The sequence below is a fragment of the Dreissena polymorpha genome, chromosome 7, assembly GCF_020536995.1.
Source record: "Dreissena polymorpha isolate Duluth1 chromosome 7, UMN_Dpol_1.0, whole genome shotgun sequence".
NCBI classification, from domain to species: Eukaryota; Metazoa; Mollusca; class Bivalvia; order Myida; family Dreissenidae; genus Dreissena; species Dreissena polymorpha.
The window spans coordinates 98051528-98117754 of NC_068361.1; the positions used below are offsets into that span (position 1 = coordinate 98051528).

General features: G+C 36.8%; 1 long non-coding RNA gene across 1 annotated transcript; it reads right to left on the reverse strand.

Moving 5' to 3' along the window:
• Positions 1–33400: 33400 nt before the first annotated feature.
• Positions 33401–56194, reverse strand: LOC127839394 (uncharacterized). The gene is made up of 3 exons (XR_008030324.1): positions 56066–56194; positions 44512–44597; positions 33401–33547 (listed from the first exon to the last, which is right to left on the reverse strand). It is a non-coding gene; the product is annotated as an uncharacterized LOC127839394 (long non-coding RNA).
• Positions 56195–66227: the final 10033 nt, after the last annotated feature.

Sequence of the window (66227 nt, forward strand, 5' to 3'; positions counted from 1 at the left end):
AATTGCAAGTAATTTTATGGAAAAAAAGAAAGACATTCTGAGAACGTCTTTATATGCTTTTATTAGAACTTTATAAAAAAATATATAGAATACAAATAACTATCCTTAGAAAACAGTTATTCGTAATTACTAAATCCTAAACAAACAGAAAAAGAAAACAAAAAAAAATATCTTGGGGTTAAATTGTCCAGGGAGCAGGGGTGAATTGTCTAGGGGGTGAATTGTCTTCTGGGGGTGAATTGTCTTGGGGGTTAATTGTCTCGCTTCCATTTAAGGTTACATTACAATAAAATATTTTGTATTCCTCCGTGGTCTCTAAATTTTTGTGTGTTTTTTTCTGGTTTAAAAGAAATGTTTTGATCGCACCCTTGCTTTTTGTATTTATTTCCGGCATCCTATGTGCGTCTGTAACATATTGGTGCATTTGAATAGGGGCAACGTTGAAAGATGAACGTTTGGGCGGGCGTTTATTATATAAAGTAAGGTATTGTGGTGTTTATTTAGGTTAGCTCTTCAGTGGGTTTTGCCTGCAATTTAAGCAACTACTAACAACGACACTTGACTAATACACCGACATGAGCATCGACTGTAAACCTTGTCAGGATGGCAGACGTCGTCCTCGGCAGTACACACTTCGAGGGAAATACTCGTCTGCTGTCGTCGTCGGCTGCACACCACCGATCCTCCTGGGAATACCTACCCCACGCACAGGCAAAACCTCCAGGGCAAGATACTAAGTCACAGGCTAATACTTACGTCACAGGCTTACACTTATATATTCTCCTGAAAATACTTACATCAGGGGATCTATCCTCCTGGCAATACTTACCTCAGGGAACACGTCTGCACACGTTTGCGGACCGGGTAGCAAGAGAGCATGGTCATCCCATCAGGCATCTGCGTCCATCCGATTGGCTCCACATCATGCAGCATGGTCCCGTCACATGAACGACGCAAGCCGGGTACCACTCTGCAGGGGGGCGTGGCACCGGATGTCACTGGCACTACACTCCCCTCACTTTTTTCTTTTTGGGACGACCCCCTACTCACAAAGGAATCGTCCCACCGAATGTCATAGTCAGTCAGTCTGCCACAGACGTCCCGTCGCACCCGAGGAAGTATATTGACTATCTCTCGGACCCTAATGCCCCTTTCGTAAGCAAGGAGGGCGCCTTCGCCATGCAACGTACTCTAAAGCCACTGCGCCCAAGCCGTCCCATGCACCCCAAGGAAGTATATTGACTATCTCTCGGACCCAATGCCTCTTTCGTAAGCAATGAGGGCGCCTTCGCCATGCGATGTACGCCTGGACGCAGCGACCTAGCGGATCTATGACCGTGCCCGGACTCCCCAAAGTCGGGACAACCTAATTGTTTCATAACTACAAGCACACCACAACCCTATATAGACCACAACTAATTTAAACCATTGGCCGGTTTTCGTATGACCACCAAGAATAAATAAATATGCATGCATACCCCAATTAAAGTGTAATACCCTCCATAAAATGTCAGTGATCCATGCTAACATTTAAGTATTGCTTTATATTGCCGTCCACAGTCTCATGCCGAGAGATTAATGGGCTCGCCCAGCCAGTAAATCCACAAAGCTTTAGCCATGGACAGCCTTCAACTGTGAACAGTTACACTAAAATTTCACTAAAAACTTATCTAAATAATAATTACCACCACGCTGGGTGAACTGCAACAGTTTCCCACGGTTCCTGACATGCAATAGTTCCCCACAGTTCCTGACATGCAACAATTTACATCTTCTAATGGCATAATATACAATGATGACATGTCCATGAGTGGTTATTCAGAGAAATATAAATAAAAGTGGGCTGAAAGAGCTCACAGCTGGATCTGATAAGAGTATTCTAAATACCTCGCCGTGCCGCCAACTACCCCCCAGTATTCAGCGAGGCGACGTGTACCCATTACGACATCAGGCGTATTACACTCGCGTGAAAACACACCATCAGTACAAGTACGAAATAATAATAATAATTAATATAAATGTTAATATGTCTATAATGCTTGCATTTCTACTATTTAACAACAACACTACAACAATTATAGTGTTTTATATATATATATTTACGGGTGGCAATACCAAACATCTCCACTCCCACTCAGGGAAACATGAACAGAAAAATGAAAAACGGTATCAGTTGCCGGATGTCATGACAGTGAAATCAACCCTGCGTTGTCACGGAGACCAAGAGTAACCAGTCTAATAATGTATTCAAAGTTACTAAATAATAACCAAAATATGGACTGGTGGGCGAGGCCAATAAGGGACTAATCGAATAAGTGGACACGTGCTTGATTAATCAAACACATCGATTATATCATCAGAATTGTTTGACACATAACAAGTTTACACTTCACTGACACTAAATGGAGCGAAACACAACTAAAATAAAACAAGAAAAACAGAGAACTATTAAAGGTACCCACCCCCGCCCTTTAACTAGATAATTACCTCAGGCCCCCACCCTCGCTCAGACACTTACCTAATTTTCACCGCTGGGACCGCTTCCCACGGCGAGAACTTGAGGGTCGCCACCCTTCAGAGCCACGCCCGAAAGGTCCCCGAGATCCATCCTCCGAGATCTTCCGGCGTACACACGCGGCGACTCCGTAACCGCACGCACCGCTCTGGCGGTTTACCGAGGAGTTGCCATGACTAAACTGGTTCCTCTGGGTGTTACCAGAAGGAAACCGGCGACTGGACAACTCCTGTGGGACTATGCCGACAGGTCTCTTGGGCAACCCTGTTAGGACTATGCCGACAGAGTTCCCGTAGCTAGACGATTCTTCTGACGTGCTCCGAAGACTGGACAACTCCTGTGGGACTATGCCGACAGGTCTCTTGGGCAACTCTGTAAGGACTATGCCGACAGGGTTCCCGTAGCTAGACCATTCTTCTGACGTGCTCCGAAAACTGGACAACTCCTGTGGGACTATGCCGACAGGTCTCTTGGGCAACTCTGTAAGGACTATGCCGACATAAATACCGTAGCTAGACGACTCTTCTTGGGCTGCGTTGCCCACACTGGACACCTCCTGCGGGACTATGCCGGCAGGTCTCTTGGGCAACTCTGTAAGGACTATGCCGACAGAGTTCCCGTAGCTAGACGACTCTTCTAGGGCTGCGTTGCCCACACTGGGCACCTCCTGCGGGACTATGCCGGGAGGTCTCTTGGGCAACTCTGTAAAGACTATGCCGACAGAGTTCCCGTAGCTAGACGACTCTTATAGGGCTGCGTTGCCCACACTGGACACCTCCTGCGGGACTATGCCGGCAGGTCTCTTGGGCAACTCTGTAAGGACTATGCCGACAGAGTTCCCGTAGCTAGACGACTCTTCTAGGGCTGCGTTGCCCACACTGGACACCTCCTGCGAGACTATGCCGGCAGGTCTCTTGGGCAACTTTGTAAGGACTATGCCAACAGAGTTCCCGTAGCTAGACGACTCTTCTAGGGCTGCGTTGCCCACACTGGACACCTCCTGCGGGACTATGCCGGCAGGTCTCTTGGGCAACTCTGTAAGGACTATGCCGACAAAGTTCCCGTAGCTAGACGACTCTTCTAGGGCTGCGTTGCCCACACTGGACACCTCCTGCGGGACTATACCGGCAGGTCTCTTGGGCAACTCTGTAAGGACTATGCCGACAGAGTTCCCGTAGCTAGACGACTCTTCTAGGGCTGCGTTGCCCACACTGGACACCTCCTGCGGGACTATGCCGGCAGGTCTCTTGGGCAACTCTGTAAGGACTATGCCGACAAAGCTCCCGTAGCTAGACGACTCTTCTAGGGCTGCGTTGCCCACACTGGACACCTCCTGCGGGACTATACCGGCAGGTCTCTTGGGCAACTCTGTAAGGACTATGCCGACAGAGTTCCCGTAGCTAGACGACTCTTCTAGGGCTGCGTTGCCCACACTGGACACCTCCTGCGGGACTATGCCGGCAGGTCTCTTGGGCAACTCTGTAAGGACTATGCCGACAGAGTTCCCGTAGCTACACGACTCTTCTAGGGCTGCGTTGCCCACACTGGACACCTCCTGCGGGACTATGCCGGCAGGTCTCTTGGGCAACTCTGTATGGGCTATGCCGACAGAGTTCCCGTAGCTAGACGACTCTTCTAGGGCTGCGTTGCCCACACTGGACACCTCCTGCGGGACTATGCCGGCAGGTCTCTTGGGCAACTCTGTATGGGCTATGCCGACAGAGTTCCCGTAGCTAGACGACTCTTCTAGGGCTGCGTTGCCCACACTGGACACCTCCTGCGGGACTATGCCGGCAGGTCTCTTGGGCAACTCTGTAAGGACTATGCCGACAGAGTTCCCGTAGCTAGACGACTCTTCTAAGGCTGCGATCGGGACGATCTCGCTAGTGTCCATACTGAAAGGAAATGGGAACGTGAATACTCCGCAACACCGATGACGAAGCCAAGCATAACAAAAAATTAAAATAAAATACACAAATCTGGAAGATCCCTGCTGGACTGGATACGGCTTGCAACTGTTTTCTCCCTCCGCTGTAGCTTCACCGTCACCGACGCCGCCAGTCTCACCGTTGCCCCGTACAGTGCTCATGTCGGTGAACACCCCAGTGTGACGGACAACTTCGCAAACTGTTGGTAACTGCAACGGAACCGCATCATCGATGCCTTCCGTGAACTCGTCTTCTCTGCCGCCGACGCCGCCAGTCTCACCGTTGCCTCCTTCAGTGCTTATGTCGGTACACACCCCAATGTGACGGACAACTTCGTGAACTGTTGGTAGCGCCAACAGAACAGCATCATCGACGCCTACAGTCTCATCGTTGCCTCCTTCAGTGCTCTCGTCGGTGCACACCCCAATGTGACGGACAACTTCTTGAACGGTTAGCAGCTTGATGTTACTAGTGGAGACTCGGTAACCGCACGCACTGTTCCAGCGGTCTTCCGATGTTATGCCATAACCGGAAGCCCTTTTCCGACGGTCTGCCGCGGCGACACCACAACTGGACGCTTTCTCCCTGCTGTCTTCCGCGGTGACGCCAGCCGGATCTGCATGTCCGGCGGTCGGGGTGGCCGTAACTCCAGACTGGACCGCCACCCGCTGAACGCGAAACGTACCGACATAACTAGAACCCCCACGGTCCCGCTCAGTGCACTCATTGGTGACCATCTGTGGATCCCGAACGACTTCTGAAGCTGTCGGCAACGCAAACGTAACTGCGTCATGCACGTGGTCGGTATGCTGTAGGCTTCCCCCCTCGAGGCTCAAAACCTGCCCATCAGCAATAAAAGTGGCCTCTGCCATATTGATGATGGCCCTGCCCGGATTCATCAAAATGTCGAAACCAAGTAGCATATCGACATCTGTCGGGGCTAAATACAAATGCTGCTGATACCAGTAGTTACCAATCTTTAACTTAACTGGGCCTACTACATAACCCTGCATGGAGGGATCCCTTCCTGTCATCAACAGCTTGACATCACGCTGCTTGGGAGGTGGCTGCTTCGTGGCCTTATAGACCCGATCTGAGATGAGGCTGACCTCCGCTGCAGAATCAATCACTGCATCAACCATTATGTCACCAACCTGAGCCTTCAAACAAAACTGCGCAGCTGAACCCAACTGGTTGACGCGACCTACTTCCGGTCTACTCTGCTGCTCAGCCGCTTCGGTAAATGACAGCGGTATCGACTCATTGTTGGAAACAGACCCGGCGCCCACACGACAACCACACCGGAAATGCTCCAAATTACCAAACAAAAACGATATGCCCCGCCTCGCCATTACGGGATACTCGCCCCAATTTGAACCATACCTGCCTCGCTTCGATCCCTCGGGGCGGACATTTGAATTTGGGTATCCACTACGGTACCCGTTGTTTCGCCGGTTACCGGCGCTCCCTTGGTAAGCATTTGGGCCGGATCCCCTTTCGTAGGCATGTTGGTTTCGATGCCCACTTGGACCGCCGCCACCCGTACCCTCGGGACACCTAACCTGGCGTTGCTTGCTGAACCCCAGGTTTTGGTTGCCGTCTTCATTGGAACCTTCGGCCGCATACTCGCCATACAATCTCTTGCCTCCATCGGAACGGAACACCTGAACCGGTTGTCTGACGCGGGAATCATCGTCCTGGCTCCCACAAGAGTTCGACAATCGCTCCACATAACCTAGTATTCGATCGACCACCTGGGTCAATTTGTCGACCGCCGACCCACTTACCGTACATGGAGAAGGTGCTCTTCTCACCTCGTGAACACACCTCGACTCTTCTCGCTCACCCTTTTGGCTATCCATCGGAGCCGTGGCTCAAGCCAACTGAACATGGCTATATATCTTCATCATGTCCATCACATCTCCCATCGATGTGGGTAACTGCAGGCTTACATGCTTGCCGACCTCCTTGTCAAGCAAACCTTGACAAAACTTCGTCACTGCCTGCTCAGTGGCGTACGCATAGGGCAGATCACGAAATGCCGTTGTTGCCAGCGTCAGCTACCGATCGGACCAATCGCCCAGGGACTCGCTTACTTCTTGTTGAACATCCTGGAAACGACCCTGCGCGGTGGCTGGGAGCTCCCTGGCACCAAAGCGCTCCTGAAGCCGCTGCGTAAGCTCGGCGTAAGGTAACGTCTCCCTTCCTTCGGTCAGTAATGCATAAAAGTCCACCGCCTTACCAGTTAAACACCAACAAAGACAATCACCGCATTCTTCGTCAGACCATTCTGACATTCTGGCGTAACGCTTAAACTTCCTCTTAAACAACAACCAATTGCTGCACCCATCAAATAGCAGGCTCTTTGGCAGGTTGGTCAAAACATCCCGATACCGCTGGGTCGGGGGGTTAAATGTGACTGGAGGGCTTGTCTCAAAGGGGACACAGCTGGGTAGGGTAAGGTTACCTGCAACGGGTCGATTGTTTTGTGCAGGGTTATTACCTACTATAGTTAAATTGCTGGCTACTGTGAGATTACCTACCACCGGTAGGGTGCTTTGCACGGGAACACTACTCACAACGGGTGGGTTGTTTGGCATTGAGAAGCCACTTACAACAGGTTGGTTGTTAGGCCTTGAGAAGCCATTTACAACAGGCTGGTTGTTAGGCAGTGAGACGCCACTTACAACAGGTTGGTTGTTAGGCAGTGAGACGCCACTTACAACAGGTTGGTTGTTAGGCAGTGAGACGCCACTTACAACAAGTTGGTTGTTATACAGTGAGACGCCACTTACAACAGGTTGGTTGCTAGGCAATGCGAGGCCACTTACAACAGGTTGGTTGTTATACAGTGAGACGCAACTTGCAAAAGGTTGGTTGTTATACAGTGAGACGCCACTTACCACAGGTTGGCTGTTAGGCATGGTGAAATGGGTTAGAAAAGGACGCATTATAGGAGCAGGAGGGCTTCTTGGGGCCCGAAAGTGTCCCAAATATTCTGCAGACGTCTCTCCAAATTGTGCTGGCACGTTGTAATCTGCCGCGCGCCAGGGGCTATGCGCGGAAGGGGCCATGGAGGAGGCCTCTGAAGTAACCGAGCAACAAAGGCTACTTTGCCTATGTCGCTTAATTGCCCTACCAGCCCTCATCTGGGGCAAACCTAACGACTGGGGCGGGGCGGGGACGTTTGATGCGACATCAGACAGTATCCGCATGCCTGTCACCACCACAGGATCTGGCTGAAACAACAGACGCTTGGGGAACAAAGGCTTTGCAAACTGGGGAAGGAAATTGCTCCATATCCCCGGGAACTCCTCCCATCGAGTGATGTCCGCCTCTTAATCTGATATCTGAGAGGCTAGCTCTGCCTTCATCCGGTCCTGGTTTAGGTATGGCGTGCTTTCAAACATTGGCTCTGGGGCCCTGGATCTACTTGGGTGTTTTTCCGTTCCACTGGAATGGGACGCCGCTGCAAGCATTGGATTTTCTGCAAAATCCAGCTGGTCTAACTCCCTCTCACTTAGAGGCCGCCCAATTAGTACCTCCAAGGTGTCCAGGTCTAGGTTACCTGACCCTTGTCTAAGTTGGACAATGACCCGCGCCAATTTGGGCCCTATTCCGGAGATCAACATCAACGTTTGTTGGGGGTCGAAATTTACACGTACAAGACCCGGAGACTTATTTCGGCTACATATTTCTAATGCAGCACAGTACACAAAAAAATTGAAGAAACACAACACGCACAATAAAAAATACGACTTTAAATTAATTTCAAAATTCAATGCAACAATTAAATATTAATTGTAATAAAACAATTATTTCACCATATCAATTACACCAATCCAAAACAAAACACTACCCAACCCGCGCTGCTCTAGCTACGCTACAGACGGACTTGCTCATAAACCCCGATTTCTGGTGCTCTGTTTACATTTTGAACATCGACGCAAATATTGTAAACATACAGGTCATCTGGTGCACTTTGATCCGCACCAATGATCACGCGACCTCGAATGCAAGGTAAATTCCCGGCATTCAGACCACGTGGTCACCTTGCAACACGTCTAAAAATAGACGGCTGGTGCGATGTCTAGCATAGACCACTTTACGGTACAATTGGATTCGTGGTTCAATTTAAACACAGGATGCCGACTTTTGCAAAGAATAAGCCTAACCGTTAAAACACGACTGCACTAATCCCACTTCCAGACACCATTGTGGTGTTTATTTATGTTAGCTCTTCAGTGGGTTTTGCCTGCAATTTCAGCAACTACTAACAACGACACTTGACTAATACACTCACATGAGCATCGATTGTAAACCTTGTCAGGATGGCAGACGTCGTCCTCGGCAATACACACTTCGAGGGAAATACTCGTCTGCTGTCGTCGCCGGCTGCACACCACCGATCCTCCTGGGAATACCTACCCCACGCACAAGCTAAACCTCCAGGACAAGACACTAAGTCACAGGCTAATACTTACGTCACAGGCTTACACTTCCCTCAGGGAACACGTCTGCACACGTTTGCGGACCGGGTAGCAAGAGAGCATGGTCATCCCATCACGCATCTGCGTCCATCCGATTGGCTCCACATCATGCAGCATGGTCCCGTCACATGAACGACGCAAGCCGGGTATCACTCTGCAGGGGGGCGTGGCACCGGATGTCACTGGCACTATAGTATCTTTTGCATGTGGAAGAATGTTACTTTCTTAGAAGTTGTGAGACTGTATATTTTTTACCGTTATTATTTGAAGAAGGCATATGTTTATATATATATATATATATATTTAAAATGATACAAGACTTGCAACATTTGATACATAGGAAAGGCTTTGAAAGTTGGCATTTTTATAATGGGACCATACGGAATTGGATTTAGTGTTATCCAACCTTTATGAACAATAAAAAAAAGCGAAACATGTCATCTCCAGTAAAAACCTTATAGATGAGGAAAACACATTCGATTATTTGTAACGATCATATACCAATCACCAAGTGTGTGTCAAACTGTATGGTAAGTAAAAATTTATTTGAGTTTATTTAATCAAAAAAGTATTTAGCTCAGGAATTATTTCTTGTCGACACTTCGGTCGTATATATTTCGGACAAATGTTTTGACAAAGCCATATTCACTGGTAAATAGTTTGACCACTCTGAAAACTGTAGACTATAGTCTTATTTAAATGTACTTGAAAAAAACTCAGTCTAAAAGATTTACGGCTTCATACGGTTATAAAAACAATGGCTAACACCACCCCTCCTCCCCCCCCCCCCCACATTTTTTGGCATCCCATCATCTAGCTGCTTGTTCATTTAAGTCACAGACAATGGTTATAGATGATAAATAAATAAGTAAATGGTATATTCCGAAAGTGTTATGAATTACAGATTACAGTGATTGTTATTTCAGACTTTGACCAATTGCCAAAGACTTTTTGTAAAATTAACAACAGTCCTTTCCACTGACAGTGACTATTTTATGGTTCTTCGAAACTTGCAAAAGTTTTGGCGAAGTCATTATTGCTTTGATCTTTAGTAGGGTTAGTTGCAGAAACTGCACATTATACACTTATCGGAAAAGTTAAAGAGTCTGACTCGGATTTTGAAATTCAAGCGCCACGGCGAGGGACTGTTAAATGGCCTGTGGAAAGCACTGCTACCTGTGTATTATAACACTCAAAATATAGGTAAACACAGTCAGCTGCCAAAACCATGATTGTAAAGGTCAGTTCACATGTAGAAGTAGTTAACACAGTTAAATCCCATAGATGATCTCATAAAATAACAAACTTTATTTAAACATTGAAAATGACAATATTTATTTTCATAAAATTTTGTTACACACATTAGAACCAAGCCAACGTATACAGACAATAAAAAGAATTGACCATTTACGTTTAATACATACCAATGTTTTATTTATAAAAAAAATACGTTCACTCTCTCCGGATTTTAAAAGGGCCTTTCACATTAAGGTAAATTGACAAAATTTAAAAAAGTTGTTTCATATTTGAAAATTTTCGTTTTAGTTATGATATTTGTGAGGAAACCGTAATACTGAACATTTACCGTGCTCTAAAATAGCCTCTCTATGCATCTTTTGACGATTTAAAAACCTGAAAATTATAAAGCGTTGCAATGCGAAACGATGGAATAATTTTGAGAGTTCGCTTGTTGTCGTTGTACTTTGTGAAACTTCGAGAATCGCTTATATCAAGAATAAAATACATCTTACGTTGTATAAGGAAGGATGCTCGAGTGGTCTAAGGTGCAGACTTTTTACTCCAGGACTCAAGGGGTCAGTGGTTCGAGTCCTGCTGAGGGTGACTTTTTTATGCCCCCGGATCGAAAGATCGAGGGTATATTGTTTTTGACCTGTCTGTCTGTCAATATGTCATTGTATGTGTGTGTCCCAAAACTTTAACCTTGGTTAAAGTTTGATAACTTTTTTAATATTAAAGATAGCAACTTGATATTTGGCATGCATGTGTATCTCATGGAGCTTCACATTTTGAGTCATGGCTAAGGTATGATTAGCCGCAACAGTTTGTTTGATTATTTGTTGAAACATTATAATCTTAATGAGACAAAGCTTGGTTTATATTAGGTCTAGGTTACAAATCAACTTAAGACAAATTGTACTTTAAACTGTCCCATGCATTACTTTGTCCAGCATGGATTAAATTTCAAATGAGAAGTGATCAGCATAATGATACGAAATGTCATGCTCATAAACTAGTTCCAAGTTCAAGGTCACTAGTGTTAAAAAAATATCAGATGGGCTTATCTTTTTGAACGGGCACTCTTGTTTGATTATATGTTGTAATATTTTATTCAGAAATATATTTCTTTTTGTTGACACTATACATCTTCTCTCTTAATTGATATTAGACATGAAGTCACTTTTGTTTATTAAATTGAAATGTGCCAAATCTGATTGCTTTGTTGGTTTGGCGCTTCACAGAGGATCGCTTGTTCGCTCCGCATCTTGGCAACATATATTATATGGGCCATGAAATCTTTTCTATAGCCATTATCCTCTTTACCTCTGATGTAAGTAGGGCAGTAACTGGCATTAGTATGGGCACTTAGTACTTGTAAACCAGATATCCCTTGAAAAGTGTGACTTTTTAAACTGACTTCTGTGATATAAGAGATACTGTTGAAAATGGGAAAAAAATCCAAATCCAAATTACAAACAAGCTTAACCAACCCATTGAAATGTAGATATTTTAGAATATTTTGGAAAATATACCTGTACTCAGAATTGTCTATAATGTACCACTTCTTTAAAACTTAATTTATCAATATGTTTCAATTATGGTCTTCTTCCAGTTAGAATATTACTATATTACCTGGACCTTATTTAATATAACAATTTCCCCATTATGGCATACGTTATACTGTCAAGCACTCGAAAAGTCGAGCGCTCTATCTTCTGACAGCTCTTTTTTAAAGGGATGCTTAAATATTCTTCATAAAACTGTATTTCAGTGTTCCTGGAGTCAGATGCTGCGCTTCAAGAGAATCCATTCGCTTCAAGAGAATATATTTGGATGTTGCAAATTATCTGTACACCAAATAAATGAATGCATGTTTACTTTACTTTATGTTTTTATTTATGTTGTCAATGTGCATTTTAAATCATCCTTTGTTAATAATTACAAAAGTTATGTCCTCTGTTTATGCCCCCTGGTTTGAATGATCGGGGTTATATTGATTTTGGCCTGTCTGTCTGTCTGTCTGTCTGTCATTCTGTCCGAAAACTTAAACCTTGGTTAAAGTCTTGTGATAACTTTTGCAATGTTGAAGATAGCAACTTGATATTTGGCATGCATGTGTATTTCATGGAGCTGCACATTTTGAGTGGTGAAAGGTCAAGGCCATCCGTCAAGGTCAAAGGTTAAATATATGGCTTCAAAGCGGTGCAGAAGGGGGCATTGTGTTTCACCAACACAACTCTTGTTAACTTTGACATTAATAACATCATGCTACGTATTAAATAATGCATCATGGGGGGTATTCTACATCATTAGTGATGATGTAATAAAAAGAGCTAATTCTCTGAAGTTAAAAAAATATCATACTTACAACCAATTATCCATTTTGTGAATATACTTAAAAAATACATATATTTATATGTCCATACCATTGACACATTTACAAGACTGTAAATAAATCTCATCAATTGGACTGTTTAAGGTGTGGTTTAAAAAATGGATTTTAATGGTTCACGTATTTGCTTGATATTGAGCCAGTCGATAATAATTTAAAATATCTGCTGTTTATTCTGTGTAACAATAGATTTTCACTGACTTTCGTCATAGCTAAAGGATTTAATATAGGTGATAATATTAAGGTCATGATAAACATAATTACATTTAATTAATGTGAATAAATACAATATCCTATATAAACTGTTGTTACATGGGCTTGTATCAAAATGGATGAATTTCCCCTCCTTGATGGCCCATGTTGTCGTTCTTAAGGAGGTTGTAATAATTGTGGTAACGAATGTTTAAATAAGACTATGCACATGCACAACTTCATGTAGGTGCAATTTTCAATTTGTGTTGAACAGTGAAGGGGCACCTTGTCAGACTGTGTTTTGTTTACTGACATAACGACAAGAAGGCGACTAATCGGGAATAACAGGGCTACTTCGTTGCAAGGGTTTATCAACATATACAACTGTTCATGCATCCTGGCAAAAATCTTTAGATAAAAAACATGACAGTGAATAGATTTCTGGCCTTGGATACAGCTTAAAACTTCAAGGCTGTGAGACCTTTTATAAGACCTCCAAATATCAAAATGGTACTTATGTAAATGTTTTTGAGATGTGCACACTGACGGCATGAGAAGGGTTGTTTGAAGTATAATAATTAAAAAACTATTGATACTCTAACGATGGTCAGTGAACCCTCGAATTATATACTCTTATTAAAGTTGAATCTTATTTATTCCATGTACAGATACAAACAGTACAATACAGAAAAGTTTAAAAAAAAATTGTGAATTGAATTGTCTCATAAGATTAGTTATATTTGTCTAACAATTTATGTAGCATTCATTCATTCGCATACACACACTCGAGGACATTTCAACAATGAGATACAAACCTATATTTTTGACAGAGCTTTGATTTGTGCCCGACACATTCAGTCTTCATTCATTAACCACGATGTAACATTCATTATACAATGTAAACTCGTTACAAAGTTGTATTAGGGTTCTAACGCAAGATCATCATTGTTCATATAGTGGATAAGACTGTCCTCTTCTCAGCGAAATGTATTGTGGAATTTTGTCCGAAATAAATGTATCCGAATCAAGTGAATATGTCAATTAAACAAACGATCTGGCATTGGTCAGAATAGAAATAAACACAACAAAATCAATGTTTTTCATATATGGCATGATCTGAGCAGAACAGAACACGTTGGTTAACGAATGTTAGGACAATGCACATGCAAATCTTCATGTACGTGCAATTTGCAATCTGCTTTGAAAAGCGACGGGGCACCTTGTCAGACAGGATTTTGTTTACAGACAGACAGACAGACCAGCAGGCGACTTATCTGGTATAACATGTTTACTTCGGAGAAAAGGTTTATCAACATATACGACTGTTTATGCATCCTGGCAAAAATCTCGCTGTATATAACATGCCAGTAAATAGATGTTTTACCTTGGATACAACGTAAAACTTCACAGCTTTGAGACTTATTTAAGACCTCCAAATATCAAAATTGTACCCATGTAAATGATTTTGAAATTTGCATACTGACGGCATGAGAAGGGTTATTTGAAGTAAAATAATTTAAAAACTATTGATACTCTAACGATGGTCAGTGAACCCTCGAATTACTCTTAAAGTTTAATCTCATTAATTCCATGTATAGATACAAACGGTAATGAACTGAAAAGGTAAAAAAAAGCGCTAGAAATTGTGAACTGGGCGTTTTCTTAAGATTAGTTATATTAATCACAATTTATGTCGCATTCATTCATTCTCACACACACACACACACTCGAGGACATCTCAACAATGCGCTACAAATCTATATTCTTGACAGAGTTTTGATTTGTGCCTGACGTATTCAAGTGATTATCTCAATTAAAAAACGAACTGGCATTAATCAGAATAGTTATAAGCACAACAATATCATTTTAATTCATAAATGACATGATCTGGCCTGAACAGAACACGTTGGCGAGCTGTTAAAGATATGTTTAGGGTTATTTAACCTAACCATATACATTCACTGTATGACTTGTTAGTGTAGAACTGGTGTAAGTTTTTTTATACAAGCATGGGGTAGTCGGGTATACCCGCTATACGTTTTGTTAGTATATAACTTTCGTACAATGGTATGACCAACAAGAGCATCGGGCAGTCGGGTAAAACCGCTATATGACTTTCTTGTATAGAACTGGTGTGATACTCCATGACTTACACGATGGGGTAGTTGGTTATATCCGCAATAGGGGTTTCTTGTATAGAGCTGATATGATACGTTTACTAATACGAGCATCGGTAAGTAGGGGTTGCGTTGGTATCAAATTTCTAGATGATCATACCCGTATAGTGACTATATGCTGAGCGTTGACAGTAACACGGGGTTGCGGGGGTTTCATTCTGCTCGATGATCATGGTCGTATGGCGACTATATGCTGAGCGTTGACAATAACACAGGGTTGCGTGGGTAACAAACTACTATAAGATCATGCCCGTATAGCGACTATATGCTGAGCGTTGACAGTAACACGACATTGCGGGGTATCATACTACTAGATGATCATGCCCGTATAGTCACGATATGCTGAGCGTTGACAGAAACACGGGGTTGCGGGTGTATCAAACTACTTGATATAATGCCCGTATAGCGACTATATGCTGAGCGTTGATAGTAACACGGGATTGCGGGATGATCAAATTACTAGATGATCATGCCCGTATAGCGACTATATGCTGAGCGTTGATAGTAACACGGGATTGCGGGAGTATCAAACTACTAGACGATCATGCCCGTATAGCGACTATATGCTGAGCGTTGATAGTAACACGGGATTGCGGGAGTATCAAAATACTAGATATCATGCCCGTATAGCGACTATATGCTGAGCGTTGATAGTAACACGGGGTTGCGGGAGTATCAAACTACCAGATGATCATGCCCGTATAGTGACTATATGCTGAGCGTTGAAAGTAACACGGGGTTGCGGGAGTATCAAACTACTAGATGATCATGCCCGTATAGTGACTATATGCTGAGCGTTGAAAGTAACACGGGGTTGCGGGAGTATCAAACTACTAGATGATCATGCCCGTATAGCGACTATATGCTGAGCGTTGAAAGTAACACGGGGTTGCGGGAGTATCAAACTACTAGATGATCATACCCGTATAGTGACTATATGCTGAGTATTGATAATAGCATGAGGCTGCGGGGTATCAAACTACTAGATGATCATGCCCGTATAGTGACTATATGCTGAGCGTTGATAGTAACAAGGGGCTGCGGGGTATCGAACTACTAGGCGATCATTCCCGTATTGTGAATATATGCTGAGCGTTGATAGTAACAAGGGGCTGCGGGGTATCGAACTACTAGGTGATCATTCCCGTATTGTGAATATATGCTGAGCGTTGACAGTAGCACGGGGTCGCGAGGGTATACAGCTACTTGGTGATCATGTCTGTTTAGTGAATACATGATTAGTGTTGACAATAGTATTGGACCACGGTGGTATCCAAGTTCTAGATGATTATGTCCTTATAGTGACTGTATGACTTGCGTTCGCAGAACAGGGCGCCTTTATGATTATCCATGTGTTGTTTCACTTTAAATTATGCTGCTAAAATAGTGAAGTTTTTGGCACAGAATGAACATGTTCAATTTTACGCACACGTTCTTTGTATCACACAATATTAAGTTCTCATTAGATGGACAGTGATTTCGTTATTATCAAAAACGAAATACAAACATTATGTGATGGTTTCTTGGACTAAATAACTTCCAATACATGCTCGTGACGGCAGATTTGGATCGGGTTGAATCTCAGATACAAGTATATTTTTCGTCTAAGTAAGACCCCAAAACAGATATGGCAGATTGCTATTTCAAGTTGAATTTTATATACACTGCACAATGAAATATATACTTATTTTTCGCATGTTTTCATGTAGTAATTAAAAGATGTCATGATTATGTCACGCTTAACAGTACATTAATATGCACGTCAAATACACTGCAGTAGGTACTGTACCATTTGTTCATTAGTAATATTGTGATAACTTTATTACTGTTGTAAAAACACTGTCATTATAACCACACGTTTAAAAAGAGTTCGTTGTATATATAAACGCGTGAAGGCGACCAACTTACTCTTTAAATGAATAGATAAGTTGTACATACGGTGGTTTACAACTTTAACTGTTATAAGTTATTAACCTGGGGCGAAAATTTTACAGATAAAGCAAGTATAAATGGTAATTGCAATTGGTTGTCGAGAAAGAAACACATATATAATAGCAGTGTTCCTTTAATTATTTATTAAACACAATTATAACAAACATTTTAAAATTCATCAATAAAAATACAGTTAAATGATCAACTATCGTCACAACACGACACAACAATATTTTGATGGCATACATTGGTATATCATGTCGTCACAAAAATATGAAAAAATCACATAACTGAACATATTTAACAACATGTCAATAACGTAGGCTTAACATACCATGTGAGCATCAATTTTGTAAAATTCACAGCAAGGACATTATTTAAAAAGTATTTAGCAAACGTTTGTATGTATATACCTACAATAAATTACAATTCGAAATACATGTATACCTGTTTTTTACAGAAGAAGACCAAGTATGTTTAAATTTTTTCAATTGTTGAATGAGACTAGAAAATCTGTATTGATACGTTTAGCTAATTTTTGTATAAAAGCATTTAAACTTAGAGCCGAAAATTTATAGTCTTATGAGAGAATAGTTTTTTCCCCAAAATTGTGATTTTGTAAATAATTTCTAACTGCATAATGTTTATATTTTATTTTTCTCAATCACTAACGGATCATAATCATTTACTTAACTTTGTTTAACAATTAAGAGCCTTCTCTTTCATATTGCATTCTCACAAAAATTATCTATGTGTAAAAATGCAAAAACATTTCGTCTACTGAATGTAATAACTAGGGTAACTGACATTTTGTGAATTGTTCAGGAAAGCATATTTTCAGACATTTTCCAAAATACAGTAAAAGCACTTATGTTATTTTTTGCGCTCAAAAAATTTCAGTGTTGAAATTATGATAACTGCTCCTTTCTTAAATTTTGATTGTTTTAAAAAAGACATATCAATTTGGAGTTTTGTTTTGTTTTTAAAGTGTTATTATAATACTAATCAGAAAATTTGAATACGGAAAAATGTTTATTATTTAAATAAAACATCTTTTTGCTTCTCATGAAAATTTAACAAAATGTCAGTTACGCTACTTTTTACATTCAGAAAATGACATGCGTTTGTTATGTCAATTTCGAAAATTCGATAAAAACATTATTTTTACCAAAAAGGTTGACTTAATCTTAACAGTTGATGTATGTCACCTTAATAAACACAAAAATGGAAAAAAAGTAAAAATGTATAAAAATGTCAGTTACATGACTTATTACATTCAGTAGGCGATTTGTTGTTAGTTTGACGTATGTGTATGTATATGTATTTATGATTGATTTGTTGTTTTTGACGATGAGCTGTATATGCTTAAGTCGCAAATAAACTATCTGTTCTGTAAAAAAAAAAAAAAAAACCAGATGCAAAATTGAGAGACTGGTCCTTTGTTAACATATTTTCATTATACATAATACACATATTGTGTACCACCTAACTACTGTATTTTGTTAAGTCTGCATTATCAGTGTATATTACTCACTGCACTTCAGTACAGGTATTTTACAATGTAGATCTTATAGTCATATGCTATAGTATATAGATAGAAGACATACATGCTTACATAAACAACTTTATATAGTATGTCTGTGCAATTCAGTATATTTTTTAGAAATATAACACTGTTTGTATTATAGATGAATTTATGATTTACAACTGCATATTTTTTATATACAAACAGTATGTGCATGAGCTACTCTGTATATAACATGCATGTATGCAATATAATATGTTGAACAATAATGCACACAGAAAAGAACTAAACAAAAATAAATACGTTTATTGCATATGTAGACTTAACGTTAATTGCATATGTACACTTGACGTTACTTGCATATGTACACTTGACGTTAATTGCATATGTACACTTGACGTTAATTGCATATGTACACTTGACGTTACTTGCATATGTACACTTTACGATAATTGCATATGTACAATTTACGTTAATTGCATATGTACACTTGAAGTTAATTGCATATGTACACTTGACGTTAATTGCTTATTTACACTTGACATTCATTGCATATGTACACTTGACGTTCATTGCATATGTAATCTTGACGTTAATTGCACACAATTGAACACTTGACATGTGTGTTAAATGACTATCATTTCTATCTATGGCCTAAAAAACATGGAAAAAATAAAAACAACAACAATTGTCCAACTGCAAATGATAGCACAAACTGTAGATGCAATTCTTACAAGCAAAACAACATTCAACAGGTTTTAACTGTACCTACTAATGTAGTTCTAAGAAGATGTGTTTGTGAAATACTATGTCCCCCATACAGGGGTCTAGCTAGGTTCAAAATTTAGGGAGAAGTCACTTCTCCCAAAGGCCAAAATAGGGAGAAGTGGCATCCTTTCGGGGAGAAATGGTACTTTTGCATCCAGGGGTCAAGCTTAGCTCAAAATTTCGGGAGATTTCACTTCTGTACAGTTGCGTCATAGGTCTTCATTTTACATGTATTTTGCTGCAAATTAAAGGAGAAGTATTTCCATTCAGCTTTCAATCAACTATTTACTTGTCTTATACCCCTCATTAAACCGTGCCAATTATCATTAATCAGAAACAACTCTTATTTCACACTCTTGGGGACAACATTTACAAATACAAACACACACTCACTTAAGTGTTCATTTTTGTTATTGATGTATTTAACTGAGTTTAAGTAATATTTTTTACACTTAACATGCTATTTATGTGATAACTGATAAGCTATTTCAATAATAGAGGCTGAAATGGGTGATGGAATTCAAAAGGCTGCATTTCATTTATAATAAGAGATGTCAAGTGCATAAAACCTACATTTTTCTTATTTGTAATTGATTGTAAATTATTCTGGTACTTTTTATTTATTTTTTTCCTGTACAGGTGTATTAAATAAAACTTCAATTTTAACAAAACCAGTAATATTCATAATCTTCTTACTTCCTTGTAAATTTTAAGAAAATCAAGATTAAATCGAATTTATATTGTGCTACAATTTTTTAAAATAAAAATTAATTTAAAATCTCATTTTACAGCACAGCTTCCAAATCTTACCCGTAAATGAGCCCTATATTTATTGCCAGTGCTAGGTTAACTCTTCCCATTTGATCATTCCTTTGTATTGTTTTAATGGGCCATTTAACTTTGCTGAAGTATAGTTATTGGTAGCCAGCACAAGGCAATTAATCAAGGCTTCACCTATGAGCAATTTTAAGAACTCTAATAGCTCCCGACTGTGCATTTGAATGTTCAACTTTGCATGAATGTAAATGGGGCAACTTCTGGCTGAGAATTTTCCTGTGTCCAATTCTCCACATCAAATTGATTTTAATGGTCAATGTGTGGCACAAACAAATTATGAAAAGGTGGAGAAGTTATGTCGCCTTCATGAAATTAATTAGCGACAAAAATATTCCCTTGGCAGGCAAATCGCCCACTTCGCCCACTAGCGAGACCCCTGCCATATATGACCTTTGACCTTGAAGGATGACCTTGACCTTTCACCACTCAAAATGTGCAGCGCCATGAGATACACATGCATGCCAAATATCAAGTTGCTACCTTCAATATTGAAAAAGTTATGACCAATTGTTAAAGTTTGACACAAACAAACCAACAGACAGGACAAAAACAATATGTCCCCCAGTATAGACTGGGGGACATAAAAGGTGTGGATATTGCATTCAAAATTTAAGTAGAATTTCTAACCGCTATTTTGCATCTTTCCATAAAATTTGTCAATTTTCTATTATTCCACTGATAAATGAACAAGAGGGCCATGATGGCCCTGCATCGCTCCACTGTTTTTTCTTTGTGAAAAAAACGTGTAATGCGCATGGGTTGAAATGTACTCAAGCATGTGACTTTCTCTTTCTATCCCTCGTCCCACTGGGAGCTTAAAGTTGGAAGGATGAGCATTTTTATATATGGAAAGTTACTAACGTGTTAACTAAACAGACAAAAAAGCCCGGGAATTGTTGCACAGGTCCTTTGCTTATAACGTAGGTACATTTATCTCTCCAAAAGATATTGTCGTTCTTTCTATTTCACATATTTTTAGATGCTGAAGATCAAATCTACGCATTTGATTTGAAACAGATTCACAAGACCCATAGGAATCAAAATTCCTTAACCCTTTACCAAACAACACATTTTGGACTTTCCCAATTTGAAAGAGGTTGCAGAAGTCAATTGAATTAAAATGGAATATGAAGGAAATGATCAGGTAGGGTAGAAATAATTGTGATAAAAGGAGAAATTGCTCATCAACCCACACATCCCTAAGACCAACAAGCCTGAGAATATTATAATAATCTAAAGATTATTTCTTTATATTTATAAATGTATTTAATTAAGTAATACATTTGACTTCTAAGATCAATTCATAACTAATATTAAGAAAAGTATAAAATGGTCAGAAATATATATGGATTGTTGAGCAATTGACAATCATTTCAACAATTCATGATCAGACACGATTCACAAATGGAACAATGAATCATTAGTTATTAAAAAGCAGCATATACGATAGTTAAGAACATTGCACTTCATTAATTTCAACACCTTCTCTTCGATACAAAGTTTGAGTTTACCGTGCAGTATCATATATTGACTTTCCTTGAAATAATTATGTTCATGGAAGCTGTGTTATTAAAATCAATAATATATTATTAAACTGGTTTTAACACTATTAAAAAGACATGAAATTAACATGTCATCCAAAATATTTTAATCCGGATATATGGTCACTTTCGACATATTTAAATAAAACCCGACTTTTTTCAGTTTATAAGAAAAACATTCATAACACATGTTCTTACTTCAATGCCTATGTAAGCAGTCACCATCTGACCTAAAATGGCACTAAATGACAGGGTTTTATCTCATGTTTACAAGATGTTGATGTTGTTGGTCACAGCCAAACAGTCCCAGTAATCTCCACTGGTAAACGTCATATGTTCAGTTTTGTGACCCCTGGGCCGGGTCAAATTTGAGCCCAGGGGAATAATTTAAACAAATTTGGTAGAGGACTATAAGATATCACTACATACCAAATTTAGTAGCCCTAGGATCTATAATTAAGAACAAGAAGATTTTTAAAGTTTGCACAAAAAAGGCCTTATTTAAGCATATGTTCATTTTTGTGACCCCTGGGGCAAGGTCAAATTTGTTCCTAGGGGCATAATTTGAACAAACTAAGTAGAGAACTATTAGATGTCACTACCTACCGAATTTGGTAGAAATAGGCCCAATGGTTATGGAAAACAAGATTTTTATAGTTTGCACAAAATGGGCCCGATATAAGCATATGTTCAATTTTGTGACCCCTGGGGAACGGTCAAATTTGACCCCAGGGGCTTAATTTGAACAAACTTGGTAGAGGACTATAAGATGTCATTACATACCAAATTTGGTAGCCCTATGCCATACGGTTATGGACAAGAAGATTTTTAAAGATTGCACAAAATAGGCCTTATATAAGCAAATTTTTGATTTTTTGACCCCCCAGGGCAAGGTCAAATTTGACCCCAGGGGCATAATTTGAACAAACTTGGTAGAGGACTATTAGACGTCACTACATACAAAATTTGGTAGCCCTAGGCCCAATGGTTATGGACGAGAAGTTTTTAAAGTTTTCACAAAATAGGCCTTATATAAGCAAATTTTCAATTTTTTGACCCCCCAGGGTAGGGTCAAATTTGACCCCAGGGGCATATTTTGAACAAACTTGGTTGAGGACTATAAGATGTCACTACATACCAAATTTGGTAGCCCTTGGCCCAATGGTTATGGACAAGAAGATTTTTAAAGTTTGCACAAAATAGGCCTTATATAAGCAAATGTTCAATTTTTTGACCCCCCGGGGCAGGGTCAAATTTGACCCCAGGGGCATAATTTGAACAAACTTGATATAGGACTATAAGATGTCACTACATACAAAATTTGGTAGCCCTAGGCCCAATGGTTATGGACAAGAAGATTTTTAAAGTTTGAACAAAATAGGCCTTATATAAGCAAATTTTCAATTTTTTAAAGCCCCGGGGCAGGGTCAAATTTGACCCCAGGGGCATAATTTGAACAAACTTGGTAGAGGACAATAAGATGTCACTACATACCAAATTTGGTAGCCCTATGCCATACGGTTATGGACAAGATGATTTTTAAAGTTTGCACAAATAGGCCTTATATTAGCAAATTTTCAATGTTTTGACCCCCCGGGGCAGGGTCAAATTTAATCCCAGGGGCATAATTTGAACAAACTTGGTAGAGGACTATAAATGTCACTACATGGCAAATTTGGTAGCCCTAGACCCAATGGTAATGGACAAAAAGATTTTTAAAGTTTGCAGAAAATAGGCCTTACATAAGCAAATTTTCAATTTGTTAACCCCCCGGGGCAGTGTCAAATTTGACCCCAGGGGCATAATTTGAACAAACTTGGTAGAGGACAATAAGATGTCACTACATACCAAATTTGGTAGCCCTATGCCATACGGTTATGGACAAGAAGATTTTTAAAGTTTGCACAAATAGGCCTTATATAAGCAAATTTTCAATGTTTTGACCCCCCGGGGCAGGGTCAAATTTAATCCCAGGGGCATAATTTGAACAAACTTGGTAGAGGACTATAAGATGTCAATACATACCAAATTTGGTAGCCCTAGGCCTAATGGTTATGGACAAGAAGATTTATAAAGTTTGCACAAAATAGGCCTTATATAAGCAAATTTTCAATTTTTTGAATCCCCGGGGCAGGGTCAAATTTGACCCCAGAGGCATAATTTGAACAAATTTGAAAGACCTGAGAAATTTCATCAGATTTGGACCTGTAGTTTAGGAGAAGAAGATGTTTAAAAAAAAAGTTAACGCACGCACACACGGACGCACGCACGGAATCACACACGACGGACACAGGAACATGACATAGGCCCCGCTGGCCTTTGGCCAGTGGAGCTAAAAACTGCAAAAAATGATTAAATTTACTCATAGACATAGCCCTGGCAGAGTACTTCATTCTTTGCAAAAAAAATTAGTCTGCTCACACACTTCTGTGTTAATTTGGCTCAATAATTTGAGTCTTGAGGACTTAAAGGTCTGGGGACATTTGTGAGTGAAACCATGAAACACATCGTGAAAAAAACGTGTGTTCTTCCAAAACCTTGGTTCTCGATTCAAACAATACTCCTCAAGTTGACAACTAAAATCATAGAATAACTCATCTGGAGCTGAGTCCATAAAAGCATAAGCTGATGAGGCTGGATCTTTGCGGCCCTCTTGTCCTGGTATCATATAGTAGCCATAACAATGTCCATAATGTTGGGGATCAAACCAAAAAAGAGGTATGTGCTTCCCTTTCTTCCAACCTCTGGAAACTTTTTTGAACATTGATCAGCTGTATTTTGAGGAGTATCGTCATAATTCGAGCCCCCATTCCCCATACTATAGATAGGTATATTTCTTAACTGCATTCCATGCGGTGTGAAATAGTAAGCCCGTCCAAATTTTGCTGGGTTGTACGAATATGGCTGTGGACTTACTGAATCAGGTTCTTTACAATTTTCAAAAATTTGGGAAATTCTGAAACATACGTGGTTAAAAAAGGACACTGCAATATTCAAATGCTCTGATTCATGCACTTCAATGAGAATATCTCTGATTTCTTGCGAGAATGTTCCAACCAAATTTATTTCAGAAGATGTGCAATTTCCACACTGTAGAGAAACCAAAATGCTCGAAAATTCCTATAAATACCTGAATGGAACAAGATTTGATAGTGAGTGACTGGAAGACAGGATTTTAAGAAGCACAGCTAACTTTCGACTAAACCGAAAACCAAGCTTTTTTGAAACAAATAGAGACAACAAAGGTCGAAATTGAGCATCTACATTTTCCAGCAGGATTGTATTTCTTTGTTCTTCCACTTCACATGTGATCACTTTAGATTTTTCAATTGTCCCTAAATATTTTTTAGCAATGTACATAAGATGATCCCTACAATTTGCTTTTGTTTCGGAGTCTTTTGATCCTTGTGTAAAATTAATGAAAGAACGATCATTTCTTCTATTACATGGATCAACAATATTTTCTGAAGTCGGTTTTTCAAACACTGTTACTGAAGAGTAAGAATGATTTATTCCAATCTTAGTTCCATCCGCAGCCAACATTTAAGGATTGAATTTACAAAAAGTACATGGTTGCCGAAAATCAATTTTAAATTTACAGATCCAGGAAAACAACCATGCTATAAAAGAATTCAGAGACATGAAAGGTGCAGATTTAGCATTTGCTCGCTTGTACTGTAAAGTTTTTAGAGTACAAAAAGCTGTAAATGTTGTTTTGCTTGTAAGAATTGCATCAACAAATTCATAGCCTATAGCATCAGAAGCTCCAGTCTCACAGCTAAGAAAATGTATTCCATATCTTTCTGGCCCAACATCACAGGTCCTCATGTTCGCTTGGCATTTCACAACATCGATCTAAAATAAATAATGAACCATTGTAATACAAATAGCAACTAGTGACCTCAAAATCAAAAGGGGTCATCTGCGAGTCATAATCAACCTACCCATAAAGTTTCATGATCCTAGGCGTATGCGTTCTTGAGTTATCATCCGGAAACCATTTAACTATTTCGGGTCACCGTGACCTTGACATTTGACCTAGTGACCTCAAAATCAATAGGGTTCATCTGCAAGTCATGATCAATGTACCTATGAAGTTTCATGATCCTAGGCCCAAGCGTTCTTGAGTTATCGTCTGACAACCACCTGGCGGACGGACCGACCAACCGACCGACATGAGCAAAGCAATATACCCCCTCTTCTTCGAAGGGGGGCATAATAAACAAGAAACCGTCGGAGACGGGTGATGCTCCCCAAAGTGTTTTTTGTCACAATATTGCACTATATATTCAAATAAAAGGAAACGTCTTGAGGGCACAAAAGTTGGGGGGACAATAATTTTTTTATAGAAAATTTCAAAGGGCCATAACTCTGTGAAAAATCATCCAACCAGGACCTGTTGATAATATGCACATCTCCTCTTGGTAGTGAAGCTTACCATAAAGTTTCATTGAATTCCGGTCATTAGTTGCTGAGAAATAGCCCGGACAAGAATTGCACTATATGTACAGTTAATGGAAAATTTCAAAGGGCCATAACTCTGTGAAAAATCATCCGACCAGAACCCGCTGATAATATGCACATCTCCTCTTGGTAGTGAAGCTTCCATAAAGTTTCATTGAATTAGGGTCATTAGTTGCTGAGAAATAGCCAGGACAAGAATTGCACTATATGTACAGTTAGTGGAAAATTTTAAAGGGCCATAACTCTGTGAAAAATCATCCGACCAGAACCTGCTGATAATATGCACATCTCTTGGTAGTGAAGCTTCCCATAAAGTTTCATTGAATTCAGGTCATAAGTTGTGAGAAATAGCCCGGACAAGAATTGCACTATATGTACAGTTAATGGAAAATTTCAAAGGGCCATAACTCTGTGAAAAATCATCCGACCAGGACCAGCTGATATAATGCACATCTCCTCTTGGTAGTGAAGCTTCCCATAAAGTTTCATTGAAATCTGGCCATTAGTTGCTGAGAAATAGCCCGGACAAAAATTGTGCACGGACGGACGGACGGACACACGGATGGACGGAGAGACGAAGCGGCAACTATATGCTCCCCCCAAAATAAATTTGGGGGAGCATAATAAATTAATAACACAGCACCAACACACCATCAATTTAAACAAGATATCATTACAACAAATGTTCTGACTAAGTTTCATGAAGATTGGACAACAAATGTGACATCTAGAGTGTTAACAAGGTTTTACTAGAGCCATATAAGGAAAAATGCCCCGCCCCCTGGCGGCCATGTTTTTCAACCAACCAGAACCATTTTAGAACACATCAAAGATATTATTCGGACACATGTTCTGACCAAGTTTCATGAAGATTGGACAATATATGTGGCCTCTAAGAGTGTTAACAAGGTTCATGCTGACGCCGCACGACGTACAAAAAGCGATCACAAAAGCTAACCATGAGCACGTTGTGCTCAGTTGAGCTAAAAACATAATACATATATACATACACACATTCATACTACTACATACATACTCATTCATTCATACAGGCAAGCACGCACACACACATTCATTCATACAAAGTGAACAAACAAACACGCAAGCAAGCAAACATACAAACATCCATCCCTACAATCATCAATCCATAGCCACAATTTTATACCACAAGTGCACACGCTTTTATGTGTTTAATAAATTGTTTGTTTGACTTAACAGTTTATATTGAGGCCCAGTATACTTACATTATATTTAGCAGGTCCATGCAGCAAATGAATTTTAGTCTCATATTCGTGAACTCTGTTAATGTGACCATAACCAGCCTGAAATTGATGAACATTTTGATTACTCAGTATTGTACATTTGAACAAAGTAACAGAAACCAATCATTAACATATAGGCGTTTTGATATAATTGTAGTGTAACCATGACACAATAACTCAAAACAACGACACACTAATAAAATTTAGAACAAAGTCTTTTATAAATGTGATTCCAATTTCATTCTGTTTATATTAATAATAATTATGTGATGTTATTGAATTCTATACAGAGTCTCCAAATAATATAATTTCAAAGTTCTAAACAACAATTGTCTGTTTCAATTTTATGAATTCAGCAACAAGTCTAAATGTTCTGATACAAAAGTTATCCTTCATGTCAATCTGAATTGTCTGTTTATGAGAGACAGTTCCCTTTATATTAAATGGTTGCCAATAGCTTTGTAGTTACAAACAAATGCACGTGTCTCATGGATATCATAATATTTGTTATGATATCGGATCAATTTTGTGATAATCAATATACTGTTATATCAAACTTATTATTGATAAATATATGGATCATATAAATTTGATGTTGATCTTGACAATAAATGGATTATTGGTGCAAACACAAATTTATTTTATTTAATTTATGTTTATAATAGATCGGTCATTTTCATAAGTAAAACTTTCTGTTTGAATTCAAAATTTACAGTATTGTAGATTTAAATATTAACGTAAATACTCAAATGAATTCAAAATTTATATAAACATACATTTAAATATTAAAGTCAATACTCAAACAACATGACGTTGCATTGATGTTGATCCGATTATGTGTAATGCTACATAATGGACAGTAAAAAAAGTCAATTGTGCTATATTGTTTTCTTTTCCTATGCATTTTACTCGATATAATGCGCGAGTATATATAACCCTCAACTTGAAAGTATGGATCCCCCTTATTATATGGCCCTTAAAAAAACAAACATTTAGACACATGTATAATGTCTAAGTTTCCCAAATTTCCCTTTTTGAGTACATGTATGTTATTGGATATATAATGCAAGTGCAACTTACTCCAAAACTGCATTCAGCTGGCAACGAACGCACCCTCAGCTTCTCCAAGCCCCCCTGGTTGGTCAACAGAAATCCTTCACCATCCCTTCCGTTCATTCTGTCACAAATTAGGGATTGTGCTTGTATGCTGTCTTGCAGACTGGCACAACCATCAGGAAGAGGCAATTCTTAGCTGAGGCTGGGATATTCCCACAATCCGCTTTCAGGGTTGAAATGATGACGCTGGTTAAAGATAGCAAGGTCAGATGTAATAATCAGAAAAAAAACTCAAACTCATTCCACTTACTGAATCACCCAGTAAGGTTCTTCGGTTAAGCACTTCAGAAAAATCTGATATTTGCTATAGTTAATAGTTCAGCACTGGTCCAATGTATTGATAAGCTCCTATGATTATAATGGTCAAGATTCTGTCAGTTCTGAAGGTAATGAAGTAACATGGCAAATAACAGCTATAGTTTGGGTTATGACCATACAAATAAAGCTGCAGTATATAAGTTTAATATAAAATTACACTTCATTTAAATATACCTTAATATCTTGGTCTTGTATAGGTTGTGCGGTCAGGTCATCATCATTCGTCTCATCTATAGTCCCAATGTCTCTGTCTCTTCAGTATCATCTTCACAGGCCTGTTCATTGGAACTACTAGCTATAGCACTATTGAGCAATTCATTTTCCCAGATATATTTATTATTTTTCAATATTTCTAAATGTGGGCAGAGGCTTTTGGCTTTGTCCATGTAAACAATGTGTCTTTTGGAAGACAAAAACATTGCATCACAGTAACCTGTCAGACAATGAAATCTGTTGTCACGAAGTTTTACAATGGAACAGCTAGAGTCATGGTCAGAAAATACAGAATACTGTTCATATTTTTTTGTGACTTTGTTGGAAGTGGACAAACCAACTCATTCACTTTTCCTAAGTCAGCTCTCATTTTTTGTGCAAATTTATTTTCTGGAAGTACAGGGTCAGTGACATTCCGAATAACCAAATTCATGAAAGGTTTGATCATTTCTTCGAAGAGGCGCATATGGCAACATTTGACCCTGGAGACATCAATAGTGGCCAATTCTTAAGCAGGAATGTTTATTGTTGCCAAACGAAACAATGTCGAGTATATGTCACAGGAACAAGACATGTCTGTATGTTCATTAGCATTGGAATATGAGAGATGAACATATTAATCTTCTTGGAAAAGGCCAGTTGACAAGCTTATATCGTTCATTAAAAATATGTTCATGAAACTTGATGAATGGCGCCAAATGACATTACCATTTGTAATTAGTGCAAACTTAAATTGTTGATAAGCTGATTCGTTTTCAATTTTGGATTCTTGAGAGAAGTCTGGGTCAACAGACCTTATATTAACTTCTAAATCTGCAAGCGTTAACCTTCGTTAAACTTCTCTACAAGATCGTTTTTGTGGAGGGGGCTGGTCATCATCTACTTAATCAGATGACACTGATGGAGACAGTCTAACAGTGGAGGTTGATGGTAGGGTTTCCATGTGCTTAAGTTTCAAGCAAACATCAAACACTTCTGACAGGTAACCATGATGGAAGTAATATAGAATTTGATTTCGTGCTGAGGCTGGTTTATATTTCTTGTCACAAAGGGGTAACCATTGAGAAAAGTTAACTTTCTTTAATTGCCATTTATGGTTATTCGGAATGGACGAAATAAATTGCATTTGTGCCAGCCAAGAGACAGGTGATCGAAGAGGTGAAAACAGAGACATTGGTGACTGTGGAACGGATGCTTCCTTTCTGAATGCATTCATCAGAGCTCGAAGGGCCTCATCTTCGAACAGTTTGTATGCTTGATGGAAGCTAAAATGATTGTATTATTCAATAAAACTAAACCTTTTCACTGTAAAAACAAATAGGACACACCAACCTGTCAGACAGTCAGATTTGTTAAATCCAAATGTGCTTGTCTTACTAAATTTGACACTCAATGATGTACATAATTTTGATGTAAACAGTACAATTACAAGCACATCACATGAATTGCATCCACTTATTTAAAATTACATGATACCGTATGTATTTCTGTATGAAATTACAGCTATACATGGTTATATCTGACAGGTTTTTGTATGATTTTCATTTTTCACATTATCTGGTAAAAAAATTTAAAATCAACATGACAAACAAATAAGCAAGATTGCCGGCCATAAACCCTGAGGCGCTCATCTGAGACCTGAAGGTTCTAAATGACTAAAAATGTAATTCTACACTGTTTACAAGGTTTCACTATAGCCATATAATTAAGACTGCTTTACCCCCTGTTGGCAATGTTTTTCAACAGACTACCACCATTTTCTAACTTTGCCAAAATATAATTACAACAAATGTTCTGTCCAAAATGTGACTTGAGTGTTAACTACATGTATCTGTTTCTTTAATTTTACCAAGTTTTTTTTACCTAACATGACCCAGTTTTAAACTCAGTCAAAATATCATTCGGAAAAATCTTCTGACAAAGTCTCATGAATATAAAACTAAAAATGTGACTTACAGTAATAGTGTTTACAAGGTTTCACTATAGCCATTTTACAAAAAAATGCCCCGCCACCTGGCTGACAGGTTTTTCAACCAACCAGATCCATTTTCAAACTCTGCCCATATGATATATAATAAATACACAATTTCTTACCCAGTTTCATCGATTACACTTCTAAAGTGTAAACAAGATTTTACTAAAGCCATATAAGGAATACTGCCCCACCTATTGCGGCTATGTTTTTCAACCCACCTAAAAATTGTGGAACTCAGCCGAGATATCATTAGAACAAATGTTATGACCTAGTTTTTGACCTCACATGACCCACTTTCAAACTCAGCCAAGTTTTATAAAGATCATACAATAAATGTTGCCTTAGAATGTTAACAAGATAAATGTTGGTGACGGACACACAATGATAAGACGGACAAAAAGAAATCACAAAAGCTCACCATAATAACTTTGTGATCGGGTGAGTTAAAAAAAGAGACACATTTTTCACAATAATTAAGGTTGATCTCAAACTATGAGCACGCTTCCATGCTATTTTCTTGATCTGATCACATTTTAGTTCAGCCATTATATATATATATATATATATATATATATATATATATATATATATATATATATATATATATATATATATATATATATATATATATATATATATGCAACAAGCATATAATGATTGGAAGCTTAAGTGCTGTTTTGACTAAAGAGCACCTTGTCCATTTCGAATCCTAGCAGGAGCATTGATAAACATACTCCTATCTTCCTAAATTATTTTATAAGTCGCATAATTCTATTAAAAAGTTAACACTTAATCATAATCTTCATGGACACATGAGTTAAAGGGTTATCACTGGCAGATTCTGGGTGTACAATATTGTAATAATTATTTTTTGCTTTCTTTGTCCTTAAAACTCTTCTTGTTTATAATGCATGCAAGCAGTCCAGTACAGGTCAAGTGTTCCCGGAACTGCTCTGTCTGCACATGTGCATGCAAATGCTCTATCAGATTTGAAATGCTGTATTTGTTCTTTTTTAGAGGAGCCGAATACTTCTTTCCTGACGCTGGCAACTGATTCATTTCTAGAATAGAGCGATTTGAATGAACAAAACAAATGTTATTTTAGCTATGAATACAGGGTGCTTTTCTATGATACATTCTGCATGTTTAACAGATAAATATACGAAACTTGCAGAAGTAAGTTTAACGGTAATTATTATTTGCACACTGTGATTTGTTTAACGGTAATTATTATTTGCACACTGTGATTTTTTTCTATCAAATATAACATCAATAAATATACAAACTGTAGTGAATAAAATAAACAGAAAATTCACATTGAATGGGTTCTTTTACCGTAAAACAGGCAGAGCTTGGAAGTTACAATAAGTTAATGTTCCACATAGATTTTACTTACTTTCATCCCCAAACAATTTTTTTCTCTTTTCAGTCAGTGCACCTCGATAACACTCTTTTCCCATGTCAACATCAGATTGTGTAAACACATTCTCCCAGAACATATTGTCATCAAATCCTATGTGGGATAAACCTGGAATGCATAGTGTATTATTGTCACTATGCTATTGGCGTATGATGTCAATTTAACTTAATCTGACGGTTTATTGATTATTGGTACTTTACTATTTTGTATTGTAATTTGTATGTGTCAGTCAGCAGGTGTTTATTTCATATATATTTTATGCATCTTACCTTTGGATTCCATAAAACCAGAGAACTCTCCATATTCAAAGAAGCAAAGGAATGTTCTCTGTCCACTTTTTAACGCCACAGCATAAAGAATTCCATCTGTTACCTCTGAAAGAAATTTTATGTTTCTTGTAAAATATCCTAAACATATGTCAGCAAAAAACACACCTGCATTTGAAAGTTGTACCCTATTCACTGTTCTGCTTTAATAAAATTATTCTTTGCCCAAGAAACATGATTATTGCTTTAAATTCAAGTTATTAAATATTTTTGTGTAATTTACATACAATGGATAGATGACCAATGCTTATAAACATGGGTATACTATAAAAGTCATTTGGAAAAAAATCTATCTTTATACTATCCTCATTTTCCATATATGTACAATGTCAATTATAGTAATTTATACAAATAAATGGTCCTCATGCAACAGCCACACATTCCATATTATGGCTCCCAACAGCGATAGGGTAATTGAATAATATAAAGTTGTGAAATCCTTAAAGAAACTGTCAGATTGCGTTTGAGAGAATCGGGACACTGTTAAAATGGTATCTGGACACTATCTCAACATATTTGATTATAAAATTAAATATCAATTTCAAGTCCAAAACCTCAAATTAATGTCGAATTGTTTACATACTTGATTTCTGACCCTGTAAGCTCAACAACCGCAGTAAGAACAGAAAAGTGTGATTGAGACTTAACCTAAGCTTAAAAGAGATCCAATATGTTATGAGTATTTCATAATTGAACACAAACTTTTTTTGTTTTATTATTCTTTCATTGAGACTTCAATTGTTAAAAACATTTTGGAAATTTACCTGATGTTGCCATATCAAACAAGGTATTTTCCAGGAGAAACAAGAAATTTGTTTCGGTGGAAATACAGCGATTCAACAAATATGAGATTTCATGATGGCGCTGTATGGCTGGTCCACAGGTTTTCAGGTTTTCTTTGACTGTGTCTTTCCATTCTGAAAACAACAGCAACATAACTCAGTAACTACAATATGACATAATACAACATTTAAATAAATAGAACTGAACACAATTTGTCATGAAAACAAGACTTTCCCACTACCCATTCGTCCCATCGGATACCATTATGTTATATATAGCAATACAATAATAATAAAAAATAATAAAAATAATTGTAATTGCTTAGTAGAAGTAGTAGTAGCAGTAGTAGTAGAAGTAGTTATAATAGTAGTAGTACAACTACTGCTAGTATGAATAGATGTAGTAGTAGTAGTAGTAGTAGTAGTAGTAGTAGTAGTGGTGGTGGAAGTGGTGGTGGTGGTAGCGGCGGCGGCGGCAGCAGCAGCAGCAGCAGCAGTAGTAGTAGTAGTACATGTAGTACATAGTAGTATTAGGTAGTAGTAGTAGTAGGTAGTAGCAGTAGTAGTAGTAGTAGTAGCAGCAGCAGTAGTAGTAGTTGTAATACTAGTAGTACAACTACTTCTAGTTTTAATAGCAGTAGTTGTAGTAGTTGTTGTTGTAGTAGTAGTAGTAACAGTAGTAGTAGCAGTAGTAGTAGTTGTAGTACCAAAAGATGTAAAGTAGTAATAGATGCAATAACAGCAGTAGCAGCAGCAGTGAAAGTAGTACAACTACAAGTAGTGGAAGTAGTTTAAGACGAAGTAGCAGCAGTAGAAGCAGCAACCATTGCAGTAGTAGTAGAAGTAGTAGTAGTAGTAGTAGTAGTAAAATGTAGTAGTAATAGTAGTAGTAATAGTAGTAGTAGTAGTAGTAGTAGTAGTAGTAGTAGTAGTAGTAGTAGTAGAAGTAGTAGTAGTAGTAGTAGTAGTATAAGTAGTATTAGTAGTAGTAGAAGTAGTAGTAGTAAGTTGAAGTAGTAGTAGTAGTAGCAGTAGCAGTAGTGTCTGTAGTAGCAGTAATTAATAGTAGTAGTAGGCTCCAGTGCTCCAGCTAGGCGTAAATAGAAGGGCGCTCTGCCCTGCCCTTCCGAGATCCCGCCCTGCCCTTTTATTTAAAAAATATAGGATATTTGTTGGATTCGGTTGATTATCGATTTTAATTCATGAGTGATCATAGTAGTAGTAGTAGTAGTATAAGTAGTAGTAGTAGTAGTAGCAGTAGCAGCAACAGCAGCAGTAGTAGAAGTAGTAGTACAGTGTAGTAGCAATAGCAGTGTAAGTAGTAGTAACAGTGTATTATTATACAGCAGCAGCAGTAGTAGTTATAGTAATAGTAGTAAAAGCAGTAGTAGCAATAGCAGTTTCAGTAGTAGAAGTAGTATATTATAACATTATCCTGCACCCAAACTTCTAATTAATCAACCTAAAATGTTTGCTGCAGTTGTTTTCCCATTATATAAACATTGCCTGCAAAAGTATGTAAAAGCCAGTACCAACCCATGCCAAAGACGTTGGACCGCGGACATTTCCGATAAAATTTGCTGAGGTCTGGGATAATTCCCGAAACTGTCGGACCTCGTGTCAGAAAAAATATATTAGGAAATTGATATGCTAAAAAATGCGAACTAGTTCATGTTTGTTTTACTTTGATAGGTTATTTAAATTTAAAATTTAAACTAATTTTACCAACCAGTCGAACTTGCTATCTTTGTTGGTGATGCAGGGTTTTCACTGACACCCAAAAAAGTTGTCGCCACTTTTTTGCGACTAGAAACCTTCGGCTAATCTGACCTTATCTTTAATAACAATCATTTTAAAAAAACTTACAACTAAAAACTGTCACTGACTATGCTATAACTTTAATAACTATAATTTTCTATAATTACCCAAATTACAAGAAGTAACTTTAATAAGTCTTAATTCGCTTTATTTGTATATCAATAAAATAAACATCACAGGTGACCAAAATAATCAAATAATGTTAAGTTGAGACAAGCTAAACGTTTAATTGACTTCAACCCAAGAGTTGGCATGGACTAGAAAGGAGTCCTTGGACACCATGGAGTGGTCGGCTGCAACAGACATGTGATGAGAATGAACTTCACACCCGTAACCGAACGTCATGGATGCATCCTCACTCAAACCACCAGTATCTTATTGACTATGTTATCTTGAGAAAGAGTTACAGGCGGGATGAACATTGCAAAGTTAAAGACTGCCAGCTGCAAGCTTTCCTTTGTAAATGCTCTGGAAGCGCGTTGGATTGGGCATTACTCAGAAAACTGAATTATGCTACAACCACAGACACCCTTGGGACAAGAAACCCAATGACTGGTTTGATGAGAGGACATTAAACAGTTATTGGATGAGAAACACCACTTCCACAAAGCCTACCTCAGAAACTCAAAGTCCGTAGCCAGGAATGATGCCTTCAACAAAATAAGCATAAACTTTGTCAGATACAAGATGTTTTGATCAGAAAAAAAGTCGTTGAAAGCTACGCCGATAGGAACAATTATAAGAAATGTTACGACGCGTTAAAAGATGTATACAGACCCACTATGTTTTCTATCAAGCTTGCAAAGACATGCGCATGGGATAAACACTTAATGACCCTTTGTTATTGAATGTAGGGCCTCTTCCGCCCTATGCCACGGGTCCGAAATTCAGCCCCATTCCAAATGCAAATCTGGTTGTTTTTTTCCCAATTGAAAAAAAAATCCCAATTCCAAATTATTTTTTTTAACCTTTAAATATATAAGTTTACCTGATCCAGTGTAGAAAATAGAACAAGGGCTGTTTGTAAAACATGCATTCCCCCATATGGGCTGTCAGTTGTAGATGCAGCCATTGTGTGAATACTTTTTTGTCACTGTGACCTTGACCTTTGACCTAGTGACCTAGTGACCTGAAAATCAATAGGGATCATCTGCCAGTCATGAGAAATGTACCTATGAAGTTTCATGATCCTAGGCCTATGTATTCTTGAGTTATAACCCGGAAACTATTTTACTGTTTCCATTCAGTGTGACCTTGACCTTTGACCTAGTGACCTAAAAATCAATAGGGGTCATCTGCCAGTCATGATCAATATACCTATGAAGTTTCATGACCCTAGGCTTAAGCATTCTTGAGTTATCATCCAGAAACCATTTTACTGTTTTGAGTCACTGTGACCTTGACCTTTGACCTAGTGACCTGAAAATCAATAGTGTTCATCTGCCAGTCATTATCAATGTACCTATGAAGTTTCATGATCCTAAGCCTAAGCATTCTTGAGTAATCATCTGGAAACCATTTTACTGTTTGAGTCACTGTGACCTTGACCTTTGACCTAGTGACCTGAAAATCAATAGGGGTCATCTGTCAGTCATGATCAATGAACAGCCCAGGGCTCGGCCGTGAGGGCAACGTGGGCGACATCTTCGCCCGGGACATAATAATGTCGCCCTTAAATTACATGAAGGAGAAGGTTCAACCTATGAAGTTTCATGATCCTAGGTGTAAGCATTCTTAAATTATCATCCGGAAACCATTTTACTGTTTTGAGTCACTGTCACCTTGACCTTTGACCTAGTGACCTGAAAATCAATAGGGCTCATCTGCCAGTCAATATCAATGTACCTATGAAGTTTTATGATCGTAGGCGTAAGCATTCTTGAGTAATCATCCGGAAACCATTTTACTGTTTGAGTCACTGTGACCATGACCTTTGACCTAGTGACCTGAAAATCAATAGGGGTCATCTGTCAGTCATGATCAATGTACCTATGAAGTTTCATGATCCTAGGTGTAAGCATTCTTAAATTATCATCCGGAAACCATTTTACTGTTTTGAGTCACTGTGACCTTGACCTTTGACCTAGTGACCTGAAAATCCACAGGGCTCATCTGCCAGTCATGATCAATCTACCTATTAAGTTTCATGATCCTAGGCCTAAGCGTTCTTGAGTTATCATCCTGAAACCATCTGTTGGACGGACCAACCGACCGACCGACATGTGCAAAACTATATATCCCCTCTTCTTCAAAGGGGGGCATAAAAATATTGCATAATTAAATTATCTGTTGCCTTGAATTTGTTTTAAAAACAGTAAAATATGTATAATTGATTATTTAAGACTTTCCTTCTTTTCTACAAAACCGGTGTTTCACGCGATCTTTTTTCACCTCAAAAAAGGCCAGGCACTTTCCCCAAAATCAGATAAAAAAACCTGCACTTATGACACATGTTCATAATATTTTGTAAAATTTTAATATGTTATGAAAATAGTCGTTATTTACCAGTTAACAGCTTCTTTGAAATATAAGAAACACTATTTACATGCGATTATTTTCCCCAATTATTTGCGATTAATTTTTTTCCCAAAATGGGTTTTTTCACGACGCGAAATTCCCAAATTTCCAGTGTGGCCTTTTCCCAAAATGGAGCGGAAAAGGCCTGGATATATAACAGAAACTCGTGTATTTGGAACAGTACGGGTTAAAAGAAATGTTTTCTGGGAATGTTAAGTAGTACAGACCAACAAACAGACAAATAATCTAAGTGATTTTAGTTTCCCCACATACACACCTATTCCAAGTGGGTATATATGAATTGCCTTTAGAGGAAAACTATGTACAACAAGCAAATTCGTTGAATTGATATCCCCCGCCAATATGCTTCTGGACACAAAAATGTTATATTTGACACACAAAAAAGCATTTTTTCAAGATACAAAGGGCCATAACTCTGTTATTAACAGATGGTGTACAATGCCATATGGGGTTCCTCATCCTCTTATTGATATACAATATATATATATATATATATACTCCTACCAAGTTTCAATGAAATCCAACAAAGCATTTCCAAGATATGGCTCCGGACACACAACAAAAGCATTTTTTCAATATACAAAGGGCCCTAACTCCGTTATTAAGAGATGGTTTACAATGTGATTTGGCGTGCATCATTCTCTTATCCATATATATACTCATACCAAGTTTCAATGAAATCCGCCAAAGCACTTCCAAGATATGGCTCCGAACATATGGACGGACGGAAAGACGGACAGAAGGACGGACGGACAACGCCAAAACAATATCCCTCCACCTATGGCGGCGGATAATTATATGAGTTAATACATTGCTTTTAGGTGTTTTAATTTTCTTCTACTAAAATTTTGCTTTCTATTTAAATAGGGTAATTGCACAAAATTTTAGAACTACCAATTATAAAAACCTGTTTAATTGATATTGATAAAAAAAAAAAAATATCCATAAAACTTAAATAATTTGCCTTCAGTGATTTTGGCATGAATTTTCAAGCTTTAAATATTCATGAAGTACACTATAATCAAATTCAATAGCATTGGTTATGTTTCAAGCCATCAGTTACCTGCATGTATGTTGAGTATTGGCTCCTTAGCAAGTATTAAACAAAGTGTTATCTCTGTTTCATCTTATATACCAGTCACTACACTATTAACAACAGTTATCAAACAGGTATATAAAAATGATCAATTATGAACAATGACAATTTGGGTGAATAAATCACTTGAAAAGGCTTTTGAATTGTCCAAATTATAGTGATCTTATTTTTAAATATACATAATTAAAGGGGTAGAATGATGGTTAATACCTTATTATATTTTGAAAAATAATATTAAATTTAAACAAGACTGGATTAAATGGTTGCTTGACACATTTGTTTGTATAATGTGTCCATTTTATAAACGCTCATTAAAACATTTGGATACCTAAATAAGATATTGTCGCTACGGAGACTTTTAGTATGCATGGGACAATTGGTAGTAGTAATAATATATAATGAAATGTACATAAATATCCACGATACACATGCACACTATTACTAAGAGGACTTTAGTGAAGTTAAAATTTCATGGAAGTAGGTTGTGTGTAGGCATAAGTTTGACTCCCACTAAAGGCATCTATGTAAAACAAAAAATAAAACATCTTTTTTAGATAAATACTGTTTTGAAAACAAAGAATATGCATTGTCATGGGGAAATACTTTTCATTTGCCCCTTTAAACAGTTTGGATTTTCTGATAAGATCATTCACTCAATTTACAAACTTTGATTCAAAGAGGTGAGGTTTTTTGGAGCCTAAAATCTTCTTGTGCCCACTGATGTCTAAAGATTCTGTTCAAACCTTTTGAATCTTTTTATTTTATCATAGAACAATATAACATTTATAAAAGCGTATGTGTCACTGCTTAAATTGTTTTCAACAGAAAGGGTCAACGAGGCTAAAGATAAATCACAGACCAGAATGATAATAGACCAGTATTGGTAGTTCTCTTGTCATTTAATTATGGCTAGTTAATTCAGACAGTTTAACGAGATATGATCCATTGTTTAAATATGCTTTGTAACTGAATGATCCCAGAGCCCAAATTACAGCAATCATGGCATAGGCCCATTTGTTATTATGTTGCAAAAAAGTATCACCGCTCCAGGGGATTTGTTTTTAAGTTTTAACATAAGGCATTTTTAAATACAAAGATTTTAAGATATTCTTTTTAAATCGTATGGGCTGGAACGAGGACATTCTTTTTAAAATATTTATCCAATACTTAAGCTGCAGTGTTGTTTTCGTTAAAAATCGGGTCCGGTATTCGGCCCCAAATCGGGTCCGGTATTCGGCCCCATTCCAAATGGAAAAAAAGTGACGTAGCAAGCTCCAAGTGCCATTCTAAGAACCATTCATATATATTGCACAGTGCTTCGTGACGCATTTTTTAAGGTTTAATTGCATTTAACTGGCTTCAATCCTTCTGATCATCGTAAATCCAATTCGGGGAACCACACGACCGTTGCTTGTTCCTTGTCAAGATTGTATGCAACAAGAGATGTGTTCGTCAGAAACACAATGCCCCCTACTGCGACGCTTTGAAATAAAATATCATTTGGCAGGTATAGAAATCATCTCCCTTTAACATTATTACTTCCCTTGGATTCTGTTTTTTGACCTTTAACATTGAAGGATGATCTTGACCTTTCACCACTCAAAATGTGCAGCTTCATGAGATACACATGCATGCCAAACATCAAGTTGCTATCTTCAATATTGCAAAAGTTATGGCCTATGTTAAAGTTTTCGGACCGACGACTGACAAACAGTTCAACTACTATATGCCATCCTACCGCGTGGGGAGGGGGGTCTGTAGACAGTCAAAAATGACCAAGTCAGACATCGCTGACTACCAAGGCCAGTGGTTTATCAAAGAGATCATAGCCACAGTTCATCATGTATCTATGTATAAGTCCACAGGTAAGTAATGAAATGAAACCAACCATGCACAAATTAGTACAGAAAAGAAATGATAATATATCATTTAAAAAAAACTTTGACAATCAATAATTTAAGTTATAAATAAACAAAATACAAAATCTTAAAGTCTTAATAAGGAAATATATAATATGAGATTTATAATTATATAAATTACTTCCCTTGAAAATAATTGTCTCTAACAAATCTCTATTTTTTAATAGTAGCAAATAATTATAAGCCACTACGGTGACTGTAGATTCACAGGTAACTTAAAGTACCTAAGATACTTGTATGCCCAAAAGAGTCATTGTGTGCTTGTCTTGACCATAAAATGTCATTTTGATTATGCTTCAGTTGTATGGTTTCATATTATTATATATATAATAATTATCTCCCTTTAAAGCTTATTTCTTCCCTTGGAATTTGTATTTTCAACCTTAGACCTTGAAGGATGACCTTGGCCTTGACCTTTTACCACGATGTGTTTGTCAAAAACACAATGCCCCCTACTGCGCCGCTTTGATTTATTAAAAAAAAATATATAATTTGGCAGGTCAGATAATTATCTCCATTAAAGCTTATTACTTCCCTTGGATTTGTATTTTCGACCCTAGACCTTGAAGGATTATATTGACCATGAAATTTTACCACTCAAAATGTGCAGCTCCATGAGATACACATGCATGCAAAATATCAAGTTGCTATCTTCAATATTGCAAAAGTTAGGGCCAATGTTAAATGTTTTTTTCGGACGGTCGGACAGACTGACATACTGACTGAAGGAAAGTTCAACTGCTATATGCCACCCTACCGGGGGCATAAAAATTAGCAGTAGAAGCGGCTGTTTTAACGATTAAATAACTTGTAATGTTAAAAAAAAAACTCAAAAAGCTTTCAGCAATTTTAATTGAAAGTTTTACCCCATTTATAGAACAGTTTTGTTAAGTTGTTATTTTATTGTATTTAATATTGTTCAAAATTGTGCACGTCATTATAATAAAAACAAACTCTATAGAGTGTAGAAGGTATATTGTTTGGTTAAAGAAGAATAAGGTCCGGAAAAACCTTGTAAGGTCCAGTGAATTTTAAAAAGTTTTCGGACCTCGTGTGACGTGTCCCGTAAGATTATTTTGTGTTTCGAATGGGTTGCAGTACTATGGTTTACAATTAACAGCAATCCACATCATGCTGGGATCACAGAGTAAACATAAGGATAAGAAGGTACTTGGGTCATTAACCAGCTGTTACCTATTTTGCCACTGTACAACTGCAGCACCCGATTGTATAAACAGTTAAACCGGCGGTTAACCACATACCGGCGGTTAAAAGTCGGTAACATGTTGGTTACTGGTCGGTAAGCGTTTGTATAAAATTTTGTCAGTTATACCGATTGGTTAAAACCCAGTTAAAACATACCCTGCTTCCCTAGGTGGGTAAGTACAAGTAACCGAGAGTTAACTTACACAAAATGGCCGCGGCGCGCGACATGATAAAAGATAACCATCAATGACCTTCACAATTTCGACAAGTAAACAACAAATTGCAGCGACTGACACTTTATTTGACATAATTGACAGGGCAATACGATTTCCGACTTCGGACGATGAATTTAAGGACACACAGAACGTGTTTTTTATATTCTGTTATGGGTATACCATGTGTGATCCGATGCATCAATGGCGCCCATGTTAAAATCATTTCTCCGAGAACGGGGAACAACAAAAGTACAAACAAAAAACAAAACGCGTTCGAACTTCAGTATCTTACCTTTAATAATCCTTTAAAATCCATTAATAATCCATTTAATTCAATAATTGACGAGTTTGCATCTAGGGTCTTTGATAATTATTTTAGCATAGTTAAATAAAGACCCTTATGCCATCATATCATTATATTCAAATGAGAACTCAATAAACTTTCTTCTAAGTCACACGCTACGTCATGTACTCTATGTACATTACTGCTGTTAAAATGAACCGGAGCAGTTTATCAAATGTGTCGTGTTCTGAGAAAAATGGGCATAATGCATGTGCTTAAAGTGTCGTCCCATATTAGCCTGTGCAGTTCGAACAGGCTAATCAGGGACAACACTTTCCGCTTTTGTGACATTTTTTGTTACAATGAAGTCCCTTCTTAGCAAAAATCAATTTTTGGCGGAAAGTGTCGTCTCTGATTAGCCTGTGCGAACTTAACAAGCTAATCTGGGACAACACTTTACTCACATGCATTATGCCCAGTTTTCTCAGAACACGACACAAATAATAGCTGTTGGTGAAATTGGTTGCATTTTCAGATTTCTGCATGCAAAGATATATTTAAACTTGAACAATGTTTTATTTGTCTATGGTAAATTCCATTATTGTACAAGAAAGTAAGTAAGCCAAATTAGAAGAATAGTCTAGCATGTTACGACGACCATGTATAATTTTCATGTTACATCTAGAACAACTAGAAGAAAAGACGTCTTTGTAAGCACTCTCTTGCAGTTTGGAAGCACCAGGGATTCCGCTAAATGATTCAAATCCCGACATCATTATCAATTTGTCTCTGGTCATTTTGATGAACACATAGTTAAAATTTACACTTTATTTTATTGTGAATTCATTTGTAAATGAATTTGATAAAAAAAATTCATGTCGCTGTTTATAAGCATGATACTTCGCGCGAAAATTACGTCATTAGAAAATGCATTGTGGGAATGTTTTGGTTAAAGTAACCGGTGGTTAAATTCCACTATGCGCGGTTAGGTTACTTTGCGGTATATCGTGTTTATACAATGGAGTTACCTTGAAGGTTACTATACCTGAATAACCGCAAACTTACCAAGGTTTGAATGTTACCGAGCGGAAACTTTAACCAGCGTTTGTACAATCGGGTGCTGGTGTTAAGAATATGGTACACATCATTAAATTGTTGTTAATAGCTGTGAATGCACCTCCATGAAAAATAGCAATTATAAGGTTGTTTCATGGCTAAGTTGCCATGTATATGTTTATGTTAAAGCACAACACAATATTGTGATTTTTAGTGTCCAATATTTACAGTTCAATACAATTACAAAAAAAATGGTCTAAACCTTCACAATTATGTAATACCACAAAACTATCATTGATATACCAAGAAACATAAGGCATTTATATTTGCTAGCTATTTAAGAAATAACCACGATTTTTTTTTTTTTTTTAAATTTATCAGCCTGTGACTTTTTCATTGAGAAAAAAAGCGTGATAGACCATGAAATTGGGAAAATAAACATTATTAAAATGATTACAAATATAACAGTTTACCAATTGTTTATCAGTGTATGTTTAATTGCTTTCTTAATTTTATATTATAAAGTGCTAGGCAATTAAATTGCTGTATAATAAACTCAATAAACCAATTATTGAGTTTATTGTAAAAGTAAAGCATACTTTTTGGGAAATTTTTGTCAGAATTTTGGGGAAAATGCTACTTTTTGCCATTGGGAAACAGCCTCTTTTTACTTTTTGCAATTGGAAAACAGCCTGTAAGAGCCTAGAGGCTGTTATTTTGGATGAAAAAAAATCAATGCTATACAAGAAACTTACGCAATGGAAGACAAAGTCAAACCTTGTGGGACAGATATTTGAAAAATATGTGAATAGTTTCAGGCTGTGCATGTTTGGAATTCATTTCATAGCTACTAACAGAACTGTTCTTTCTGCATTTTGTGGTCAACGTGCATCTATATTTGTATGATATTTGATATAAATATACTTAGTCTAACTTAAGTCTTAGCAATAAAAATGCTATGGACTTACCTCTTTCTTGAACAGCAGAATGAGACAGATTCCCAAGTTCTGGCCGTTGTGTCAGAAGCAATGGAATCTCTGTTTGAAAATGAGCACTGAAATAAAAATTCAATAATTCAATATTTTAAGATTTTTTAGATCTACTACAGGGTTCTTTAATTTATGTTTATTTTTTTTTCTAACTTGAAAAGTCATTTTCCATACCCTATTTTTTTTCTAAATTGTGTTCTATTGACTATTGTAGAATGGGTCAATGGGAGGGGGGATTTACAGGTGAGATTGCTAGCTTGAGTTTGTTCAACGTTTAAATTATTATTGGATTGACAACCAATCAATAGAGAAAAAAAAACACTTCATAATAAGTGGCCGTATATACAGGAAAAGAGTATACATCGGAACAGGGACCTATCCAGGTCGGAAATAGGTGACGCCAAATGTGGGTCAAAATAAGTTATTGTTAGCTAAAGAAACTTCAGCGTACAGTTTATATACAGTCAGTGTATCTATTCCGTCACACCTTACGCTTTTTCGCTGCAAATTTCTCACGTGCGATAGACACATTTCTCTGTTTTCGTATGATGATAGACACTTTTTTTATCGATAATTTAAGACTTACTTGAATTAAATCGAGCACGTGTAAGTAGGTAAAACAACGCGTGTAAACCTGCACCCGACGTGTCCGTTTGCGATAGCAGAGAAACTATTCCGAATCGCATATCTATTTTTAGATGTGTGCTCTCGGGGGTCATCTCAAAATGATTTTTGACTGTCACTTTGAGCAGATTTTTGTACAAAAAGGTATCGAGACATTGTTACAAAATATGGGGTGTAAATAAAAAACACGATTAAGTAATAATTTTACAATTTTATTTCTAGCAAATCAACTGCCTGTTGAAATAACACTTTCAATGCTGGATATTTTTTGCGTGTCTTATCAACAATGTGTTTCAAAGATAACACACACATTCGTGTAGTTGAATCTTTGTTACAAACTGTCTCAAATCATTTTGGCTATTTTGGAAGGCTGAGCTAATTGGATGCAAGTGCTTAATTCCAGTCCATAGACACATTAATTCCAAATCTTGAAATGCAGCATTGAAAGGTTTAAAATCAATAACAAAATAAAAATATATAAAAATATATAATTAACAAACAAGACATAAAGGACTAGCATATTCATCGAGTATATTATCACATATCTTGTGTATAAACCATTGTCCTCAACAGGGACAATTAATAGCAGATGATTTGAAAACAGTTGATATCAAATTGCAGATGGCAATGTAGATCAGTTGTTTTTAATTTATTAACCCTTGAAAACATTGTCACAAAGGAATAAATTGCAAATTAAAAAACATCTTTTTATCACAATATTTACTGATTTTTTCTTCATTACGCAAATATGTGTCAGCAGGGACCAAAAAGATAAGTAAAGAGATCATATTATGAAATAAAATGTAAATATTATGCACAAACAGCAGTACCTCTGCATATAAAAAATGGTGAAGATGCACTTAACTCCTTACAATCTGGCCACCTTCCATCTTGTAGCAGATTACTTTCGAAAAGCCTTGCGACAAAAGGAGAAACTAATTGCTGAACATAATGCTTTAACCTATGCACATTTCATAAGAGAAGAACTGATGGTTTTTCACTCCTAAAGAAGCCATTTTATGTGTCGTCTGCTACAAGATGGTGTAAAAAATGTGACATGTTTCTAATTATATGACTTGTTAACTTGCAAACATGAAATTACAAGGAGATGCATCTTATGCTCACAAATTCTCAAGACAACTATAAATATTCACATGTTATGGATTAAGGTTCATGGTAGCCTTTGTCATTTGATAATAACTCTCATAATAAATAATAAGTTTAACAAACTGAATAGTACATAATGTACCACAATAAAAAGGCACACACAAATGAGTCAAAGTAATTAATGTATATCTTAGTTCTGTTTTCAATAATATTTAGTCATGAACTACCGAATTAACCCTTTACCAAATGACACATTTTGGGCTGTCCTAAATTGAAAGAGGTTGCAGACGACAAACAAAATGAAAATGGAATAAGAATTAGTTACTCTGGAAGGGTATAAATCTTTGTGGGATAAAGAGCAATTGCTCATTTTGAGCAACTTTTCCTTTCCCCACAATGATTTTTAGAGTCTTGTTGCTTCATACCAGTAAAATATCTTTATTGTTTGGAATTGGGTTAATACAATTACTTAAAATGCCAAATAATTTGAACACTAGAAATGACATTCTCTTCAAATAATGCATAATCAAGTTGATCCAGATTTGTGGAAACAATGTTAAATCAGGTGTTTTGATCACCGTTTATTTTAAGCATTGTAAGTTTTCTGTGAATCATGGCAGAACATAATCTTTAACGTAGTGAATGAAAAGATGACTTTGAATAATACAATTTGTGAAATTTGATGCTAGCACTTTTCAAATCATGACAAATGTTGTAACATGTTCCAAAGAGTTTGGGTGGATGACAGGAGAACCAACACAACTGTTTGCGATTGGCTAAAAGGCTGGCTTAAAGTTGTCTAAACCTGATGTTTAAAGATAGGTATTCAAGATTTATTTTTTCAAATGACAGAAAAAAATAAATTTCATTTTTTTCTTTATATTTGATGTCTCATTATTATCAATAATGAGAAGGTATCAAACAAATACATCAAAACTTTTGTTAAAGATGATGTTCAAGTATTTTTCTTTACCTGGTGTATATACTTATAGTGCAACCTTATATTATAACATAGGTTAGAAAACAGCCTTTTAAGCAGATTTTTGGCATGTTTTCTTTAGTGTATTAAGTTCATAATGTGACCAGTGAATTTATATTTATGCTAGATATCTTGAAAAAATATAGATTTTGTCATATCTAAAATTTTGAAAAAAGCTTGAGTACCTCCATTTAAACTAAGTTTGACTACTTTTATTTTCCAACGGTTACATTCATAACCAAACGTTCTTCCATTTTCTGTATAGCAGATTTAACAAATGCTAAGGTGGTGTCAACAGACTTTGTTTTGATTATATATGTACAGGGTATAACTGCACCACCACCTTTCTCATTCGGTGCAGGCCAAGGAGGGAAACTTTGTGTTGGTTCTCCTGTCACCTTTGCAAAAATGTTATCATTGTCATCAAGAATCTTCCGAAAGCATCCACCCAAACCCCTTGGAACATGTCCTATAGGAAGTCCTGCGATATCAGATAACTTTAGAAAACGTGCTTCATCAGTCGATATGTGATGGAGCTCTACTGGAAAAGAATCTAAATTGGGAACCCAAACCAAGCACGAATCATGGTCATGGATGTTCCCATACTCCCTATCAACTATGAGTAATGGCTCAATTACTTGTGGGGGTTTTATTTTAAAGATATGGTAGCCTTTAATAACCGAGTCATTTATGTAGATATACTGTGCTGAGGTACTTGTGGATGCTTTAGGTTCTTGATCAGTTGCTACCTGAAATTTTAAATACAACAACATTATTTTGTCAAATGAAGATATATATTTCTAATGAGTGCAGACAATCAGAACACTTCACATGTTTTAAGACTTTATGGTAGAACATGTATACATACTTCTAAAATGTTGTGGAACCATTAAACATGTTTTGCCTTGAATGCATATTGAATATGAAGGTTACATCTGAAGCGACATAGAAGTTATGAGCTTTTTTGAAAACCAGAAGGCGGCCCCTTAGTTCAAGGTCAAGGCATTTGACCTTGAAGGATGACCTTGACCTTTCACCACTCAAAATGTGCAACTCCATGAGATACACATGAACATCAAAAATCTAAATGCTATCTTCAAAATTGCAAAAATTATGAGCAAGGTTAAATTTTTGGGACAGACAAAAAATTATGAGCATTCTGGACAAGAGAAAGGCTCATCACTGTTAACATCTATTTGTTCCGAGCAACATTCTGAGTGAATCCATTTTTTGCAGAAGTCACAATTGACCCATGTCCTCCCAAGTCCAAGATTTTCATCCTCTTTCCATGTACAACCGCAACCCATGCATGCAACGTTTTCCTCATCACTCTCTTCATTTTCTTTCATAACATGGTTTTTACCAGTCATCTGCTTGACAGGTTTTTTGTTTGTTTCCTTGCGTTTTGAGGATTTTTCTTTTATAGAAGCCACAAATTTTCTCTTGGCTCGCTTTTCCTTTTCTGCAAAAGTTTTAATTTTTGACAGTTCCCTTAATGCCATTGTTCTCACACTTTCAGGAGAGGTTAGATGGTGAGGCAGAGTGTTAACTAGAAATGGCGCGGCAGAGGCCGACGCGTATCCCCACGCCGAATGTTTGACCTAGGTGTGCCCCAGGGTTGGTAATGGGGCCATGCATAGCTGAGATTGACCGTATTGTCATAAGAGAAGTTCATCATCAATTAGAAGTGAATTGGTGTAGAAATGAAGAAGTTATAGTAAAAGGCAATTTTGGGTGGGTGTGACATATGTGGGCAGGGCGCCCCAGGGTTGGTAATTGTGCCATGCATAGTTGAGATTGACCGTATTGTCATAAGAGAGGTTCAGTATCAATTTGAAGTGAATCGGTGTAGAAATGAAGAAATTATAGTAAAAGGCAATTTTGGGTGGGTGTGGTCTATGTGGGCGGGGCGCCCCAGGGTTGGTAATGGGGCCATGCATAGTTGAGATTGACTGTATTGTCTTAAGAGAAGTTCAATATCAATTTGAAGTGAATCGGTGTAGAAATGAAGAAATTATAGTAAAGGCAATTTTGGGTGGGTGTGGTCTATGTGGGCGGGGCCCCAGGGTTGGTTATGGGGCCATGCATAGTTGAGATTGACCCTAATGTCATAAGAGAAGTTCAGTATCAATTTGAAGTGAATCCGTGTAGAAATGAAAAAATTATAGTAAATGGAATTTTTTTGGTGGGTGTGGCCTATGTGGGCGGGCGCCCCAGGGTTGGGATTGGGGCCATGCATAGTTGAGATTGACCCTAATGTCATAACAAAAGTTCAGTATCAATTTGAAGTGATTCCGTGTAGAAATGAAAAAATTATAGTAAATGGAAATTTTTGGTGGGTGTGGCCTATGTGGGCGGGGCGCCCCAGGGTTGGGAATGGGGCCATGCATGGTTGAGATTGACCGTATTGTCATAGGTGAGGTCCAGTATCAATTTGAAGTGAATCGGTGTAGAAATAAAGAAGTAAATGTAAAATAACCTAAAAAAATGAGTGATAATTTCTGACGCGGCCCCACCCCAACCCCTATAACTTTTGACCCAGGGGTCAGATCAAAATTCCAAATAGTGCATGGTCGCACATATGCTCATAGCTACCATGTGTGTAAATTTCAAGGTTCTAGTGCTTTTAGTGTAGGAGGAGATAGTGGCCAGGACGGACGGACAGACGGACAGACGGACGGACAGACGGACGGACGGACGGCGGAGATCACCACAATATCCCCACCTTTTTTTCAAAAAGCGTGGGGATAACTAGACGCTTTGGTACCATTGTTTTAGGTTTGACCGATTTCGGTAGAACTGTTGACTCCAGCAATACTGGTGAAACACTAGATGATTCTGATGGAAAATCATCAGACACAATCTGGTTTTGAGTGACTTCTTGCTGAATAGCCACACTGGCTAAAAAGTCCAATCCCGATGATGGCTTGTCTGCACCTTGGCTAGTGCTAGTTGTCGGCACTTCCTTGGAAAATGGCAGTGCCAGACCCCTACTAGCAGTTGTTAGCTTCTTGTATGTATCAAAACATGGAGATTGTCCAACAACATCATAACCTTCCGCAATACGTTGCTGGTACTGCTGTCTTGTAGGCGTTGAAAGCACTGTTTCTAAGGCACGCAGAGCACCTTGTGCTTCAAGCTGCTCCTTTGTACATTTTGTCACTTTTTTTGGTCGGCTCTCTTCAGTTTCTTCATCACTGTGTGAGTAGCTTAAACCAGGTTTCAGATCCGAATCCTTGATAACTGTGCTATCAACAGGGTATATCCCAGATGATCTGAAACTGTTGACAAGTATGATAGGTTTGTAAAATAATAGGTATGCCTCCTTCAACTTTTCAGCAAATGACTCCTTGCCTATTCCAACACCAGGGTTCTCTCTGGAATGAGCTCTAGTAACAGCATACCATTTTTGTTTCAATGCCCCAAATACACCTTTATCTAAGGGCTGCATAAGGTGAGTAGCATTTGGTATTATTCTATATAGGAGAATTCCTTCTCTGTTGGCACTTTCAAAAGCAGTCATACTTATGTGGCTGCTAACACTGTCTATCAGTAATACCACTGGTCTGTCTGTTGATGCATGTTTGCTGAAGTGGTTCAAGAAGATCTCATATGTTACACTATCCATCCAGCCCTTTTTAGTGAATGCCACATCACTACCAACTATGCCTCCTGTCAATACATTATAGCCACGGGGTTTGGGTTCCGGATAGACCATAAATGGCGGTATCATACTTCCATCTGCGCTACCACAAAACATGACTGTTAATCTTTGCTTACTTGTCCCAGAAACATGTGGTACTGATGTATTTTGGTTATTTCTTGCAGGACCAATCACCTTTCCAGCTTTACTAGACATGATGAAATTTGTTTCGTCTGCATTATAAATGCACTGTGGCTTATGCAGCAACCCATATTCAATCAAGAAGTCCCTGAACTTGCTATACCATTCATCCATTGCTTCTCTAGTAAGTTTAGCTCTGCTTGCCTCTAAAGTGGTTTCATTCCTGATTTGAACTATGTGGCCATTCCTCTTCATGAACTTCCTGTACCATTGATATGTGGGTCGGTCGTTTACAAATGGAGTTTTTCTTTTTTCCTTCTGCACAACACTTTGAACAAAGTCCAACAGCTCACCTGGCTTCAGTCCCAAACCCCTTTGCGCCATTTCTTTAAGCCATGTTGCCATAACCTCCTCCTCTTTCTTGCTGAAAACAGGTTTCGGACCATTTCTGCTGTCTAGACCTACTTCACCAGACAGACGACGTCTTATAAAACTTACAGAAACAGAACTGTCCTTGGCAGCTTGTCTGATGGAGGTTTTCTTTTCTTTTACATCTATCAATGCTCGTCTGACTCGCTGAAATTTCCCTGGGGAAATGCTTCCTGTGCCATATTTCTGAAATATAGAGATGATGCTAGTGTCAAAACATAACTAGAGTTATCACTAAATGTAATGATTACCCGCAGACAGACATTGACATTCTATTTAAAGGAAAAATCAACATTGACCTTGGTCTGACCTTGACCAAATTCAATAAGGTCTTTCCTGTAAGTAAAAGATACCTACTCACAAAATTTGGTGGCCCAACATGACAATAATATAGAATAGACATGGATTTTCTATTTATAGTCACACAGATCTTGACCTTGGTCCAACCTTCACCAAATTCAAAAGGAACCTTTCTCTATATACAAGCTATCTACAAACAAGATGTGTTTGTGAAACACTATGCCCACCAGTAGGTATCCTGGATTACGTATGATTACTGGCATTGGAAATGTCATTGACTGTACTAGAATGTCAATGCATGGGACATACATGACAATGAAAATATTTTACAAAAGATTATGGACTTCGGCCAAAAATACTAAGCATTTATAAGCAAGAACAATATTTTTTATAATAAGTGCTATATAGCATATATAGTGCAAAAGTGTGAATGAAATGAGCGAGTTTGACCCATGTATTTGACCTGTGCGACCTTGAATGATGACCTTGACCATGACCATTCACTACTCAAAATGTGCAGATCCATGAGAGAGACATGCATGCCAAATATCAAGTCGGTATGTTAATTAGTGCAAAAGCGTGAATGAAATAAGCGAGTTTGACCCATGTATTTGACCTGTGCGACCTTGAAGGATGACCTTGACCTTGACCATTCACCACTCAAAATGTGCAGATCCATGAGAGAGACATGCATGCCAAATATCAAGTCGGTATGTTAATTAGTGCAAAAGTGTGAATGAAATAAGCGAGTTTGACCCATGTATTTGACCTGTGCGACCTTGAAGGATGACCTTGACCTTGACCATTCACCACTCAAAATGTGCAGATCCATGAGAGAGACATGCATGCCAAATATCAAGTAGCTATGTGCAATATGGCAAAAGTTATAGCAAATGTTAAAGTTGGCGCAAACCAACAGACCAACAGACAGGGCAAAAATCAATATGTCCCCCAGCATATACTGGTGGACATAAAAATGTGCTGTCCATACATGCAGAAACTATTGAGTAATTAAGCGGACACTCAAATTATATTTATATCGACAATGACCTTGACTAAATTCTAAAGGGATTTTCATGTAAGTACCAGCTGTCTATACACAAAGTTTGGTGTTCATTATGCAAGGGTACTTAAGTTATTTAGCAAATCAAACTCTGAAGCCCACCCACACACCAGCTACAAGTGATCACATTATACAACCTGTCATAAATGACAGGCATATTCAAATGGCCACAAGTATATTTTGAAGTGAATCATTAAACAAACCTACAGGCAATTGTGGAGTACTGTATTGCATATTAGTATAACATATCATTTGACTCTGTTGAATGGCCACAAAGATTTTCAACTTTTGTTTACAGACACTGGACCAACCCACCGATGTGAATCCAATTCAGCCCCACACTTTGTACATGGGGTAAAATAAAAAAAACTAAATCCTTTTGTGTTCACCTTGTTGCACAATGTGATCAACTGATCATGTGAGAAAATACCACATGTACCATACTGTATTCATTTTTATTACAGTTCATACTGTATGTAACCTTATATGTTTACATTTATTAAAGGCAAATATTTCCTATGATATCATAGTTTATTTATACAGTACTGCGTGAGTATAACATACATTTTAATTTATAGCTAAGTTAAGTATGAAACTGTGCTCTGTATTCAATGAATTTGAAAATGGCTTTAGGAAGTTCACATCTAAGATACACACAGCAATCAAAATGGTATTTAAGTCAAAATTGTTATGTGTACCATTATAAGATGCACATTGAAATATTTTTTACCGCATAACTATTTAATTGATTAAAATAATTAATTACCCGCTTTACAGATTTTGCTGCCTCTACAGCTGGACTACAATGTACTGATGATCTACTTGTCTTCTGCTTTCCCATGGCAATTGTATCTGCAAATGTAAATGATATAACAAGTGTTAACCCTTTACAATGCAATAACAGGGTTTTACAAGATTTTGATGATGACACTAGATATAATTGTGATAAAAGGAGAAATTGCTCAAATTTGAGCAATTTCCTTTTTATCAAAATGATATATAACCTTCTAAATCAACTTTGTCTTATTACATTACAACTTAGTGTGTTATCTGCAACCTCTTTCAGTTTGGGATGGTCTAAACCTAAAAATTAAGGTAATGCGGGCTACACAGAATGTTTCATGAATATTTAGAAATCCGCCAATTTATTTGAATTAATATTATAACTTTATCTTTATAATAATATCTGTCAGCATATACTCTTTAAATTTGTTCTGAGACAGCATACATTTAGCATTTCCCTAATGCAAAGAATATTATTCAATGCATTGGATAATTTGTGTAAATATTGTGACAACAATATAAACTGCTCATTAATGAGCCTGCAGCAGGGATATAGTGAACACATTGTGACACACTGTGAATAATGAGACCAATTATTTGAAAGAATTCATCATAGCTTTTGTTTATAATAGTGTTCATACATGTATATGTGTGTGTGTAATCACAGGAGCTTGAAATTCTATCACTACATAAAGTCTATGCATAAATTATTAAAAAAATACCCCACCCACCCCTCTTCTCTATATATAAAAAGACAAGCTGTCTGGGGTGGGTGGGGTATTTTTTTTTAATAATTTATGCATAGACTTTATGTAGTGAAAGAATTTCAAGCTCCTGTGGTGTAATTCTGACAGTTAAGACAGTTTGTCTGACCACTTAAAGTTTATTTATTTTCATTACACATTTACAAATGGGAGAAAATATTGCAAACATTTTATTTCAAGGCATACTTTGCATGTCAACCAAGTTTAATGACGAACTATAGCATTAAACAACAGACCAAATCCGCAAAACATGCACCAAAAATGTTTGTCGAAGTTACGGTAATGTTTATACGGCCCCCGAGTTATGCATCCAGGTGGTACGGAATAGATACACTGACTGGCCTTTATATAATGGTGTTTATCTTTCTTAAATGAAGGTGGAAATGCATATTGATGACTTTAACGAGTAAAATATATATAATTCAAGAAAATAACACGAACCTTTTGGTAACCTCGGTCATTGAACAGATTAATGTTGTCCACCGACTTTTCAGACGTCCGAAAAAACGCGCCGGAAATTCAACCGATCTGAAGCCTCGTTTTGGAAATCCAAGCGCTGGCAGGCCAAGAGTTCATACATTTTGTAAACATCCATTCAGTAGACAAAGAAATAATTACTTTACATGAAACAACAGACAAAATTAAGTTTCTAAACATACTCTCTCCGTACCAGCCATTCAATCTAGAAATATGTCGGAATCGGACAGGAGCCGGAATAGATACACTGACTGTAGTATTGACAGACCTGTACATCACGCCAGTCAAAAATCATAAAAAGCGACATTTATGGTGGACGAACCAGTTATCGAACACCTTAGAAATTACCTTAAATTATGTTAAAATTGAAACACTTAAAATGACAAAAACATTTTGTTTTAACAAATGACTAACAGTTTAATCATTTAATTATTTATCTGTAAAGTTTTCCAGCAAATATCCTTCAAGAATTCATAACAATGACTCTCTGGTTATTGTCACCTCTAGCAGACAAAACAAAATGGCGGCCGATGTAAACATGACCTATTACCCGACACTTCATAAATACTACTCTAGCATAAACAAAGTCACATGACTATCACGTGACCCGGACTCGGCGAAAAAATCTGCGTCTGCTGCAATCAAAATTGCAAATGGAAATATGCTTTTGGTGTGTAAATGCACGTTTTGATAAATGCATTCAAAAAGTAATAGCAAAAAAAAACACATAAAACCGTGTAAATAACAATAAATGCATTTTTTTAACCTGTTTTCGGCGCATTTGTTTCAAGCTAAGTAGGCAAGTAGGTCAGTCACTTTATGTGCGACCATTTGTTTATCAATGTGACGTAATGCGCACTTTTGCGCATGTGCATACAGAATCAAAACAAAACGTCCGATAATAGGTGCTGTTCGATAACAGGTACTTACAGGATAAAGTTATGGTAGCCAGAACTACAATGTAAGTTATTGTTAGATGATAAATGCTGCATTGCAAACGTTAAGTATGTTGAACAAAATATGGATTTGGCTAATAGCAAATTATTGATACGGAAAGATGGAAAATCTAACTAAATTTCGAAACCTTAAAGATTTCTTAATTGTAGAATACCACGTTTGCCTTAAATTTTATGTTAGCCTAACAATATCTTCTTAATGCACGCAATTCGTAATGTTTTCAAAAAAGTAGCGCTGTTAAATCTTGATATGATCATCAAACTTACCTGTTCCAACTGCCTGTCACATGCTCCAGGCGAATCAGCCATTTATTGGAATTATTCCTCCAAACAAACAAACAAAACGCAAATCTCACTGACTCGTCCAAGCGTCCGCCATTACTATGTAAGCTTTTCTTGGTAACGCAACATCGCTGATGCAATCGGGACTCCTCGGACAATTCCGCCATAACGGCGAGACGGTGTGGTGTAGCCCACTGTCCGATGCGTTCAGATTGATCGCTGATGCTGATATGCGTCACGTGACTACTTTTTGTAAGGAATACTCTGATTGGTTCCTACCATTCGGCATGTTCATAGTCTGGCAAGCATTGTTTATGAACTACTTACAATCACAGAAAGTGGGTCTTGGTCAACAGGTGTTTCGTCATCATTGACTGAGTCGCTTCCAAAGTTCAGTTCTTCTTCTTCACTAACTGCATGTTTTTTTACTTTTCTTTTTTAGGCTTTTTCCGTAGGAATTTGCCAAGAAGTTTTCCAAATGATTTTCCAGAAGTTGCCATTATTTTCATTAAATATTTATTTCACAAAAAATAGTTGGTTTTAAATGTTATATCTATAATTCATTACTATGCAATAGCACGTCCATGTGTTGAGGCTATGAACAAATATCGTTATGTATTTGTGTGTATGTATGTGTGTATGTATGTATATGCATATATGTATGTATACACGCACATGAAAAACATGAAAAACATGTTTATATGTATGAGAAACTAGTGTAAAAGTCACTGGACATTTAATAGTATTGTGTTATGATGGTTATCTACAAAATGTATGCGATTTGATATTTGTAAAAAATACACTAAGGACATGAAGAAACTATATTGTAACATATATATGTATATGGGTGTAAGTGATTGTATATTTATATGTATGTGAACTAGTGTTAATGTCGCTTGTCATTTAATAGTACTGTGTTATGATGGATATCTATAAAATGTATGCGATTTGATATTTGTAAAATATACACTTAGGAAAAGTATAACCTATACTACAACATACAACATTCCCATTATATTTATTTATGTGCATTGTTTACTTTATCAAGACTGAATTTCTATTATTATTTTTTAACTTCAAACAGTAGATTACATCCAAATTTGAAGTTACCCTTTATTATCATATTCGCTCAACCACTTCGTGCCGTTTACTTAATCAATATTGAATTTATATGTTTCTTTTTTACTTCAAAAAGTAGATTACATCCAAATTTGAAGTAACCCTTTATTATCATACTTGCTCAACCACTTCGTGTTGTCCTTAAAAAAATATTTAAACGTTATTGTACCAGTATAAGTTTAATCTTAAAAGTAAGATTACTGTCCAACAGATTACTTTCTATGATTAATTTACTTTATCTAAATGTGTAAGAATGTGTGTATATATAAATATATATATATATATATATATATATATATATATATATATATATATATATATATATATATATATATATACAGGCATTTCCCCAGGAATTTGGCCAGGCACAGCGGCAAGACATCGCGGAATGGGGGTTATTGCGGAAGGGTGTCCATTTTGCGGGTCGATTTTCAAAATCGATTTTCTACCTGTCTTTAATAAAATATACAATACTTTGAAGCTATTAAAAAAACTACAATTTATCTAAATGTGTATAATTTTTTCCTAAATTTATTTCATTCAAGTCATATTTTATACTATGAAATAACTAGAAAAATAAAAGCAGGCATTAAAACGCTAATACAGTTTCATATTTTACCACAAGTGTACAGATATAATAATTTAACTTCCAAAAACTATTCTTCGAGGCTTTATCCAGGTGCTAAGCATCCATCATTCTTCCGAAGTCCACTTCCTAATTGTTTGGTCCTTCAATGCTGACCATCACAATAGCATGGTGACAGCAGTCTACAGGCGAACACGATTTTCATGTGAACAAGTGTAAATGTGGCTTGCCAATTAATAATATTGTTTTATGATGGTTATCTATCAAATGTATGCGATTTGATATTTGTAATATATACACTAAGGAAATGTAAGCCTATATTGCAACATTCCCTTTATATTTACTCATGTGCATTGTTTTTACCCAATCAAGACTGAATTTTTATTATTCTTGTTTACTTCAAAAAGTAGATTTCATCCAAATTTGAAGTAACCATTATTATCAGACTCACTCAACCACTTCGTGCTTACTTTATTGTACCAGTATAAGTTTAATCTTAAAAGTTAGATTACTGTCCAAACAGATTACTGTCCATGTTCAATTTACTTAATCTAGGTAAATGAAAGTGTTTAGACTAATAGTACTCCCAGCACTACTTCATATTTTTTATTTGACAATATGTTTCCTTCAAACATAACATTTTGCTTCACCCTATGCCTCTTCCCTGCTCTCTTTTCCTTTCTCCTCTGTGATCTATCACTTCCTCATTTCCAGTTCTGTTGCAAACGTTGTTACCAAACAGTAGAAATATGCGTACCATTATATGGCTTTACTGGTTGTATTATGAAACGAATTATGTCAGCGTTTCAGTCTCATCTCGTCCTTATTGGAACAATTCACAATGTTTAAGAATAAACACATGTTTGGAAACGCTGTCATGAGTTCATACAAGGCGCCTGTAAGATTTTCGCTACTGCTCTATTGTATGTCTTCCAAATATGGCTAAATGTATTAAGTTTGATTTCTCTGCGTATACTAGCGTATATAATTCGATAAATGCATCAACTACTGTGGAACATCCGCGAAGGCATTCACAGTTAGGAACGCACATATATGATGATATTCAACTTCTTATAAAGCTCCTTTATTGCTTCAAGTTTGTTGGAACACTTCTTTGGTTAGCAGGTATCTTGTTACAGTCAGGTGATATCCATCCAAACCAAGGACCCTCATTTTCCGAATCATCGATACACACAGATACAGATAGTTATTCACCTACTTGTAATCTTTCAGCGACGAATCACTTATCTTTTGTACATTACAATGTCCAAAGCTTGGTGCATAAATTAGACATACTTAACACTGGTCTTCATGAGTTTGACATAATTGCATTTTCTGAAACCTGGTTAAATGACTCAGTATTATCTAGTGACATCATGTTCAATGGATTCCATATGCCAATCCGCAAAGACCGCCCCTTGATTCACATGGAGGTGTTATAATATATGTAAATGAAAATATTGCTTGTAAAAGAAGTGATCTTGAATTAATCATATTGAAAGTATATGGATTGAAGTTATTCTTAACAAAAATAAATCAATCCTTTTTGGAGTATTTTATAGGCCGCCAAGTGCAGATTCAGTGTATATAAGAGCAATTGAAGACTCTTTTGGGTTAGCTTGTGATACATGTATAAATGATGTTATTATTACAGGTGACTTTAACCTGAATCTACTCACACCATCATCATTATCAAAAGTAGAAAACCTTTGTCAACAATTTAACCTTACACAACTTATACATGAGCCCACTCACCACACAGAGCAAACATCTTCAATAATTGACTTAATTTTTGCAAGTAACCAGAACAATATCATATTTTCTGGAATTGGAGAACCTTTTCTGGACCAAAATATAAGGTATTATTGTCCTATCTTTGGAATTTTGAAATTCCAAAAACCCTTAGCAAAAAATTTTTATCGGCATATTTGGCGTTATGATATTGGGGATTACGATAGGTTACATAGTCTTTTTACTAATACACAATGGCATCTTTTAAAATGTGATGATATTGATTTATATGCCGATAATATTACTAATGCTATTTTACAAAAAGCGAAGTCGTGCATCCCAAACAAAAACATATGTATACGTCCACGTGATTTACCATGGATGAATAATCAAATTAAGAAAAAAAAATCGACACCGAAAACGATTTTATAGAAAAGCCAAAAAGGTTAATACCGATCTTCACTGGTCAAATTTTAGACATGCAAGAAATGGAGTTGTCCTCCTGTTGCGAAATTCTAAATTTGATTACTTCAAGAACATTGCCAATAAATTAAAGTCTTCTGAGCTATGTGCTAAGGACTGTTGGAAAACATTGCGCACTTTCATTTCTACAAACACACATCAATCAAGTCCACCCCTATACGATGAACATTCGAACACGTTTGAGGCAAATGACACATGCAAAGCTGAACTCATTAATTCATATTTTGCAAATCAATCAACAATCGATGTACAAAATCATGATCTTCCTAAGCATTACACCGATAACAATAACAGCTTAAATTCAATTGATATTACTCAGGAATAAGTCATCGACGCAATTAAATGTTTAAAGGTAGGAAAAGCTTCCGGACCTGATGGAATCGATAATCGTATCCTCAGGGAAGCAATGTATCAACTTAGCTCTCCCCTATGTGAACTGTTCAGATCATGTCTTTCTGCTCGTAAAATGCCTTCATGTTGGAAAATTGCAAACGTGTGTCCGGTCTTCAAAAAGGGTGATCCAGCTCTTGTTCCGAATTATCGTCCTATATCCTTGCTTAATACTATCGAAAAGGTCTTTGAACGAATAATCCACAAACATGTTTTTAATTTCCTGCGTTTTAATTCCTTCTTTACACGGACTCAGTCTGGCTTTATGCCTGGCGATTCGACAGTTAATCAGTTAACCTATATTTATGATACATTTTGCAAAGCTTTAGACAATGGTCTTGAAGTCAGAGTTGTATTTTTCGATATAAGTAAAGCATTTGACATAGTTTGGCATGAGGGTCTTTTGTTCAAACTTCAAGCAGAAGGCATTCGTGGAGATTTATTAGCATATATATCAAATTATCTTTCTAATCGTAAACAGAAAGTCATTCTACCAGGAGCAGAATCAACTCCTGCAGAAATTATCGCTGGTGTTCCACAGTTGTCTATATTAGGTCCCCTTCTATTTCTTGTTTACATCAATGACATAGTAGCTGATATACAAGCCCAAATAAACCTATTTGCCGATGATACAAGTCTCTTTATGATTGTTTACTCGCCGGATCAAACTGCAGCTGTTTAACAATCAGACATAGATAAAATTTCACGATGGGCTGATCAATGGCTAGTATATTTTAATCCCTCCAAATCAGAATCAATGCTTATATCTCGTAAAATTAATAAACCGCATCATCCTCCGCTTTCAATGGGGGACGTTGACATACCTATAGTAAATATCCACAAACATTTAGGAGTATATTTGACAAATGACTGTACTTGGCATGAACATATAACGTTCATTAAAGAAAAAGCATGGAAGCGTATTAATATAATGCGTCGTCTCAAATCAATGCTTGATAAGACATCTCTTGAAACTATATATTTTGCATTCGTACAACCAATACTTGAGTATTCAAATGTTATTTTTGACAATTGTACCCAATATGAAAAGGATGAATTAGAGAAAATTCAAAAAGAGGCAGCTCGTGTATCAACTGGTTGTACTCGATTAGTGTCACTGGAAGATCTTTATAATGGGATAGGTTGGGAAACTCTCAGTCAAAGACGACGAAAACTTAAGTTAGTATTAATGTACAAAATGCAGTTTAGAGAAGCACCTATTTCTATGGAAAGAGACGCTCTCAAATTTTACACACACGCATTAGAACTAATTGTAGTGCGCTAAATGAACATCTATTCAGGCGTAACGTAATTGCATCGCCTCTATGTCAATGCGGTCAAAGAGAATCACCATTTCATTATTTCCTTGAATGCCGGCATATATAAATATCCGTGAAGAACTTCTGAACACTATATCTATTTATTCTGTCCCCTCTGTCCAAACGATCGTATATGGAGATAGCATTCTAAATTATCAAACTAATACCAATATTGCTGAGGCAGTACACAAATATATTATCGATAGCAAACGATTCGAAACATAGTTTTTGCTACAGAACTTCTCTAGAACTTCTGTTCTCTTACTAAGTCTATTCCGACATGTATGTAGAGTGTTTATACTATACTTTTTTGAACTATCGCTGTCAATTTATACATGTATCTATCTTAAACATTTCTTCTCAATATTTTCTTCTTTTCTCTATTAACTACTATATCTCCTTATCAAAATAATTTCATTGTTGTTATATGTATAAGTAAACCAATAATTTTCGCTTGAAAAAATGCAACTTAATATAACCCTTTTGAAGAAGAACTATATAAGACGAAGTCTTCCGTTCTAATCCAAATCAAACTTGTTTGTATGCAATTGTTGTATGTTTCATGTGTAAATGCATTCTTATTTGAAATAAATACGTTTAAACTAACAAATATCGTTTATTATCTTGTAACACACACACAAACCGAACATCACACTATTTTGGACATTTTGCAGTGCGTATCATATTGCAAGTTCAGCCATGTGCTTTTCAATACAACCACACACAAAAGATTATTTGCTATCGATACATCGTAATTAACGACCAGCTTTGGCAAATAATGAAGTTACAGTCTGAACACCAGTACATACAAACTGCCTTTGTTCGTATAAGGTAATCAAAAATGTATCAACTGCTATTGAAATAAACAGCATTACGTTCATTCTGCTTTTACCAGCATGAAGTATTGATAATAATTCATAACTAACCCGCTCGAATTATTTGCCGGCGTTGCATGTTAGATTCTTTTGTATCGATTGTATCAACAAGCTTAATACTTGTAAGTTTACCTACAGCAAATTGTCGTTTTCAAAAGACAAACAGCTTGAATATTGACTTACTAGTATCATGCGGTTGATGAGAATATAGTATTTTAAAAATATGTTTGAATGTATTACACTTGCAATAAATTAAGCGGTATTTTGTCACAGTTTTATGTCTCCCAGTCTATACTTGGGGACATATTGTTTTTGCCCTATCTGTTTGTTGGTTTGTTGGTTTGATTACGTCAAACTTTAACACTGGCCATAACTTTGAAGATAGCAACTTGATATTTGACATGCATGTGTATCTCATAGAGCTGCACATTTTGAGTGCTTAAAGGTCAATATCAAGGTCATCCTTTAGGGTGAAAGGTCAAATATATGGGGGGCATAGTGTGTCACAAACACATCTTGTTCTTAAATGGTTTTCACTACAGTCAATTTACCGTGAACGTGTGTGAAACATACTGATTGCATACGCGATTATTAATGGGCACTAATGAGAACATGTAGAGCGTCATTTGAAGGTCTTGGGTTCGAATACCCAGACCGGCAAACATTTTTTCAAAGTTTTATTTTTCTTACAAGGAAACAAAACTAAAATGAAATTGTGAAAAAGTCGGCTTATTCGTCTGGTAATAATTCCCGGTCTTTTCATTATGGAAAACGTGTTTAGAAGTTCAAGTTTTAGAGAAGTAATTCTTTCCTGATCTGGGCATATATAATGTAAACCTTTTTTCCACTGTGAGATGATAATGAACTATTCATCATTATCATATATACAACATAAGTTTGCACAGTTTAACTATTATGCAGTAAAACTGGGTAATTCTGAAAAGCATCGCTTAGTTAAGCAATATGAACTGAGCAATATGAGCTACTTCGGGCCCGATTGCTTTCGTTTGCAAATAATGTTTTCCATGTAAATTATTATACGTATAGGCAAATTCTGAAAGTTTATATAATTTAACCTGATTTATATAGAGCCCTTTTCATGCAAAAGTGCACGTTCAAAGGCGCTTAAATATTATATGAATAAGATATGTTTCATAGGTCACTGCAACAGATAGAATTATCAATTGTGTCATGGGTAACAAACAAGGGTGCTCTATAACACACGTGTGTGCTTTAGTTGCCTTTACTTCAAGTGTTAACCCTTTTTCATTCACGCATATATAATTCATGTTCGTACAAATATATAGCAAAATAAGTCTTGATTTAAATACATTTATTTCCATAAGCAGGGTTGCATAAACATTTGACATAAAACATAAAACATAAACAGTTGTCTGATTGTGTTTGATACAAAAAATATTTGTCCTGACCAATAAACCAATAATATTCTAATCCGACGATTTAATTCTCAATGTCATCTCTTTCCTTTAAAAACTAGTCAGAGAAAAGGTTAATATCAAAGTAGTAACAGTATCAAATTGATAAATCTTAGAAAATCTACGTCCCTATGTATTGCGAATGGTCGTATATTTAATTCTAGTAACTACATGTTTTGTTTGAATAACGGCTGTAATGTAATTGATGAATGAAATGCATTCTACACAGTGATTTTGCAATTCAACCATTTGATTAATGTAGTTGTGTTTTTCATTAACTGTCCAGAAACCTGATCAGAACGATATTCTAAATTACAAAATTTAATGTAAGTAAAACGACCAAAACCATCACAGCTCTTCCTTTCAGGCAGTATTGGTTGGTTACCGCGTTTTTATAATATTGTCCGAAATATTGATACATTTTATCGGGAATCTATTAATAAAACGGCGGGGGATTTTCTATATTTAACAAAAGAAAGAAATGTATCGTCTAAAAAGATATAAACAAAAACTTCGGTAATATTATTGTAAAAGTTAACCGAATCCCGACAATGCTTTCATTTCGTTTGATACATCTAAATTATACTTTGCCAAATAAATTACTTATTATTTCAACTGTTACAGTGAACAAAACATAATATTTGTGTAGGCATTTAATAGTGTATCGGTGTATACTACTTAACTAGACCAGTTGATTACCCTTAGGGAAAAACAGAGTGCTGTTAAATCGCTCGAGCGTAATAAAGCTGTATTTTATGGAGGTCTTTCGATGTTATTTCGAGTCATTTATGTAATACTTAAAAATGGCTTTACATTCGGAGTAATACACAGGATGCTTATATGGAAGGCTTTATATTACCATTTAAAAAAAGCGACACAAGCGATGCTTATAATTATCGTGCTATTACACTTGTTTGTCCGAGCTATTTATGACAGTCCTTAAGAAACGCATTCAAAAGTTCTGTACGGACAAAAACAGCATTTTGGGCGCTCAATTCGGATTTTGTATATCAAATTAATATACAACCAAACAAGACCCTGCGTAACATAACAATTCTACTGGTCATGTTCGTATTTTAAACAATTTTTAAAGGGACTGTCAACCACGACGACGAAGAAAAGAAAAGTTGTAAAATACCGTATTTTTTACAATTATTAGTTTATATTGATTAAAATACCACGACTGGTATATTACATTACATGGAAAAGGTTGTCAAGTTTTCATATTTTTAGTATATTCGGTATAAATATTGCTGGGTATGTCTACCAGGTAACTGCCAGTTAGTTATAAATAAAGCCAGTAGATTGAGTATCATCGTCATGTGGTAAACCCAGGAATGCAAATTGTGCATGCGTAGTGAATCGTATATATTTTATATATAAAATGATCAATCTACTTTCGTTATTTATAGTCTGTATGTCACCTTTTTTCGCGATGTACTTTCGATTTCACATTGCGAAATTTTATTATCGAATAAACAGAAAATAGGATTTTTTTTTCAAGTAATGTACTATACCTGTCGTTATATTTTAATCAATATAAGCTAATACTTGTAAAATAATACGGTATTTTACAACTTTTCTTTTCTCCGTCCTCGTGGTTGACAGTCCCTTTAATAAGTACTTTCTGATCAAAAGAGCTTCTGTTACAAAAACAGGAAACTTACTAACATTTGGTTTTGTACATGTTCTCATAATGGTTTGGAATTTATATACTGACGGTCGCTTGAAATAATTATATTGTATATTATTATTTTACAGAATATAGTTAAAACAAGTGCATATTAACACAAAATGGTATTCATCTGTAATGTCACATTAAATACAACAAAAAGTTGCAATATCTTTCTTCCCTATGCAAGCGATGATCACTAAAACTACTCGTTTGAATTCTTAATGGAGGTTTGACATTCTTAAAGTAACATCTGAGAGATTTAGGTGAGACGTCAAAATATGTATTATTTTTAAACGATATTTGTAATTCTTTGTACATTATTAAAACTGGATATTTAATTGTGTGTATCAAATAACGCAAATATGCCTAAAGAACTCTTTTTCTCTATGCATTTACAATTAGTGAGAAATGTGTTTTCGTTACCATTCGGGTAATTTTCAAAAACGTACGCAACCACAAATCATTTATGAGATTTTGTTACATTAGTAAACAAATTTATTTTCCATTACTATTGTTTTTCAGAGCATCTTTAT